Source organism: Pectinophora gossypiella, unplaced genomic scaffold, assembly GCF_024362695.1.
Source record: "Pectinophora gossypiella unplaced genomic scaffold, ilPecGoss1.1 Pgos_55, whole genome shotgun sequence".
Lineage (NCBI taxonomy): Eukaryota > Metazoa > Arthropoda > Insecta > Lepidoptera > Gelechiidae > Pectinophora > Pectinophora gossypiella.
The window spans coordinates 336,858-400,675 of NW_026063265.1; the positions used below are offsets into that span (position 1 = coordinate 336,858).

Here is a 63,818-nt window from a genome sequence, read left to right on the forward strand (position 1 = left end):
TTTTAAATATACCTACTTACTCTCTTTTAATCACATGCTATACCGTTCCTTTTATATAATCCTTAATATTCAAATTAAAAGTACGCAGACGAAGTCGCGGGTACCAGCTAGTACACAATAACCCGCACTAGAAATTATATTTTTTTTACTACTCTTGTAACAATCTACACATTCAGTAAAAATTAGCTCAATAATATTGTTTGGTTTTTTGAGGACTTCCACCGCCACGGGTTGATCAGGCCCAGGGGGATTTCCGTTCTCAGGTATACCAGAAATATGTCCATCGAATTTCTTTTTCATTGACCGAGTTATAACAGATACTGTTTGTTCATACATCGACTTTAGGCTTTCACAAGTTAAGGGAATACGACTCAATGCGTCTGCAGCTGCATTGTTTCGACCCGCAACATGTTCAATTTCAAAATCGTACTCTTCGAGATAGAGTCTAAACTTAGTTAACCTACTGGATGGATCTGTCAAGCTAAATAAATAAATAAGTGGTTTATGGTCAGTAATAATTTTGAACTTTCTACCGTACAAGTAAGGTCTAAAATGTCGCACACTCCAAACAATGGCTAATAATTCTAAATCGATTATAGGATATCTAGTCTCTGCTGGCTTCAGATTACGACTCGCGTACGCTATTACACGACCGTTTTGATTTGATAAAACAGCACCTAAACCCTTTCTACTCGCATCTGTTTGTAAATGAAAAGTGTTGTCTTTTGAAAAATCTGGATACTGAAGAACAGGTGGCTTCATTAGTGTATTTCTTAATGATTCAAAAGCTAATTGACATTCTGAAGTCCAAACAAATTGTACAGCTTTTTTACATAATTTATGCAATGGAAATACTATTTTCGCAAAGTTAGGTACAAATCGTCTATAATAATTTGCAAACGCGACGAAACGTTTGACGTCATCACAATTTGTAGGTACCGGATATTGTTGCAACACCTTTATTTTGCCGTCATCCGGTAAAATGCCTTCCGAAGTAATTCTATGGCCTAAATAAACAATTTCTTTACGTAAAAAATCACATTTTAGTGGATTCAATTTTAAATTAACTTTTCGGAATCGTTCCAGAATAGTAATAAGATTTTTGTTATGATCTGTTATGTTCCTTCCTATTACTACACAATCATCCATACTAATATTATAAATGCGAAAGTAACTCTGTCTGTCTGTCTGTCTGTCTGTTACTCTTTCACGCCTAAACGGCTCAACGGATTTTGATGAAATTTGGTATGGTGATAGATGATAACCTAGAAATGGTCATAGGCTATAAATAATCACGCCATCGTTCTTAGGGGGTAGGCAGTTGGCAGATAACTAAATTGATTTAGTGATTTGTAGTCGTTTTTGTTGGGACTTTTGCTCTTTCACGTCTAAACGGCTGAACGGATTTTAATGAAATTTAGTAAGGTAATAGTTGGTTATCTAAAAACGGTTGTACGATCAAATTGATCACGTCATCGTACTTAGGGGGTAGGAAGTAGGCAGAAAACTGAATTGAGTTAGTGATTTTTTTATGGTTTTTGCTGGGAGTTTTGTCTATCATGCCTAAACGGCTCAACGGATTTTGATGAAATTTAGTTAGCTGATAGATAGTAATCTAGAAAAGGATATGGCCTATTAATATTTATGCTATCGTACTTAAGGCGTAGGCAGTAGACAGAAAACTAGGTTAGTGATTTTTAATTGTTTGTTTTAAAAGTTTGCCTCATTGACGCCTTAACGTCTGAACGGAATTTTATAAGACTTGGTTAATTTAAAGATAGGATCTTAGGCACGGACACAGGCTACTTTTTATGGCGGGAAAATACCTCATTCCCGCGGAAATCTAGATTTCGTGATCGTGTCAAGAAGCGCATGACGCCATAGCTACTGGAATGATTTCGATGTTTTTTTTTTAAACTGAGTGACCTCAAGTTAGTATTTGATCACTTTTCTAACTTAGAGGGTAGGTAGGCGCCATAATTTAGGGAATTTATGATAAAATTTTGATGCAACTGTCTTTATTAAACAGTTATATCTCATTCCTACAGGAACCTACACATAGCTATAGCTAGCTATCTATTAACATTAAAACTCTTTCTAGAATCACATTACGCCAATTAATTGATCTGATTTGTATAAGTTTTTTTATTCAACTGACTGTTACATTACATACAGATAAAATCTAATTACTTACACCACATCTATCTATACTTATAATAAATCTGTAGAGAGGTCAATTCTGTACATTAAATATTTTTTCAAAATAACTATCAGGGGGTGATAAGTGGTCGATACTGATGCCAAAAATGCAATCAGTAAAATTTTTGTCTGTCTGTCTGTCTGTCTGTCTGTCTGTCTGTCTGTCTGTCTGTATGTTCCTTATAGAAACAAAAACTACTAGACGGATTTTAATGAAACTTGGTACAATTATTCTTCACACTCCTGGACAGGTTATAGTATACCTTTCATCACGCTACAATCAATAGGAGCAGAGTAGTGAAGGGAAATTCTTTTGTATGAAAAATCTAAACCACTCAAGTTAGACGTTTGAAATTTGGCACGCAGGTACCTTAGATACCGTAGAGGTACACTAAGAAAGGAATTCCCGAAATTCTCACGGGAACGGGAATGCGGGAAAATCCTTTTGTATGAAAAATCTAAACCACTCAAGTTAGACGTTTGAAATTTGGCATGCAGATACCTTAGGTACCGTAGAGGTGCACTAAGAAAGGAATTCCCGAAATTCCCACGAGAACGGGAATTAGCGGGAAAATCCTTTTGTATGAAAAATCTAAACCACTCAAGTTAGACGTTTGAAATTTGGCATGCAGATACCTTAGGTACCGTAGAGGTGCACTAAGAAAGGAATTCCCGAAATTCTCACGGGAACGGGAATTAGCGGGAAAATCCTTTTGTATGAAAAATCTAAACCACTCAAGCTAGACGTTTGAAATTTGGCATGCAGGTACCATAGGTACCGTAGAGGTGCACTAAGAAAGGAATTCCCAAATTTCTCACGGGAACGGGAATTAGCGGGAAAATCCTTTTGTATGAAAAATCTAAACCACTCAAGTTAGACGTTTGAAATTTGGCATGCAGGTACTTTAGTAAACTTAAAGCTTAGTTGCAACAGGATATTACAAAATTCCCACGGGAACGGTAGTTAGCGGGAAAAAACATTTGTATGAAAAAATCGAAACCGCGTAAGATAGATGTTTTCAATTCAATTCAATTAAATTATTTATTGCATTCCATGTAGTACAATGGGGTGTTACATAGGCATAGGAACTAAAACATGGACCCTGTAGGGCACAGCAACGTTGAAGGGAAGAGAGGAAGTGTGTATTAAAATGAAAACTCAATGAACAATCAATTAAAAAAAATCAATTCAATCAATTGATTCAATCTAGCATGCATGCATACCTTAGTAAATATAAAGTTTATTTTTGGCTGTATTTTGAAAAATGGGAGTTATTGGGAAAAAAATTGTACTTATGAAAAAATCTAAACTGCATAAGTATGCACTCCCACACACACAAAGATCTCTCTCTTATATAACACGCCACGCGGACGAAGTCGCGGGCAAAAGCTAGTTATAACTAAAAACATAATTCTCAATGGGAACGAAAAAACTCATTTAAGTTTGTAGTGTCTTCACCCGATTGCAACTCTTGTGTTTCAATATTTTGACCTTGGGTCTCATCATAATCAGTGTAATTAATACGTCCAAAAGAACCTCTACCCCGTGTGCTTGACTGCCGGGCACGGTAAACTGACCCGCGAGCGCGCGTGCCGCGCTGGCCATATGATGCGCCGCCGCCGCCACGATAGTATGTCGGTGTCGAGTTACTATTCGTATTGTACCTATTTTTCTGGTTATTGAATTGACGATTAAAATTATAATTATTACTGCTTCTACGAAAATTTCTACCTCTGCCTCTCTGAGTGTTAAAGTGAGACACTCTCATGACCTGCTCGCTGTGCGGCGTAAGAGTCTGCTCGTCTACGGCAGATCTGATAGCTTCAGGCAGCGAGTTGAACTGTCGGGAAGCGATAATTGTACTAAGACGAGTGTTGGTTAACCCATCAGCAAAGCGCTTAATTGCTACTTTTTCATTAATTGGGCGCAATATTTCGAATTTTGTATTATCGCCATCGGCTTGGGCTAGTGTCAGATTGACGAACAGTTCCTCTAACTCTGACCCAAACGATTCTACAGATCGATGGCCTTGCTTTGTATTTTGCATTTTGGTTTGAATAGAAACAGCTGACTTTTTTTGAACAAGTAATTGGTTCATGTCAGTTAATAATAAAGTAACACTTGAATAAGTTGATTTCAATCGCATCTTTGCGCTAGGTGATAATCTAGTCTTAAGGACAAATTCAATTAATTGTTTTTAGGACTCATTATCTATCATCCATACTAATATTATAAATGCGAAAGTAACTCTGTCTGTCTGTCTGTCTGTCTGTTACTCTTTCACGCCTAAACGGCTCAACGGATTTTGATGAAATTTGGTATGGTGATAGATGATAACCTAGAAATGGTCATAGGCTATAAATAATCACGCCATCGTTCTTAGGGGGTAGGCAGTTGGCAGATAACTAAATTGATTTAGTGATTTGTAGTCGTTTTTGTTGGGACTTTTGCTCTTTCACGTCTAAACGGCTGAACGGATTTTAATGAAATTTAGTAAGGTAATAGTTGGTTATCTAAAAACGGTTGTACGATCAAATTGATCACGTGATCGTACTTAGGGGGTAGGAAGTAGGCAGAAAACTGAATTGAGTTAGTGATTTTTTTATGGTTTTTGCTGGGAGTTTTGTCTATCATGCCTAAACGGCTCAACGGATTTTGATGAAATTTAGTTAGCTGATAGATAGTAATCTAGAAAAGGATATGGCCTATTAATATTTATGCTATCGTACTTAAGGCGTAGGCAGTAGACAGAAAACTAGGTTAGTGATTTTTACCCACGACGGAACGGAGCAGGTATATGCGTTTAGGGTGAGAGATGTTTGTGTGTGCGTTTGTGCAAAGAAATGTTATTAATTATCTTCTAATTAATTGTTTGTTTTAAAAGTTTGCCTCATTCACGCCTTAACGTCTGAACGGAATTTTATAAGACTTGGTTAATTTAAAGATAGGATCTTAGGCACGGACACAGGCTACTTTTTATGGCGGGAAAATACCTCATTCCCGCGGAAATCTAGATTTCGTGATCGTGTCAAGAAGCGCATGACGCCATAGCTACTGAAATGATTTCGATGTTTTTTTTTAAACTGAGTGACCTCAAGTTAGTATTTGATCACTTTTCTAACTTAGAGGGTAGGTAGGCGCCATAATTTAGGGAATTTATGATAAAATTTTGATGCAACTGTCTTTATTAAACAGTTATATCTCATTCCTACAGGAACCTACACATAGCTATAGCTAGCTATCTATTAACATTAAAACTCTTTCTAGAATCACATTACGCCAATTAATTGATCTGATTTGTATAAGTTTTTTTATTCAACTGACTGTTACATTACATACAGATAAAATCTAATTACTTACACCACATAATTAATATAGTACTACATGACTAGCTACGCTTTAAACTTGAGGAGGTAATTCGATAGACATTTATACGAACTTTAAGCCCAGTAATCAATCATAGTAATAAGGTAATACTCATTTTAGACAAAGAAACGGATAGGTAATCAGTTCGTCAACGAAATTATAACACCTACACTTAGTTTGTTTACTATTTAACGAGGGAAAATAATCCTTATCCATACTAATATTATAAATGCGAAAGTAACTCTGTCTGTCTGTCTGTCTGTCTGTCTGTCTGTCTGTCTGTCTGTCTGTCTGTCTGTTACTCTTTCACGCCTAAACGGCTCAACGGATTTTGATGAAATTTGGTATGGTGATAGATGATAACCTAGAAATGGTCATAGGCTATAAATAATCACGCCATCGTTCTTAGGGGGTAGGCAGTTGGCAGATAACTAAATTAATTTAGTGATTTGTAGTCGTTTTTGTTGGGACTTTTGCTCTTTCACGTCTAAACGGCTGAACGGATTTTAATGAAATTTAGTAAGGTAATAGTTGGTTATCTAAAAACGGTTGTACGAGCAAATTGATCACGTCATCGTACTTAGGGGGTAGGAAGTAGGCAGAAAACTGAATTGAGTTAGTGATTTTTTTATAGTTTTTGCTGGGAGTTTTGTCTATCATGCCTAAACGGCTCAACGGATTTTGATGAAATTTAGTTAGCTGATAGATAGTAATCTAGAAAAGGATATGGCCTATTAATATTTATGCTATCGTACTTAAGGCGTAGGCAGTAGACAGAAAACTAGGTTAGTGATTTTTAATTGTTTGTTTTAAAAGTTTGCCTCATTCACGCCTTAACGTCTGAACGGAATTTTATAAGACTTGGTTAATTTAAAGATAGGATCTTAGGCACGGACACAGGCTACTTTTTATGGCGGGAAAATACCTCATTCCCGCGGAAATCTAGATTTCGTGATCGTGTCAAGAAGCGCATGACGCCATAGCTACTGGAATGATTTCGATGTTTTTTTTTTAAACTGAGTGACCTCAAGTTAGTATTTGATCACTTTTCTAACTTAGAGGGTAGGTAGGCGCCATAATTTAGGGAATTTATGATAAAATTTTGATGCAACTGTCTTTATTAAACAGTTATATCTCATTCCTACAGGAACCTACACATAGCTATAGCTAGCTATCTATTAACATTAAAACTCTTTCTAGAATCACATTACGCCAATTAATTGATCTGATTTGTATAAGTTTTTTTATTCAACTGACTGTTACATTACATACAGATAAAATCTAATTACTTACACCACATAATTAATATAGTACTACATGACTAGCTACGCTTTAAACTTGAGGAGGTAATTCGATAGACATTTATACGAACTTTAAGCCCAATCAATCAATCAATCAATCATAGTAATAAGGTAATACTCATTTTAGACAAAGAAACGGATAGGTAATCAGTTCGTCAACGAAATTATAACACCTACACTTAGTTTGTTTACTATTTAACGAGGGAAAATAATCCTTACTAATATTATAAATGCGAAAGTAACTCTGTCTGTCTGTCTGTCTGTTACGCTTTCCCGCTTAAACCTCTCAACCGATTTTGATTAAATTTGGCACAGACAATCTTTAGACCCTGAGAAAGGACATAGGATACCTTTTATTGCGAAAAGAAGGGACGAAGAGATTGAAATAGGGGTTGAAAGTTTGTATGGGATATTTTAATTTTAAAATATAAATCCATGAAACTTTATATTTAAGCACTTGATAAAAAATAATTAAACATTTGTTCTAGCGTTGCTGAAATTTCGACCAGTGAGGGGGTGAAATGAGGGTTGAAAGTTTGTATGGGAGTTCGTCATTTTTGGGGATAAAACCACGAAACTTTATATTTAGGTACTTGATAAGAAATAAAAAAACAATTTGTTAAAGCGTTTTTGAAAATTCGATCTTTGAGGGGATGAAATAGGTGTTGAAATTTTTTATGAGGTTCGTCATTTTTCAAGATAAAAATATTAAATTTTGTGTTTAGGCACTAAATAACAAACAAAAAATCGTTTGTTCAAGCATTTTGAAATTTTTACCAGTATGGGGGTGAAATACGGGTTGAATGTTTGTATGGGTATTCGTCATTTTTGAAGATAAAACCATGAAACTTGGTACGTAGGTCTCTTAGGATGTGCAGAGTTTTTCCGGATACAAACGGATTTTCCGAAATTCGAACGGAACGGAACGGATTCGGAACGGGAACTACGAAGCCAAACTTTTTGTATACAAAATATTAACCACTGAACCTAGGAACATGATATTTAGTAGTTTTGGGTGTATCAAGTTAAAAAAAATTGGCTTTTGTAGATAAAGTTCCTTTTAACGAATACTCTGCATCGCCGCCACTGCCGTCGGTCGTCGTTCGTCGTCGCGCACATTCGCCGAAGTGTGGCGGCAGTCAACGGCGCTGTCTTGTGGTGGGGGAGCGCACGTGGTGTATACGTGGCCTGCTCGCGAGTGTCGAGTCCAAACAATTTCTACATTTTAACAAATAATAACAAAATAGCAAACGTTGTGTACAAAAAAGTTTTAAATTAGGTCATTTTAAAATATTTTTGTACACAACGTGACGCTGACCCCTGTAAGTGTCTTGGACATAAGGGACCGATAAATATTCTTAGGTAATTTCTGCCACTCAATGGAATACATAGGTACTTTATAACTACTGTAAACAGATATTTTTTATTTTTTTTAAATATATCTACTTACTCTCTTTTAATCACATGCTATACCGTTCCTTTTATATAATCCTTAATATTCAAATTAAAAGTACGCAGACGAAGTCGCGGGTACCAGCTAGTTATTAAATAATTTAAATAGGTCCTGCTCAAATACGCTTGTTGCTTTTTTGCGTAACTCGGTATTTAAATACGGTATTTGAGAGGAAGGGGAAGACCAAGAAGAGCTTACATGGAACAGATTAAAGAAAAGGTTAACGTCGTGTCTTATAGGGAAGTCAAGGAATTGGCCTTTGATAGACTGGAATGGAAAATGCTACACCGACAAGAGCGTGGCTCTTAAATTGATGATGATGATGGTATTTAAATCAATATATTGTTTTAAGTATGCGCTCTGCCTAAAGGTAATAACTCGATGGATTTTACGTAATATTAAACCATGCTCTATACACTTTTTTAGGTGTACGTAATGAATCACATATTTGTATTTATTATATAAGTTTGGAACGAGTTTTTTAGTTTTACCACCAGGAGGAATGCACTTTTCTGCACAAAATGGAAGATCGTTGTGGTATTGATGTAAATGGTCAGGATATAACAGATCTACTTCAAGTATGTAACCCCAGGCATTGTTGTCGGGTATACTTGAAACGTTAAAATCATTTAATTAGCTTTCAAGCAAAAACCTGAAATTCGCGTATGGTAAATATTGACACATACTGAAACCATAAAGATTATTACAATCCACATAAACGATATAAGACTCGGGTTGTGATTCATCGTATTCATTAATATATTTATTGTTAGCTTTAGCATAGCGATGCGAACACATACATAATCCACCTCGAATTCCGTCTTGAATCATTCGGGTAATTTCTATGTCAGATATAAGTTCAAGTTTAATTCCTGTTATTAATAACATAGCATCAAACGATAGGCTTGGCGCTGAGATGTAAAAGGCAGGGTCGAGAGTGTAATGTCGCTTGCTTACAGGTCTTACGGAAATTCTGAAATATATCAGTTAACAGAAGAACATCCGATTTGAGATACAAGTCAGTATACTCTCCTAAACTAGTCAAACTAAATCGCGACCATACAGACATCGCGTGATTGTAATCATCATCGGAAATTGGATCATTATTTAATGAATTAAAAAAACAAGACTTCGATGGCAGTGCGGTTTAGTAGGTAGTTATTGGGCATTCTAAATCATCTTTTTTTCTCAATTTCACTCACAGCTCGCTCGCCCGACGAGCGAGCTGTTTCGCTTCATTTCGAAAAAAGATGATTTAGAATGCCCAATAACTGATTCGAAATTGTGGAGACCGATTGCAATTGAAAATCAACTAACCTGGTTCCAAGCTACTTTGACACTAATCTCACTATTGTATTTGAAACATAATTTTTATAACATCCAAATCACATGCTTTTGTCTAGGCCGGAGGCTCGTACCTTCCAGATTCAGATCTACTAAGCTTTGACATTATCTAGGCCGATTGCTCATGCTTGCTACAGCATCCAGATATGTCGTGGCTGTTCTGTTCTGTCTCTGTACTTGGTATCTAGACAAATTGTCCTTAGGTTTAACCTACTAAACAAATTTTCTGTATCTAGGCCGGTTGCTCGTACTTTTCCAGGTTTACAAAGCTTTGATGTGTACTGTGCTGGTTGCTCATGCCTGTAAGAATGCTATGTAGGCATACAGATACATCGAGGCTATCCCTGTACTTAGTACCTAGTCACAGATTTTCTGCCTAGACCGGTAAGTAACCTTCCAGCAGGTACTGTTCCACATCGTGTACTTAAGTACCGCAACGGACAACAAGGATATATCTAAAACTCTTGTGCACTGTTTCAACACTATGAACCAAATGATCGCAAATTGCTATCTGAACTTATGAACCTGGTAGATCAAAAAGTCTTATTCTGAACAGGAATCACGAACTAAAACATTGTCATACGATTTGATTGAACGGTATCGTTTTTATGTCGCATTGTCATCTGTAGTCCTTACCGAAACAAAACGACATCATAAACTTGTAGGTAAAGAATAGGTGTCCAAGTTTTTGCTTTAACTAACAAGCGCAACGTGTTTAGAAAGTGAAGGTTCTGAATATGAATAAAGTAAATTTTCAAAATAAGAAGTAAGTATATGGATTAGACATTTTTGTAAGATATGATTTTGATTATGATATTTCCTCCTTGTTCAGCGGAGAAATGAAGTAATGATACCGCCACAATTTGAATTATAATGTAGACAGTATTCTTAAATTATATTTATATTATACAGGGTGTTAGTGACATCGTAACGAAAAAAAAAATTGAACGCCTATTTTATTGTACTAAAAATGATGGTGGGTGTTTTTCTTGTCGCAAATGTTTAATTAAGATTTTCAATTTTTACTGTGCCGCAATGTAAGTCGAACAACGCGCCACACAGACGCTAAACTTACGCGCGGCTACGTTACGCGTGCGTGATACGATGTTGATATCTAGGTAGGAGTTTTCATTCTCTTGTATTTAGATGCTTAGTGGTTCAACGTTTAAAAATGTTGTTTGTTGAAGTAGAACACCTACTGCCACGATTTTTCACGCACGGTACCTACCTACCAGTTATTAAAACGTTCCTAACTTATTAACAATAAAAACCCTACTCTTGCCTTACCTTAATTGTTATTCCTTCGGATGAAGTACCTAGGTAGGTACCCTAGAACATGTCACGTCACGTAGGTATGCAACATCGCGTTTCCTCCGCGGTAGGTAGGTATCACACGCACTCACAAACACAACACCTTGCTCTTTAATAAACATCAACAATCTTCCATACTTTTGCGCAGTAAATGGTCTATGATCTATCATCATAGTCGACACTACTCATTTACAGAATGAAACAAACACTCACAAACACGAAAAAAATATCCTCGAAAAACATCACGCGATTCGGGTCAAGCTTAGTATTCGACTGAGCGGAACTAGCGGAAGCGCGCGGCGGCGTTAGCGCAAAGCATCAAAGGCGCCGACTAAGGGCGCCGACGACGCACCGGCCGCGGCTGAGTCGAGCCGACGACTAGAGAGAGAGAGAGAAGTATGTTTATGGTGCAAGTGACAGAGAAAGAAATAGTATCTGTTCGTATGCCTACTTTATTGGCGAGCGTTGCCCTTGACCCGTGCGCCGGCTATTCACCTGCGCATAGCTGAAGTTGTAGATACGTTATTATTATTATTGATGACATTGATAAAATTTAATAATTAGTAATTTTTATTTGTTTATTTTAAATGTGCGTTCTATGCAGCTTAAAACACAATATGGGACTGAAAAAAAACTAATTTTTTTATGAATTTGGCGACAGGAAACTTCACTTGATACCTATCAACTCAAAGAAATACCTAGTATCTGTTCGTAATGCCTACTTTATTGGCGCGCGTTGCCCTTGATCCGTGAGGCTATTCACGTCCGAGTATCCATCAAGACAGATCAAACAAGCCCTAACTCGGAGGTCTTGCGTCCCAGGATCCTTTAATTATGTCTTAGAACCTTCTTGGCCTATGTGGTCCAGTGGTTGAGCGATGGGATGCGGAGGGTCCGGGTTCGTATTCCGGTGGGGACATATCACAAAAATCTGTTTATAAGGCCTTTGGTTGGGACGTTACAGGCTGATCACCTGATTGTCCGAAAGTAAAATGATCCGTGCTTCGGAAGGTACGTTAAGTCGTTGCTCCCGTCTACTAGGTACTTATGTAAGCACGTAGCCGTTACATGAATATTGTACACAGAACAGGATAGGTTTAATTAGTTCTTTACTGATGATTTAACAATGAGATTTAAAACCACGAATAACTTAGTACTTAGTACCTCGGTACCAACATGTAACAAGAAAAATAAGATCACTCCTCTCGGACAAGTTTTTTCTTTGAACATGCCGACATTGCCTACGCGGCGGAGTTGCCGAACTATCGATAGGTAGATTATCAATTGTTGAACTTGAAAATTGTCTAAACTATCGAAAGTAGTGATAGTACATTTAGATCGATACTAGCGATAGTACCGATAGGTCTTGCTTTGTAATAATAATGGGTATTGATCTAAAAGATCTATCGATAGGTACCTACTATTGGTTTTTTTTTAACTAGGTATCGATAGAATATCGATAGGCAACACTCTGGCGGAGTGTCCGCCCAATTCTAGACGCGATCTCGCTCGATTTTTGTGTAGCGAGGTTTTGCGTAGGTACTTACATACTAAGTAGGTGGATGGTTGACATAGTAGGTAACTAATTACCTAATCTGTGGTGGTTGTGTTAGTTGGTTGTTAGTTATTCTAATGACAACAAAGAATACAATTATTTACTGTTTCAACTGTTTTAGGTAGATAATGGCCCCGATTCCTATGAGTAAATGAATGAATAACCCAGTCGAATCAAAAAGGTATCTCGCTGGTATGCAAACCGTTTGACGTGTGCTGTCAACTTAATTCTGTCGGTTGTTTTAGATTTCTGCTTAAAATTGACGTGTATTCCATAAATTTTATGCCTGTTGATTATCCGTCCATTTAAGAATAAGAATAAAATAAATTTATAAATTTACGATAGACAGAGAAAGAAATAGGATCGGTTCGTAGTGCCTACTTTGTAGGCCGCGCCGCCGCCGCGCCGCCGCCGGCGTGCGGCGCGGGGCGCGCGGAGCGGGGCGTGCGGAGCGGGGCGCGCGGCTCGGTGCGTGTGGCCGTTGACCCGTTCGAACAGCTGTTGTCTCCATTACATCGAAAATTTTCGATAATTTGTCATTATTGTTTTTTTTATTGAAATTTGGGTTCTATGCAGCTAAAAACACAATATGGAATTGAAAATAATTAAAAACAAAACTCAAAATTTCATGAATTTTGCGACGGAAAATTCCACTAGATATTAACTCAGAATCATGGTCTGAATCATCCCTCTCAGTATTCGTTACGATGTCACTAACACCCGGTATATTACTATATTTAATTATTAGTATTTTAATTTTTTTGCGGGTAGGCGTTTAAAAATACAGTCGCGTTTTTTATAACGGAAATTTTAATTTTGGAATAATAATTCAATAACATATTATAATACTAGCTTTTGCCCGCGACTTCGTCCGCGTGGCGTGTTATATAAGAGAGAGATCTTTGTGTGTGTGGGAGTGCATATCAAATTTCAAGCATCTAACTTATGCAGTTTAGATTTTTTTCATAATTTTTTTTTCCCAATAACTCCCATTTTTCAAAATACAGTCAAAAATAAACTTTATATTTACTAAGGTATGCATGCATGCTAGATTGAATCAATTGATTGAATTGATTTTTTTTTAATTGATTGTTCATTGAGTTTTAATTTTAATACACACTTCCTCTCTTCCCTTCAACGTTGCTGTGCCCTACAGGGTCCATGTTTTAGTTCCTATGCCTATGTAACACCCCATTGTACTACATGGAATGCAATAAATAATTTAATTGAATTGAATTGAAAACATCTATCAAATGTTTTTTTCCCGCTAACTCCCGTTTCCGTGGGAATTTTGCAATATCCTGTTGCAACTAAGCTTTAAGTTAACTAAGGTACCTGCATGCCAAATTTCAAGCGTCTAACTTAAGCGGTTTAGATTTTTCATACAAAAGGATTTTCCCGCTAATTTCCGTTCCCGTGGGAATTCCGGGAATTCCTTTCTTAGTGCACCTCTACGGTACCTATGGTACCTGCATGCCAAATTTCAAACGTCTAACTTGAGTGGTTTAGATTTTTCATACATAAGGATTTTCCCGCTAATTCCCGTTCTCGTGGGAATTTCGGGAATTCCTTTCTTAGTGCACCTCTACGGTACCTATGGTACATGCATGCCAAATTTCAAACGTCTAACTTGAGTGGTTTAGATTTTTCATACAAAAGGATTTTCCCGCTAATTCCCGTTCCCGTGAGAATTTTGGGAATTCCTTTCTTAGTGCACCTCTACGGTACCTATGGTACCTGCATGCCAAATTTCAAACATCTAACTTGAATGGTTTAGATTTTTCATACAAAAGGATTTTCCCGTTAATTCCCGTTCCCGTGGGAATTTCGGGAATTCCTTTCTTAATGCACCTCCACGGTACCTAAGGTACCTAAGGTTCAAACGTCTAACTTGAGTGGTTTAGATTTTTCATACAAAAGGATTTTCCCGCTAATTCCCGTTCTCGTGAGAATTTCGGGAATTCCTTTCTTAGTGCACCTCTACGGTACCTATGGTACATGCATGCCAAATTTCAAACGTCTAACTTGAGTGGTTTAGATTTTTCATACATAAGGATTTTCCCGCTAATTCCCGTTCTCGTGGGAATTTCGGGAATTCCTTTCTTAGTGCACCTCTACGGTACCTATGGTACATGCATGCCAAATTTCAAACGTCTAACTTGAGTGGTTTAGATTTTTCATACATAAGGATTTTCCCGCTAATTCCCGTTCTCGTGGGAATTTCGGGAATTCCTTTCTTAGTGCACCTCTACGGTACCTATGGTACCTGCATGCCAAATTTCAAACGTCTAACTTGACTGGTTTAGATTTTTCATACAAAAGGATTTCCCTTCACTACTCTGCTCCTATTGATTGTAGCGTGATGAAAAGTATACTATAACCTATCCAGGAGTGTGAAGAATAATTGTACCAAGTTTCATTAAAATCCGTCCAGTAGTTTTTGTTTCTATAAGGAACATACAGACAGACAGACAGACAGACAGACAGACAGACAGACAAAAATTTTACTGATTGCATTTTTGGCATCAGTATCGATCACTTATCACCCCCTGATAGTTATTTTGAAAAAATATTTAATGTACAGAATTGACCTCTCTACAGATTTATTATAAGTATAGATTTATAAATTTATTCAAAAATATGAAAGATTAGTCTATAAATACCTGCGGCAGTTGTTATCTCCTGGATCAAAACAGTGTACACATCACAATATTTAATGGTAACTGAGTTATACAATTTAAGTCAGATTCAACAACTCACTGCACAATGGAAGATATCAGGGGATCAGTGGAGGTGCTGGCTACATCTTTCCAATCAAGGATGGCAGCTTTTGAGGAGCAACTAAAGAAGGTTCTGGCTTCTCAAGCTGATACGTTCAAAAGAAATTTGTGAGAAAGATAGCAATGATTTAACAGTAGAATCAATTGATACATTAAAGGAGCTGAAACAGAAACTAAATATTACAAATGAAGTTTTGGAAAAGTGCCTAAGAGAAAATGAGTTACTAAAGAAGGAAATAAATAAAAAAAATAAAGAGATTGAAGACTTAAAACAAATTCCGAAACTTTCAGAAAAGAAAAAGAAAGACAACATAAAGGGTAGAGAACTTAGTATGAATGTGACGAATAGACACAAGAAGTTTTTAAATAAACAGGACATACAGCAAATTGAAGATATACCTAATACAGAAGATGAAATATATCAGGAAATAGATAAGGAAGTAATAAATAATGGAGAAGTTAAACTTAATACAGAAGATGAAAGACATAAGGAAATAGAAAAGGAATTTACACCGTCTTCTTCAGTGAGACAGTTATATGACAGACGATCAACTAAAAATAGAGTTCTTATTCTTGCGGATGAAACAGGTCGTGATTTACGTAACACTTTGGAGAAGAAATTGGGAGAAGAATATACAGTTACAGCAGTTATAAAACCGATGGCTTCATTTAAGAATGTACTGTCTGGTTATATCTCAGAATGCAAGAAAATGACAAAAAATGATTATATAATTATTTTGGCTGGCTCTCATGACTCTAATTTAATTAAATTCCAATCTGAGTTATATTACTTTCTAAATCTAGCTACTAATACTAATGTAATATTTGGTAAGATTCAGCATTGTAAGCATCTTAATACTTATAAATTCAATCAAATGCTACGCATAATTTGTAATAACTTCGACCACATTAATTTTTCACAAACTATTTATTCGGGCTATATTGGTTTACATAAAGAAAATACATGTAGAGCTTTGATAATGGATATGATAATGATAAATTGTAAAAATATAGCATTAGTAAATTCTAAAACTAAGATTCTCAATGACCAATGTACTCAAACTAACCCAGAGTTTTTCAACTTCAGATGACTTCAGACTGTTCCATCAAAATATAGCAGGCCCTTGTAATAAACAAGACTTGATTGAATTATCTTTGGATGTGTTTATTCATAACTAGCTTTTGCCCGCGACTTCGTCCGCGTGGCGTGTTATATAAGAGAGAGATCTTTGTGTGTGTGGGAGTGCATACTTATGCAGTTTAGATTTTTTCATACAATTTTTTTCCTAATAACTCCCATTTTTCAAAATATTACAGCCAAAAATAAACTTTATACTGGGTGTTAGTGACATCGTAACGAATACTGAGAGGGATGATTCAGACCATGATTCTGAGTTAATATCTAGTGGAATTTTCCGTCGCAAAATTCATCAAATTTTGAGTTTTGTTTTTAATTATTTTCAATTCCATATTGTGCTTTTAGCTGCATAGAACCCAAATTTCAATAAAAAAAACAATAATGACAAATTATCGAAAATTTTAGATGTAATGGAGACAACAGCTGCTCGAACGGGTCAACGGCCACTCCGCATCCCATCGCTCAACCACTGGACCACATAGGCCAAGAAGGTTCTAAGACATAATTAAAGGATCCTGGGACGCAAGACCTCCGAGTTAGGGCTTGTTTGATCTGTCTTGCAGGATACTCGGACGTGAATAGCCTCACGGATCAAGGGCAACGCGCGCCAATAAAGTAGGCATTACGAACAGATACTAGGTATTTCTTTGAGTTGATAGGTATCAAGTGAAGTTTCCTGTCGCAAAATTCATAAAAAAATTAGATTTTTTTCAGTCCCATATTGTGTTTTAAGCTGCATAGAACGCACATTTAAAATAAACAAATAAAAATTACTAATTATTAAATTTTATCAATGTCATCAATAATAATAATAACGTATCTACAACTTCAGCTATGCGCAGGTGAATAGCCGGCGCACGGGTCAAGGGCAACGCTCGCCAATAAAGTAGGCATACGAACAGATACTATTTCTTTCTCTGTCACTTGCACCATAAACATACTTCTCTCTCTCTGTCTAGTCGTCGGCTCGACTCGGCCGCGGCCGGTGCGTCGTCGGCGCCCTTAGTCGGCGCCTTTGATGCTTTGCGCTAACGCCGCCGCGCGCTTCCGCTCAGTCGAATACTAAGCTTGACCCGAATCGCGTGATGTTTTTCGAGGATATTTTTTTTCGTGTTTGTGAGTGTTTGTTTCATTCTGTAAATGAGTAGTGTCGACTATGATGATAGATCATAGACCATTTACTGCGCAAAAGTATGGAAGATTGTTGATGTTTATTAAAGAGCAAGGTGTTGTGTTTGTGAGTGCGTGTGATACCTACCTACCGCGGAGGAAACGCGATGTTGCATACCTACGTGACGTGACATGTTCTAGGGTACCTACCTAGGTACTTCATCCGAAGGAATAACAATTAAGGTAAGGCAAGAGTAGGGTTTTTATTGTTAATAAGTTAGGAACGTTTTAATAACTGGTAGGTAGGTACCGTGCGTGAAAAATCGTGGCAGTAGGTGTTCTACTTCAACAAACTCAACATTTTTAAACGTTGCACCACTAAGCATCTAAATACAAGAGAATGAAAACTCCTACCTAGATACAACATCGTATCACGCACGCACGCGTAACGTAGCCGTGCGTAGGTTTAACGTCTGTGTGCCGCGTTGTTCGACTTACATTGCGGCACAGTAAAAATTGAAAATCTTAATTAAACATTTGCGACAAGAAAAACACCCACCATCGTTTTTAGTACAATCAAATAGGCGTTCCATTTTTTTTTTCGTTACGATGTCCCTAACACCCTGTATTTACTAAGGTATGCATGCATGCTAGATTGAATTAATTGATTGAATTGATTTTTTTTTTAATTGATTGTTCATTGAGTTTTAATTTTAATACACACTTCCTCTCTTGCCTTCAACTATTCTGTGCCCTACAGGGTCCATGTTTTAGTTCCTATGCCTATGTAACACCCCATTGTACTACATGGAATGCAATAAATAATTTAATTGAATTGAAAACATCTATCTTACGCGGTTTCGATTTTTTCATACAAATGTTTTTTTCCCGCTAACTCCCGTTTCCGTGGGAATTTTGCAATAACCTGTTGCAACTAAGCTTTAAGTTAACTAAGGTACCTGCATGCCAAATTTCAAGCGTCTAACTTAAGCGGTTTAGATTTTTCATACAAAAGGATTTTCCCGCTTATTTCCGTTCCCGTGGGAATTCCGGGAATTCCTTTCTTAGTGTACCTCTACGGTACCTAAGCTATGTCCCTTCCAAATTTCAAATGCCTACGTTTAGCCGTTCAGGCTATGCGTTGATATGTCAGTCACTGAGTCAGTCAGTTTCTCCTTTTATTTAGATTTGATTTTTTTCATACAAATGTTTTTTCCCGCTAACTACCGTTCCCGTGGGAATTTTGTAATATCCTGTTGCAACTAAGCTTTAAGTTTACTAAAGTACCTGCATGCCAAATTTCAAACGTCTAACTTGAGTGGTTTAGATTTTTCATACAAAAGGATTTTCCCGCTTATTCCCGTTCCCATGAGAATTTCGGGAATTCCTTTCTTGGTGCACCTCTACGGTATCTAAGGTACCTGCGAGCCAAATTTCAAACATCTAACTTGAATGGTTTAGATTTTTCATACAAAAGGATTTTCCCGTTAATTCCCGTTCCCGTGGGAATTTCGGGAATGCCTTTCTTAGTGCACCTCCACGGTACCTAAGGTACCTGCATGACAAATTTCAAACGTCTAACTTGAGTGGCTTAGATTTTTCATACAAAAGGATTTTCCCGCTAATTCCCGTTCTCGTGGGAATTTCGGGAATTCCTGTCTTAATGCACCTCCTCGGTACCTAAGGTACCTGCATGACAAATTTCAAACGTCTAACTTGAGTGGTTTACATTTTTCATACAAAAGTATTTTCCCGCTAATTCCCGTTCCCGTGGGAATTTCGGGAATTCCTTTCTTAGTGTACCTCTACGGTATCTAAGGTACCTGCATGCCAAATTTCAAACGTCTAACTTGAGTGGTTTAGATTTTTCATACAAAAGGATTTCCCTTCACTACTCTGCTCCTATTGATTGTAGCGTGATGAAAAGTATACTATAACCTGTCCAAGAGTGTGAAGAATAATTGTACCAAGTTTCATTAAAATCCGTCCAGTAGTTTTTGTTTCTATAAGGAACATACAGACAGACAGACAGACAGACAGACAGACAGACAGACAAAAATTTTACTGATTGCATTTTTGGCATCAGTATCGACCACTTATCATCCCCTGATAGTTATTTTGAAAAAATATTTAATGTACAGAATTGACCTCTCTACAGATTTATTATAAGTATAGATAAGGAGGCATTTGATGTACTATGTTTCAGTGAATCATTTGTAAAGGATGGATCACAAAATAATATTAAAATAAATAACTACAAACTAGTCGCATCATATTGTCGATCGAATAGAGCCAGAGGTGGCACTTGCATATTAGTCAAGAAAGAATATGATGCACGGTGTTTAGAATATTGTAGAGAATTGTCGATCGTTAGTTATTTTGAATGCTGTGGAGCTATTTTGGTAGAGTTAAATGTAATAGTAGTAGCTGTTTACAGAATACCCGTTGAGACTAAATCACACATTAATATTTTTCTACATCAACTTGACAAACTCTTATTTTATTTATGTGATAAATTTAAAAAGAAACAAATTATTATTTGCGGAGACTGGAACATTGACATGATAAAAGACAGTTCACATAAGAGAGATTTAGTTGCTACATTACAAAATTACAACCTAGATCCGCATATACTTGTACCAACCAGAGAAAAGTCTTCTATAGATCAAATTGCAAGTAATATCAAATCAGTTAAATCACAGATCCATTATTTAAACCTTTCAGATCATGAAACCGCTCAAAGTATTAGTTTTCAACTACCTAAACAAAAAACAAAACAAACATCATGGTTTGAATATAGAAGGGATTATAAACTAGACAATATTAGAAAATTTTATGAAAGTTTAGCATCCTTATCATTTTCAAATGTTTTTAACAGCAAGACATTAAATGAAGCTTTTGATGAATTTAGTGATACTGTATCATTGTTTTACGATTTATGTTTTCCAATAATAAAAATTAACAATAGCCCTACAAAACTGAAATGGATAACTAAAGGCTTGCGTAAATCTATAAAAACAAAAAGAAGTCTTTTCATTAACTATAAACAACATTCAAAAAATAAAATATTAAATAAAACTCAATTTAATAACTATAAAATTATCTTAAAAAAATGTATACGGACAGCCCAAAGAAATGATAATGTAAAGTTCATTAAAAATAGTAAAAATAAATGTATAGCGACCTGGAGAACAATATCATCGACTTTATCTAATCCAAATATTAATAATGGGATTAGTAAATTAAATTTTAATAATTTGACATTTACTAATTCACTTGACATTTGCAATTCTCTGAATTCCTATTTTATTAATTTAACATGCACTAATAAAACGTATAATGCTCAAAGTTCTATAGCTACATCCATAAATCCCCATACGATATATCTAATACCTGCTGATGAGAAAGAGACTTTTAATATAATAATGAGTTTAAGAAATAGCAAAGTTAGCGGTTATGATGGGATAATTACCAAAATAATAAAATCGTGTGCTGATTGTATATGTCGACCATTGTCATACATTATTAACCTGTCTTTTATTCAAGGTTCATTTCCTGATAGGCTAAAAATAGCGGTAGTTAAGCCATTGTACAAAAAAGGGGATAGGACAGATCAAAACAATTACAGGCCAGTGTCGATACTATCAGTATTTTCTAAAATATTTGAAAAAGCAATGTTGTCCAGACTAAATAGTTTCTTAGTTAAACACAATATTTTACATTCAAATCAATTTGGTTTTCGCAAAAAATCCTCGACCACCCTTGCTTGCTTTAATCTTATCAAATATATAACTGAAAGTCTTAATGAAAAGACTCCTATCGTCTCTATATTTTTAGACATGAGCAAAGCATTTGATTTTGTTAACCATGATCGATTGTTGGCTAAATTGGAAAGATATGGTATTAGAGGTCAGGCATTTTTATGGATTCAGAGTTATCTCAAAAATAGAAGTCAATGTGTAGAAATATCAAGATTAACGAATCAATCGAAGCCTGGATCGCGAGCACCATTTACTAAAATGTGTTATAGGTCACAGTTACTTCACAATGGATCTGGAGTTCCTCAGGGTAGTGTTCTTGGCCCATTGTTGTTTTTAATATATATCAATGACTTGCCAGATGAGACGACACATAAATGCTTTCTTTTTGCTGACGACACAACTCTACTTGTAAAATCGCATAGTAAGGACTTATTTCAGGATGATATTAACATTGCAATAGAAAATGTAATTAATTGGCTCAAGTTAAATAATCTTAAAGTTAATATTGATAAGACTAATATAATGCAATTTTTATCCTACAGAACATCACCTCTCTCTTTACATATAAGTTACAATAATAACCGCTTAAGTGAAGTTAACAATATTAAATTTTTGGGATTAAATTTGGATAAGCATCTTAATTGGAAAACCCATGTTGATTCTGTTTGCAAAAGGTTGAACCGTTTCGTTTTTGCTCTGCGCAAATTGAAACAGACAGTGTCATGCGAGGCGGCACTAACTGCCTACTATGGCTATGTTTCGTCCATACTAAGTTATGGGTTAATTCTTTGGGGCAATTCTGTAGAGGTTAATAGAGTGTTCTTGCTACAGAAAAAATGTGTGCGTGCTTTGGCAAATGCTCGATTTATGGACAGTTGCAGGCCTCTTTTCAAAAAGTTTAGGATCTTGCCCTTGTCATGCATGTACATTAAGGATATATGCTTATTTGTTAAATGTAATCAACATATATTCCAACTCCGTAGAGAACGTTCAAACAGACATGTTAGAGCACAGTATAAAGACATGCTATATCAGCCCCCTTCCAGGTGTTTTATTTATGAAAAAAATGTTTTTAACTTATGTATTTTAATATATAATAAACTACCGGATTGTCTGAAGTCATTGGAAGGAAGCTGTTTTAAGAAAACATTGACAAATTGGTTGTTGGAGAATTGTTTTTATAATTTAAACGATTATTTGTCTTTTAAAACGTAAAATTTTTAATTTATTATGATTGGAAGTTTTGTTTTCAAATTGTTAAAATATTTGCATGCCTAGTTAAGGTTGAATACTATGACCTACTGTAATACTATACTTACCATCTTTTGTAAATTGTATTCTGGCAAATAAATGATTGATTGATTGATTGATACGGTGGACACAATTTCAGCGGACTTCAGGCAGTTCCGGTCCTTTGTTGTGGCTGCTCTTACAGCCATTCAGAAACAGTTGGAGCTCCTGACGGTTGAGTGTGATGGGCTGGAGATGCGGAGCAGGCGTAATATGTTGCTGATCCACGGGGTCCCTGAAGAGCAAGATGAGGACTCCATCGCTGCGGTGATTGGGATGGCTCGCCGGCATTTATCGCTCCCAGACATGAAGCCAGGTGACATTGACCGAGCCCACCGTATGGGTCACACCATTAAGGATAAGCCACGACCAATCCTAGTAAAATTCACCAATTGCAGTAAAATTCACCAATTGAGTCCGTGATGAAGCTTGGATGCATAAGGTGGGCTTGAAGAACACTGGTGTGACCCTCTCCGAATTCTTGACTAAAAGGCGTCACAAGTTGTTTACAGCGGCTCGCCAGAAACTCGGAGTTAGGAGGTGCTGGACTCGGGAGGGCCGTATCTATGCGCAGGCGAACGATGGCAGTAGACGTAGGATATCGTCGTTTGAAGACCTGGATAAGTTGGACGGCGGTCAGTCTTCGGTTTCTGTATCTGGCGGTGGCGTCGAGTTTGCAGCTGGCCAGCCTGCTGCGAGGACCTCCCCACTAGTGTCCACTAGGGCCACCAATGCCTCCGCGAAGCTGCCGTACACCAAGCGCACGAGGGCTGCTTCTGCTGCTGCAAAAAAGTAATTTTTATTTTATATTTTTAATATAATGTATTTACCAAACATGCAACCACAACAACACATTACTTTTTTATTTCTATTTTTGTGTAATAATCTTTGTGGGCTGTTTCTTATTCTTACCTTATTGTATCTTGTGTTGCGTAGCTTGTTTACTTTCCTTTTGTTTTTGGCATTCATTTTCGCAAACAATCCTCACTTATTAAGTAGGTAGATAACTCCATTTCATAAATTATTAACATTGGTGATGAATAGCATGTTAGGTTATAATAATTATTGTGTGTCACCTGTAGCTGTTGTTCTCGTTTTTTTTTGTGTGCTTCCCGTTGTCAGTGGGGCGCTTTTTGTAACGCGCTTGCGCTTATTATTGTGTAACGGTTTTTTAAGTTTTTTTTTTATAATTTTAATTTTTTCATTTTTATTAGTTGTGATTGATTTTATGTACTCTATTTTTATGTCTACTTTTTATTTTATTTTTTCGTGTAAACGTTCCGTTGTGCGCTGTCTTCTTCTGTACGCTGTAATTTCTGTTTTTATTCACCTTTCAGGCTGCTAGCGGGTATTTAGATTATTTGTTAAATTATAATTATTTATATAGGTTTTAATATTATTGTATTTTTTTTTAACTATATTTATACATATATTATATAATTTATATTATTATTTTTATTTGATAATAAGTATGTACTATGGATTTATCATTAAATAACCAAACATTATCATATATATCTTGTTCTTCTGACTCTAATGATGACAGTTTTCACAGCTCGTCTCCTCCTCTCCACGACTTGTTGCAAACCACCTTTGTCGATGTGCCTAAAAATTTTAATGTCGTGCACATTAACGCGCAGAGTATTCCAGCTCATTATCCGGATATGCTTGCATCGTTCAACGATATAAATATCCACGCCATCCTGGTCTCCGAGACCTGGCTGCACCCTTCACTCCCCTCCACCTCATACTCACTTCCCGGCTTCCAGCTCATCCGTAATGACCGTGTTAGCTCCGCACACGGCGGGGTGGCCATTTATCTTCGTTCCCACATTTCTTTCACAATCGTTAGTAGATCGCCTCAACCACCGCCTCCCAACACAGTTGAACATTTATTTTTAGAATTATCTCTTTCCCATTGTAAAGTCCTTCTAGGCGTTTTTTATAGCCCTTCCCTTACCATTGATTATTTTAATTCATTTGAGTTGCTTCTCGAGGACCTGTCGCCTGCCTACAGTCATTCTATTGTTTTAGGAGATTTTAATACCTGTCTTGTAAAGACAGATATGCAGTCTAAGTCTCGCTCCAATAAACTCACATCGTTAGTGAAGTCCTGTGGCATGCACATTCTTCCTCTTGCGGCAACTCATCATTTTCCAAATTGCGTCCCCTCCCTTCTGGATCTCATAATGGTCTCCTCCCGAGATTATGTGGTCAAGCATGGTCAGATCTCCGCTGACGCCTTTTCTTACCACGACCTTATATACCTGTCATACAGGATCCGCACTCCGAAAGTTAAGGCTAGGACACTTTTGTTACGCAACTTTGCTGGGATGAATGTTAATCGGCTGAGTGAGGATGCTAGTAAGGTAGATTGGTCGGCAATAGATAGACTTGACAGTGTTGATGATCAGGTTGAGCTTTTCAATGCCAAATTGACGAAATTGTATGATACTCACGCGCCTATCCGACTTGTTCGTGTCAAGCACCTCCCTGCTCCTTGGCTTACCGACGATATGCGTAAGTATATGGACAGGAAGACTCGAGCTAAAGCTAAATTCAGAAATAATGCTTCAGAAAAGAACCGTGAGGCATACCGAGAGGTAAGAAATCGCTGCAATACAAAGATACGGGACATACAACGACGCCATATTCACAAATCAGTTGAGAACGGAGAACCAGCTAAAGTCTGGTCGTTTCTTAAGAAACTGGGGGTTGGCAAGTCACGCAATAACTCACCTCCCACCAATATTGACATTAATTCCCTAAATGCACACTTCTCATCTTCTTCCTTCATTGACAGTGGCACAAAGACTTGTACCCTTAATCACCTTTCGTCACTGCCAACTCCCAATTTTCCACCTTTTTTCATTACTCAATTTGCTGCTAGTGATGTTAAGAGGAATATACTCGCCATTAGCTCGAATGCGACAGGAAGTGACTGCATTGGTCGTAATATGATCGTTCCCCTCATTGACATCCTCTCTCCGGTTATATCCAAAATCCTAAATAAGTCCATCTCCTCGGGTGTGTTTCCAACTGCATGGAAGGAAGCACAGATTATCCCGCTCCCTAAAAAAAATAATCCTAATTCCTTCTCCGACTATCGCCCAATATCCATCCTACCATTCCTCTCCAAGGTCCTTGAAAGGCTGGTTCATAATCAACTTACTCGTTTCCTTACCTTGAACAACCTTTTAAACCCACTCCAATCTGGTTTCCGCCCCGGTCATAGCACGACTACTGCACTGGTTAAGATTTCCGATGATATTCGGCTAGGAATGGAGAATCAGCAGCTGACTGTGTTGACGCTGCTGGATTTCAGCAACGCGTTTAATACGGTTGACCATGATATCCTACTGGCGATGCTGTATTCTCTTAACATATCTCCGGCAGTTGTTGATTGGCTTCGTAGTTACCTGTGTGGGCGCCGGCAGCGCATACGTGTTGAAGAAACCTTCTCTACGTGGTGCGACACTTCTGCTGGTGTTCCGCAGGGTGGCGTGTTGTCTCCACTCCTATTTTCTATTTTCATTAACTCTATCACTCTTCCACTCTCTTCTTCCTATCATTTGTATGCAGACGATTTACAAATATACACACAGTCTCCTATAAATAATCTCCCGGATGCAATTGAGAGAACCAACAGGGACCTCAAGTGCATTTCTGAATGGAGTCGCTGTCATGGGCTAAAAGTCAATCCAACTAAGACCCAGACAATAATCGTCGGTAGCCACTGGTATATATCGCGAATTGACTTTGCTACACTTCCTCCTATACTCTTCGACGGGATCCATGTTCCCTACAGTGACACAGTGAAGAATCTGGGGGTTGTGTTTGACGGGTGCTTGTCGTGGAAACCACAGGTGGCCGAGGTCAGTAGGAGGGTGTTTGCTGCGTACAGTTCACTGAAACGGCTAAAAAACTTTTTGCCTACCAGAACCAAAATCAGTTTGGCACAGACTCTGTTACTACCTATACTGGATTATGCAGACGTCTCTTATCCCGATTTGTCAGTGGAACTTTTGAACAAGCTTGAGCGACTGCAGAATCTTTGCATTAGATTTATTTTCGGCCTGCGTAAGTTTGACCATGTTTCTGACTACCGCTCTCAACTTAAATGGCTGCCTATACACCGTCGGCGAGACTGTCACATCCTCTCCCTTTTGTACTCAGTCCTCTCTCTTCCCAATACTCCTTCCTACCCTAAGGACCGATTCGTTCTTCACTCCTCAACACTCGACCGCAACCTTCGGTCCTCTAACAACCTTTCCCTTCAAGTCCCGTCCCACTCCTCTAATTTCAATGATAAATCGTTTACGGTGCGAGCTATCCGGCTATGGAATCTGCTACCTGAGTGTATCAGGCGGGCACCATCGCTGGAGTCCTTTAAAGGACAAGTAAAGGCGCACTTTGTGAACTCTGGCTCCTCTTCTTCTATGTAAACCATCTTTCCTTTTTCCATAGTGTTATTATATGTATGTATAATTGTTTAGTTGTGTATAATAGTCATATATGTCGGCGTTAGTTATGAATTAAGAAGAGAAATTGATCAAATCGGAAAATAAAATGAAGTTACATCACTTCCGTTATGAAGTTGCAACGCTCCGACGAAAGGTGGCGTACGGCCAGAGCTGAGTGAAGTCGACAGAGTCACTACAGAGTCGTCGTGTCGAGCGGACGTGCACTGCCGTTCTAGTCGGGCAGTCTACCGCGAACCATCGTCATGAGCGGACGTGTCGAATAATTACGAGGAGTGCTATAGTCGCTCACCTATAACTTGTAGGGACGTCAAGAAAGTGTGATCGGAAAAGAGTACCTAGCAAGTACGTTCACATGTCCCGATGATTCGGTCCGAATATAGGAACCATGGGTGGTGGAGGGCAAGTAGAGGGCGAGTAGCCCCTTCGCGCTAACGTCCTTATGCGCGCTAGATAACGAGAGACTGTGTAACCGTTACAAATACCGTGACGTTGCCGTGAGTGTGTACCTTATGCTGTGACTTTATTTAATCGTGATACAAAAACTATGTGGAAGTAAATAAAATGATTGTGATACTGATGACGGCCATTATTGTCTTCTAACGCCCACCCTCCATTCTGATGATGATGTTACGACCGACCACCCCACTGTTACGACATCAGAAGCGGGATTAGTGGACTTGGATGAAGACAACGTGATGCGACGTTCACAACAAGACAATGCAAGTTTCGATTATCACTATCAGAAGAAGATTATGATGATTATCACATTCGTGTGACCACGTGATGAAGATGTAGTGTCCATTGAAGATGGACCTGAATTTGAAGTGACCTGGACCTTGTTAATGATCGGCATCACTACATGCCGTAAGATATGATGGCGCGAACATCACAATATTTCCATACTGTGTGCAGTCGTGTTTGGAAATTATGGTACCTCAACTTGGAAACTGTTATTACGGTGAGTCGTTTTCATACTGGAACCTTATTGTTATTGACTTCATTGCTGGGTGAATTTCCGTTTCTAATAATGAGGAAATTGATTTTTTAAAAACAAAATTGACGAGACATATTGTGTCAATCCGTGTCAATAATACCGCGTTTTCCAATCTGTTTTCATCAACGTCAAATCTTTGTATTTTGGTCTAAAAATATTTCGAATTGGTGTAGATACGCTTAACCTGCGTGATTAAAGTTGTATTTTCTCACTCCAAGCAAAAAGAAATTAATCATGACATGATAATTGAGTCTCGTTAAATAACGTGTTTTGTAATCTACCGTCATTCATCAAATCTTTCAATATTCAACATTCTTTATTGTAATCTTTTTAAACCGAAAGAAAGTCTTGTGAATACGATAATACAGTGAATTCTTTTGTTTCATGTTATAACGTGGTTCGGCAACTGGTGGATTGCTAGCGGCGATGTAAGTGGTGCGGCCTGAGCTGTAGCCGTGTAAAGTGACGACATCATGGCAGCGCGTTGTATACCAGCCGGACTTGCTGCGCTGGTGCTGTTGAAGACCTAAACCATGTCACAAGACCAGTGGTTGATCTTTTATTGGAAATTCTTATAAGTCCTGGTGAGTCGTATCTGTTTTACCTGATTTGAAAGATGGGAAGTTTTAATAGGATTCAAATGAATATAGTGCAAAAAGTTATCTTTTGTTAACTTTAGTTAAATCAGAAATCGTAATGAAGTGAAGTAAACATTGCGAAGTAAAATGATTTGGATTATGATTAAGTGAAATAGACTTGGAAAAAATGCCTCGAAGCGAATTGCCTTCTGAGTTAAATGTTACTGATTTAGAGAGTGAATAAGATGTTACACGGCACACATACTTTGGTATTGTTATTTTCTCTTTTGTTGTTGTGCTGCATTTCCAGCGTAGTCGTAACTGCAGTCCCGTTAGAGGCTGTTCAGGGCGCGGTGTGCGACTGGAGGTGTGGTGATTGTTTAGGTCCATGGGGACCTGGTTTTAGTGGTATATGATTACCTTGTTGAGTTGACCAATGATGGTCTGTTATGAAAGTGGCAAATGGTTGCCAATGTTGACTTATAACCGAGTATTTATGTGCCCGTGTATGTGTGTGTATAATGAACAGTCTAAGATACTTTTTGTTTTTTTTTTTTATCATTAGTTGTTGATTGAGGCATTCTTTCAAATTGTTTACTCTGTGTGGTGATGCACTCTGGAAATCCACTTGATGGATATGCGTACTGAAGTCTTATGTAGAGTCACAAGTAGAGCTCATGTAGAGTCAAAAGTAGATCTCATGTAGAGTCACAAGTAGAGCTCATGCAGAGTCACAAGTAGAGCTCATGTAGAGTCACAAGTAGAGCTCATGTAGAGTCACAAGTAGAGCTCATGTAGAGTCACAAATAGAGCTTATGTAGAGTCACAAATAGAGCTCGGACGAGTCCTTTATAGAGTCTCATGTCAGGTCAGGAATGACCGAGCGAACTTGGATACTGTGCTGTGGTATATTGTTTCAGATTAACACACGAGGACGTGTGTCACGCAGGATGGCCGTGTCGGCGTTAGTTATGAATTAAGAAGAGAAATTGATCAAATCGGAAAATAAAATGAAGTTACATCACTTCCGTTATGAAGTTGCAACGCTCCGACGAAAGGTGGCGTACGGCCAGAGCTGAGTGAAGTCGACAGAGTCACTACAGAGTCGTCGTGTCGAGCGGACGTGCACTGCCGTTCTAGTCGGGCAGTCTACCGCGAACCATCGTCATGAGCGGACGTGTCGAATAATTACGAGGAGTGCTATAGTCGCTCACCTATAACTTGTAGGGACGTCAAGAAAGTGTGATCGGAAAAGAGTACCTAGCAAGTACGTTCACATGTCCCGATGATTCGGTCCGAATATAGGAACCATGGGTGGTGGAGGGCAAGTAGAGGGCGAGTAGCCCCTTCGCGCTAACGTCCTTATGCGCGCTAGATAACGAGAGACTGTGTAACCGTTACAAATACCGTGACGTTGCCGTGAGTGTGTACCTTATGCTGTGACTTTATTTAATCGTGATACAAAAACTATGTGGAAGTAAATAAAATGATTGTGATACTGATGACGGCCATTATTGTCTTCTAACGCCCACCCTCCATTCTGATGATGATGTTACGACCGACCTCACTTTTACGACATATATATATATACAGGGTGTTAGTAACATCGTAACGAAAACTTTGAGGGATGATTGAGACCATTATTCTGAGATGATATCAAGTGGAATTTTCGTAACGAATACTGAGGGGGATGATTCAGCTGATTATTCTGAGTTAATATCAAGTAGAATTTTCCTTCGCAAAAGTATAGAATTGAAAATAATTTAAAAAAAAATAAAAAAAAAACATGAATTTTGCGACGAAAAATTCCACTTGATATTAACTCAGAATCATGGTCTGAATCATCCCCCTGAGTATTCGTTACGATGTTACTAACACCCTCTATATATATAACTAGCTGGTACCCGCGACTTCGTCTGCGTACTTTTAATTTGAATATTAAGGATTATATAAAAGGAACGGTATAGCATGTGATTAAAAGAGAGTAAGTAGGTATATTTAAAAAAAAAATAAAAAATATCTGTTTACAGTCGTTATAAAGTACCTATGTATTCCATTGAGTGGCAGAAATTACCTAGGAATATTTATCGGTCCCTTATGTCCAAGACACTTACAGGGGTCAGCGTCACGTTGTGTACAAAAATATTTTAAAATGACCTAATTTAAAACTTTTTTGTACACAACGTTTGCTATTTTGTTATTATTTGTTAAAATGTAGAAATTGTTTGGACTCGACACTCGCGAGCAGGCCACGTATACACCACGTGCGCTCCCCCACCACAAGACAGCGCCGTTGACTGCCGCCACACTTCGGCGAATGTGCGCGACGACGAACGACGACCGACGGCAGTGGCGGCGATGCAGAGTATTCGTTAAAAGGAACTTTATCTACAAAAGCCAAATTTTTTTAACTTGATACACCCAAAACTACTAAATATCATGTTCCTAGGTTCAGTGGTTAATATTTTGTATACAAAAAGTTTGGCTTCGTAGTTCCCGTTCCGAATCCGTTCCGTTCCGTTCGAATTTCGGAAAATCCGTTTGTTGAAAAACTCTGCACATCCTAAGAGACCTACGTACCAAGTTTCATGGTTTTATCTTCAAAAATGACGAATACCCATACAAACATTCAACCCGTATTTCACCCCCATACTGGTAAAAATTTCAAAATGCTTGAACAAACGATTTTTTGTTTGTTATTTAGTGCCTAAACACAAAATTTAATATTTTTATCTTGAAAAATGACGAACCTCATAAAAAATTTCAACACCTATTTCATCCCCTCAAAGATCGAATTTTCAAAAACGCTTTAACAAATTGTTTTTTTATTTCTTATCAAGTTCCTAAATATAAAGTTTCGTGGTTTTATCCCCAAAAATGACGAACTCCCATACAAACTTTCAACCCTCATTTCACCCCCTCACTGGTCGAAATTTCAGCAACGCTAGAACAAATGTTTAATTATTTTTTATCAAGTGCTTAAATATAAAGTTTCATGGATTTATATTTTAAAATTAAAATATCCCATACAAACTTTCAACCCCTATTTCAATCTCTTCGTCCCTTCTTTTCGCAATAAAAGGTATCCTATTTTCTTTCTCAGGGTCTAAAGATTGTCTGTGCCAAATTTAATCAAAATCGGTTAGTAGGTAGTTATTGGGCATTCTAAATCATCTTTTTTTCTCAATTTCACTCACAGCTCGCTCGCCCGACGAGCGAGCTGTTTCGCTTCATTTCGAAAAAAGATGATTTAGAATGCCCAATAACTGATTCGAAATTGTGGAGACCGATTGCAATTGAAAATCAACTAACCTGGTTCCAAGCTACTTTGACACTAATCTTACTATTGTATTTGAAACATAATTTTTATAACATCCAAATCACATGCTTTTGTCTAGGCCGGAGGCTCGTACCTTCCAGATTCAGATCTACTAAGCTTTGACATTATCTAGGCCGATTGCTCATGCTTGCTACAGCATCCAGATATGTCGTGGCTGTTCTGTTCTGTCTCTGTACTTGGTATCTAGACAAATTGTCCTTAGGTTTAACCTACTAAACAAATTTTCTGTATCTAGGCCGGTTGCTCGTACTTTTCCAGGTTTACAAAGCTTTGATGTGTACTGTGCTGGTTGCTCATGCCTGTAAGAATGCTATGTAGGCATACAGATACATCGAGGCTATCCCTGTACTTAGTACCTAGACACAGATTTTCTGCCTAGACCGGTAAGTAACCTTCCAGCAGGTACTGTTCCACATCGTGTACTTAAGTACCGCAACGGACAACAAGGATATATCTAAAACTCTTGTGCACTGTTTGAACACTATGAACCAAATGATCGCAAATTGCTATCTGAACTTATGAACCTGGTAGATCAAAAAGTCTTATTCTGAACAGGAATCACGAACTAAAACATTGTCATATGATTTGATTGAACGGTATCGTTTTTATGTCGCATTGTCATCTGTAGTCCTTACCGAAACAAAACGACATCATAAACTTGTAGGTAAAGAATAGGTGTCCAAGTTTTTGCTTTAACTAACAAGCGCAACGTGTTTAGAAAGTGAAGGTTCTGAATACGAATAAAGTAAATTTTCAAAATAAGAAGTAAGTATATGGATTAGACATTTTTGTAAGATATGATTTTGATTATGATATTTCCTCCTTGTTCAGCGGAGAAATGAAGTAATGATACCGCCACAATTTGAATTATAATGTAGACAGTATTCTTAAATTATATATTATTTATATTATATATTACTATATTTAATTATTAGTATTTTAAATTTATAAGGAAACTAGCTGGTACCCGCGACTTCGTCTGCGTACTTTTAATTTGAATATTAAGGATTATATAAAAGGAACGGTATAGCATGTGATTAAAAGAGAGTAAGTAGGTATATTTAAAAAAAAATAAAAAATATCTGTTTACAGTCGTTATAAAGTACCTATGTATTCCATTGAGTGGCAGAAATTACCTAGGAATATTTATCGGTCCCTTATGTCCAAGACACTTACAGGGGTCAGCGTCACGTTGTGTACAAAAATATTTTAAAATGACCTAATTTAAAACTTTTTTGTACACAACGTTTGCTATTTTGTTATTATTTGTTAAAATGTAGAAATTGTTTGGACTCGACACTCGCGAGCAGGCCACGTATACACCACGTGCGCTCCCCCACCACAAGACAGCGCCGTTGACTGCCGCCACACTTCGGCGAATGTGCGCGACGACGAACGACGACCGACGGCAGTGGCGGCGATGCAGAGTATTCGTTAAAAGGAACTTTATCTACAAAAGCCAATTTTTTTTAACTTGATACACCCAAAACTACTAAATATCATGTTCCTAAGTTCAGTGGTTAATATTTTGTATACAAAAAGTTTGGCTTCGTAGTTCCCGTTCCGAATCCGTTCCGTTCCGTTCGAATTTCGGAAAATCCGTTTGTTGAAAAACTCTGCACATCCTAAGAGACCTACGTACCAAGTTTCATGGTTTTATCTTCAAAAATGACGAATACCCATACAAACATTCAACCCGTATTTCACCCCCATACTGGTAAAAATTTCAAAATGCTTGAACAAACGATTTTTTGTTTGTTATTTAGTGCCTAAACACAAAATTTAATATTTTTATCTTGAAAAATGACGAACCTCATAAAAAATTTCAACACCTATTTCATCCCCTCAAAGATCGAATTTTCAAAAACGCTTTAACAAATTGTTTTTTTATTTCTTATCAAGTTCCTAAATATAAAGTTTCGTGGTTTTATCCCCAAAAATGACGAACTCCCATACAAACTTTCAACCCTCATTTCACCCCCTCACTGGTCGAAATTTCAGCAACGCTAGAACAAATGTTTAATTATTTTTTATCAAGTGCTTAAATATAAAGTTTCATGGATTTATATTTTAAAATTAAAATATCCCATACAAACTTTCAACCCCTATTTCAATCTCTTCGTCCCTTCTTTTCGCAATAAAAGGTATCCTATTTTCTTTCTCAGGGTCTAAAGATTGTCTGTGCCAAATTTAATCAAAATCGGTTGAGTGGTTTAAGCGGGAAAGCGTAACAGACAGACAGAGTTACTTTCGCATTTATAATATTAGTAAGGATTATTTTCCCTCGTTAAATAGTAAACAAACTAAGTGTAGGTGTTATAATTTCGTTGACGAACTGATTACCTATCCGTTTCTTTGTCTAAAATGAGTATTACCTTATTACTATGATTGATTACTGGGCTTAAAGTTCGTATAAATGTCTATCGAATTACCTCCTCAAGTTTAAAGCGTAGCTAGTCATGTAGTACTATATTAATTATGTGGTGTAAGTAATTAGATTTTATCTGTATGTAATGTAACAGTCAGTTGAATAAAAAAACTTATACAAATCAGATCAATTAATTGGCGTAATGTGATTCTAGAAAGAGTTTTAATGTTAATAGATAGCTAGCTATAGCTATGTGTAGGTTCCTGTAGGAATGAGATATAACTGTTTAATAAAGACAGTTGCATCAAAATTTTATCATAAATTCCCTAAATTATGGCGCCTACCTACCCTCTAAGTTAGAAAAGTGATCAAGTACTAACTTGAGGTCACTCAGTTTAAAAAAAAACATCGAAATCATTCCAGTAGCTATGGCGTCATGCGCTTCTTGACACGATCACGAAATCTAGATTTCCGCGGGAATGAGGTATTTTCCCGCCATAAAAAGTAGCCTGTGTCCGTGCCTAAGATCCTATCTTTAAATTAACCAAGTCTTATAAAATTCCGTTCAGACGTTAAGGCGTGAATGAGGCAAACTTTTAAAACAAACAATTAAAAATCACTAACCTAGTTTTCTGTCTACTGCCTACGCCTTAAGTACGATAGCATAAATATTAATAGGCCATATCCTTTTCTAGATTACTATCTATCAGCTAACTAAATTTCATCAAAATCCGTTGAGCCGTTTAGGCATGATAGACAAAACTCCCAGCAAAAACCATAAAAAAATCACTAACTCAATTCAGTTTTCTGCCTACTTCCTACCCCCTAAGTACGATGACGTGATCAATTTGATCGTACAACCGTTTTTAGATAACCAACTATTACCTTACTAAATTTCATTAAAATCCGTTCAGCCGTTTAGACGTGAAAGAGCAAAAGTCCCAACAAAAACGACTACAAATCACTAAATCAATTTAGTTATCTGCCAACTGCCTACCCCCTAAGAACGATGGCGTGATTATTTATAGCCTATGACCATTTCTAGGTTATCATCTATCACCATACCAAATTTCATCAAAATCCGTTGAGCCGTTTAGGCGTGAAAGAGTAACAGACAGACAGACAGACAGACAGACAGACAGAGTTACTTTCGCATTTATAATATTAGTATGGACTATTATAAAAGGTGGGTTCAGATTATTATGAACATTTGTTTGGAAACAAGGTTATAACAATGCAGCAGACTCTCGAAATTGGTAGTGTGTTGGAAGTGAGAATTATCGCCCGTGGATGGATTTTGTGCGAGTTTTATGATGTTAAAATAATTGGATATGAGGAATACACTTCTATATTCCTCCCTGCTTGGCCTTTAAGGAGAAAGTTGCGTCATCTCGGTCAAATAATAAAGGCAACCGTGCTCAGAATTGACACTGACAAAAAATATGTTGACATGGTTGATAACTGCGATCGATAAGAAAGGCTATTATGATTCTTTTTATATGGTAAAAGAAAATATATGGTACTTCATGGCTTCGAAAGGTACGTTATTCATCGACGATTCATAAATAACTTTTGACTTGCAGATCCCTAATAATTATTCTCATGCAGCGACCGTTCATTTTTGCTGACAAGTTAAATGTGCTTTGTTTGTGTGTATACGTATTATCTATCTGTTTTGCTGATTGTGTTAGATGTTTGTTATGTGTGTATGTGTACAGTTGACAAAATATTTCGAAGCAGTTTACGTAACTACTTACAAAAGTCGCAAATGATAATGACTTAAATGAAGTACATGTCGTAAAATCCGACATAGGGATTGTGTCCTTTCTAACATGATGAATAATTGTTATGGGCTACATGCTGATCCCCTGTCACTGTAAGGTTCACCATATCCATCTTAGGACTTCGTATCAACAGTAGCTGCAAGTTGTCTTTGATTACTTGTGGCTCTGCCCATTCCATTAGGGATTATGGGCGTGAGTATATGTATGTATGTAGTTATACGTATAATTGGTATAAAATATTATATTCAATATAGTTAGTTAGGTACATACACGACGTTGCTCACCTCACTATAATCTTTTGTTAAGTCCAAAAATAATCTTTAAAAATATTAGAGTAAAAAATCTGCTGTTGTTTGATTTGAAAAATACAAATGAACTATTCTGTGAACTGTACTCGGTTCCCATCAGCGGCGGTTTTATTGAATTAATGCGGTCCTATTGAAGTGTATCGTTTCAAATTACTTAGCAATAATAATTATCAAATGAAAAATGATATTTTTGTTTTCCACACTTTGCAAATTTTGCTGTGTAAGAATCAGAAATAACAAACATTTTAAATAAGTATAAAATTGTCATCACGTATGTATCCCGAAGGGGTATGCAGAGGTGGTTATAGATACCCACTTCTCGCTAGATATGTTTAATTATTGGTTACAAATAAAAAATAAATTATATCCTAAACAACAAACATATTATTATCTCTAGACACACTAAACTTTTAAAAGGATTAAATACAACGTACATACCTGACGAGAATAAAAAATACTAGGCATTTTGTCTGATGTTAAATCTTACTATTCTGCCCTAAGTTATAACCCGAAGGGTAGGTTAATGTAATAGGACGAACCTATTACCATTAACCGGGCACAAATCCTAGAAACCACGCTATATCGACTATTAATGATTAAGTCAAATCAAAATCAACATTAATGCAAACACATAAATTCTAATTTAGTGTTTTTTCTCTTATCTAGAGGTAAGTAATTAAGGTTAGAAAAATGTTGTCAACTCCTGGTGGCTGTTGTGCAACTTGCATCATTAAAAACCCTGAACTTACTCAGACCACAATATTTTTTTGACGTGATTGAATCGCTCGCGAGTGCTAAGTACTTATCTGCGTGCTCATCTACGCTCGACATCCTCAAAGTTCAGCCCTTTGCAACTCGTTGCCTACATAGCTGCAAAGACTTCACACACGCTTCACAACGAGGATTCACTGCGTTGAAATAATGTTCGTAAGTTTTACTTTCTTCCTTATTTTAAGTTTATTTTTACTTTAACTTAGACCTAATGAAAATTCAAATTTCAATTGCAGTTTTTCTTTAGTGTTCCAGTGCATTTTTAGTGTTTAAAAAAATATGATATTGAAATTAAAACTAGTTTGTTCTCTTGATAGGTCGGACTCTGAGTATGAGAAGCGGGCTAGAAGGAGCAACCCGGACATCAAACATCTGGATTCGGACGACGACACAACTGCTTCAGTGAGGTGAATATTTTATCTTAGTAATTTCAATATGAGTTAGAGAGTTCTGGGCTATTGCTATAGGAATTATAATTTTGTTAAGGTGGATCATTTTCTATACCAAACTTACACGTATAGGTTTGCACAATTCACGTTTTGTTGATTATTTCAAAAGTACTTAGAAATATATTTTTTTTCTCATTTTGCGAAAGCTGCAAATTTAATTTTTATCTGCTTTTAAGTAAGAAACAAAACATTTTGTAGTTTGAGATAAGCATTTAAACCTTTCTTTTATTTCTTTAGTTCCAAGAAGAAAAAGCAGCCGAAATCAACGGCATCAAAGCGCAAGCCTTCGAGCAGCAGAGCTGCTTCGCCACCAAAAAAAGCCTTAAAGAAGACTTCTGGCTGGTGCTTGGAAAGCGACAGCGACGAGGACGTGGCTCGCTACAAGAACGCTACCGAGCAGATCAAGTCGGCCTTCACCAAGCGAGTAGCCGACGGAGTTGTGCGCCGTACAGCCGATCTCACCGGCGACTTATTTGTAGAGCTAAGGCTCTACAATATCAAAGACATACGTAAGGTACAGCCGAAGGACTGGTGGGAGAAAGCGACTTTAAGCTTAAAGTATCAAGCAGATAACGACGCGCCGGAGCTGGTGCCGTTACGAGAATTTGTCCGATGCTGTAAGAAGCAATTTACAGAAGAAGGTGTTTTTTTCGCAGATAAGAAATGAAATTCGCTTTCTCACGGTTATTCACGTACCCGTACATTTAAATGCCATCTTACTTACTACTTTAATTTTAAACTTTCATGTTTTATTTTTCTAAAATTGTCTTAATTTGCTTTAGTGACTTAATGCTAGATATGTGTTTTAGGGTTCTATGAAATATAATATAAATAGTTTTGAATTCTATTAGCGCATTATAATTTACTTAATAAAAGTTAGATATCCCACGACGGAAAATATATCAATACACACACACTTCTTCTAATATATTTACATAACTATCTAACAAACTAACTGAGCTGCGACTCTGCCGTTCGAATGTTCGACAAGCAAATATCTTGAACTTTAAAGGAGAAACATCTCTTTAGTTACATCTCTTTGGTTTAGTTTTAACTTTTAAATTATATTGTAATAGCTCCTTATTGTCCTCAAGATGTCTAAAGTTACCAGGTCCGTTTATTGTTCAGTTTGCGATTTATCTATAAAAAGTAAAGCTTTTTCCGCTCATTTGCGAAGTATTTTGCATAAAAATAACAGCTCTATTATAGAATGTGAAGGTATAGAAAAGATAGCCAGCGCATTTCGCAGTCGTATCGCGTCATACCGGGTTCATTGCGAGAATGAAGAAAAGTTTAGAGCCAGGCCACCGATTGCGTATCTGCGCGCACTGCGCCGACGCCTGCGCGCCCTGTTAGATGCGCGTCGCGAAGCCTTTGATACTATCAAAACTAACTTTGACTTTTTTGCAGAATTCTCTTTGCCTAAAGATAATACAACCGAAACAAAGTCTTTCGCTACAGAAAACATAGTTTTGCATAAAAACTATGATTTCGATGAATTGTTTTCTAGAATTAGTCATATAATTTCTACAAAAATTGATGAATTTCAAGAGCGTGACAGCGGGTGGTCTTTCGTAGGGAATTTATATTTGGAAGTTAACATCAACAAATATAATCCATTAAGAGGTTCTGCATTTATTGATTTACCTAAAAGCATTAAATTTAGACGCGCTTGCCTTAACATACAAAATCGAGATAGCTTTTGTTTCTTGTGGTGCATTATGGCAGCGCTATTTCCTGTTAAAAATAATGCAAACAGAACATCATCTTATCCTCACTTTGATACTGTGCTTAACACCAGCAATATGTCTTTCCCGGTCGGTTTAAACGACATAAAAATATTTCAAAAGAATAATCCAAAGATCAGTGTCAATATTTACGGTCTCCAAACTACTCTAAAAAACAAAACCGAAGTAGTTGGTCCGCTCTACAAGACTGAACGAAAAAGAAAATATCATGTTAATCTTCTATTACTAGAAAACGGAACTCAGTCCCACTATTGTTTGATAAGACATTTAAGTCGATTGCTCAGAACGCAGATAACAAAACATCACGGTAAAATATTTTTTTGTGATGAGTGTATGATCTTCTTTAGCAACCAAGATAAACTTGACAAACACGTATGTAGTGGGGTCAAAACCATTTTACCAGACCAAGGCTCTATCATACAGTTCAAACATTTTGAAAGAATGCAGGATATGCCATTTGTCATTTACGCAGATTTCCAGTCTTTATTACAGCCAAATAATAATATAGAGCAGGACAAGTGCACACGAAATCTACAAAAGCATGTGCCTTCCGCATTTGGTTACTATGTTGTTTGCTCTTACGATAACTCTTTAAATCGGTATGTATCCTATCGCGGTAAGGATTGCGTCGACAAATTTCTCGAATACCTTAGAAGAGATGTATTAAAAATTTATGATATTCTTAACAATCCTGTTAAAATGCTGCCCTTGACCGATGAAGAAAAGCAAAGTTTTTCTAAGTCCCATTATTGCTACTTGTGTAACAAACTGTTATTTGAAGACAAAGTTAGGGACCACTGTCATTTAACAGGTCGCTATCGCGGTGCTGCACATTCTTACTGTAATATTCGTTTTCGTTTGCCGAAATTCATCCCCATTTTTTTTCATAATTTATCAGGCTATGACAGTCATCTGTTTATACGTGAATTAGCAGACATTGCTGGTGACATTAAAGTGATAGCCAAAACCAAAGAGAATTATATTTCTTTTACTAAATTCTTTACAATAAATCACCAAGGTCAGCAAGAGTACGTACCTGTCCGTTTTGTGGATTCTTTCAAATTTTTGGGCACCAGTTTAGAGAAATTAGCAGAAAATATAAATAAAGACGGTTTTACACACTTGGCACACTTTTATCCTGAAAATCGACAATTTAATTTATTAAGACGTAAAGGTGTTTATCCTTATGAATACATGACTAACTGGGAATCTTACGCGGAAGATAAGTTACCACCGAGAGAGTGCTTCTATAGCAGTATAAGCGATGAAGTCGTTTCTAAATCTGATTATAATCACGCATTAGGTTATGGGATTAGTGTTGTTAACTTTCACTATATTAAATATTTCTGTAGACCAGTTCGGTGTGTACCCTTTATAAAAGTCACTTTTGTGCTTGCTAATGCGTACTTGGTCACCAATTTGGTATTTTGCTTTTGTTTTTTTTCTTTTAACTTGTGAACTGAGGATGTTTTCTTTTATAATGTGTTCATTTTCCTTATTTACATCTATCGGTTTAAATTTAGTAGTACGATGCACACTATTGTTATACGATGTAACAGCTAAATCTAAAATTTTCGGCACCCATTTATATTTGCCTTCTAAGCTAAAATATTTATACAGTTTACTTTTTAACGTTCTGATCAATCGCTCCACTATTGAGGCCTTTTTTGTAGAAAATGTTGAATAATGTTTAATACCATACTGCTTCATCAAATTTTGGAAAGAAGCGTTAAAAAACTCCTTTCCTTGATCTGTTTGTAAAAAAGAAGGAGTGCGTGCAGAACTATCTAAAATATTTAGCATAGCTTGCACAATCATATTTTTTGCTTTTGATTTTAATGGTATAGCCCAAGAAAACTTAGAAAAAGTATCAATTACAACCAGTATGTACTTAAAACCACTATTATAATGAGAAAATTTTTGCATGTCAATAAGGTCTGCTTGCCATAAATCATCGATTCCTTTAATAACTGTTGGTCGACGAGGAAAATTCCGTCTCGCAGGTTTATGTAGTTCTTCCACGATACTCTGTTTACTCATGCTGCTTTTTTAGAGGTATTTTTGTTTGATATAGTTGCAATTATTTTATCGATTTCAGGCTTATTATAATAGCTAGCTGACAAAGCTACATATAATTGTTCTTTAAACTGTTTTAAATAAGAGTCTATTTCACTTTTAACTTTCTGTTCAAATTCTTTGGTAGAATATATTTGTTTCAGTTTCGTTTCAATGTATTGTTTATTAACTGCTTCATCATTAAATGACGGAGAAGGTAGTCCTCGTAAGCGTGTGAGCTTTAAATCAAAGTCTCCTGTATCTGATTTCACTAAAGTATCATTTAATGCTTCGAAATAATCTGATAGACGTAAACGTTTATGTACGTGATGACCAAATTTATCTATGTTCATTTTTGTGTTAACAAATGCACAAATAGAAGTCAACTGTACAAATTTTGTCATTATATCTTATTTTATTTAATAATATTAGCTTCACGCAATTCTTCTATAATTGAAATAATTTCATTATCCAACCCAGTGTTGCCAGCGTCACGGGATGCAACAAGCAATTTTAACCTTTCTACCAATTCGTTAGGATCATCCCAATAAACGAAATCTGTATTTTGATTTACTTTCTTTAACAGGGGAAGACCTCTTCCTTGTGTAAGATTTTCGGTACTTGAAAAATCTCTTTCTTTTGAATGTCTGAACAGCGGTTTTATAATACGTAAATACTTTAAACCCTTATTGCTCTTTATTGGTTTCTTTTGATCATAGTCTCTACGATGCGCGTTGGTTTCAAGCAACGCAACCTTATACGCTTGTTTATCCTGTTCTGTAACTAATGACAGATTAGGTGTCTTTTTTGTTAATAATTCCATAAAACCTGGAGTTTTTTCGAAATTAAGATTACCAATATGTAGACCATCTTCTTCATCTGACACTCGTGTAATACCCATCATAAGCTTTCCACGATCATATCTTAATCCAAAAGGAACATCTCGTATAACATCAGATGATAAAGACCACGATGATACATTTTTAAGTGGACTTGAATCCGACTCCAATGTTTTGAATGATTCATTACTAAAATTATTATTGCCGTATGAGTCGTTGACTGGAGTACTTAGGAGTGGGGGCTTAGGAGTAGCTTCATTTAAATCATCTTCGCTCGAACAATCGTAACTACTATCGCTTTCGACTGATTCTTCTTTTTCAGTTTTAAAACTATTTTCAAAATCGTTTATATGGTCTTTCGCAGGCTTGGCTGCGATTTCCTTCAATGGTTTGGATATTGGTTCGAAAATAGTTTCTAAAATTTGTTCATTATTATTTTTAATATTCCTCATCATCTTCACTTTTTTCTTCACTGCAGATGCAGATTTTATGATTCGTTGTTTAAGGTCTTTTTCCATTTGGGATTGACTTCGGTGCTGTTCAGTTTACAAATGAAAGCTAAGATCCAATGATGTATTTAATATACCAGTTCAATCGAGAACAATAAATGTATCAAATTTCATCCTATAACACCCATTATTTTTTTCACAATCTTTATTAATCACAACATAACTGTATTGTTTTTTCCATACTTTAGAACACATTTTACGAAATTGTATCCAGGACATATCAGACCCAACATGTTCGTCATATATGTGTCTTAAATTTATATCATCTTGTTTAAATAGCACAATCAGATTTGCATTGTCTCTAATAAGTTGCTTTGGGACTTTGGTATATGTTTGATTTAAGTAAAAGCAATCAATATTTTTGTGTCTTCCCATAGAAAAGTAATCTCGAATATTGTTTTGATTTTCACAGGCTACGTCGTCAAAAATTATTATGGAATTAGGCTTGGCGTGATGAGGACTCAAAATTTCTTCACTTTCAGTATAGTTTTCAAATGTTACGTTTGGTACCAATTTTAATACCTTTTCTAAGAAGATATATTTTGGTTGGTAAAGAGATTTTGAATAAATATATAAGTTATCAAAACGTAAACCGTCTTCATGTAATAAAAGTCCTATTACTAAATTTGTCTTTCCACAGTTTGACGGACCACAAACTATGCATCGAATTGAATTTGGTAATAGTTTACCGTGACGGTGTACTTTAGAACCATTCGTAACAGGACAAACGTTATTTAGGTTCAAGGATTGTTTTTGTTTCATAAATTTCATCACTCGTGTGTATCTCCGGAGCCGTCTGTCATGTACTAAAATCTTAAGTTGTTGACCTAAGTATATATGTTAAAATGATTCACAGTACGAAACAACACAATAAGCAAAGGTTAGTTGATTTTCAATTGCAATCGGTCTCCACAATTTCGAATCAGTTATTGGGCATTCTAAATCATCTTTTTTCGAAATGAAGCGAAAAAGCTCGCTCGTCGGGCGAGCGAGCTGTGAGTGAAATTGAGAAAAAAAGATGATTTAGAATGCCCAATAACTACCTACTTCGGTTGAGAGGTTTAAGCGGGAAAGCGTAACAGACAGACAGACAGACAGACAGAGTTACTTTCGCATTTATAATATTAGTAAGGATTATTTTCCCTCGTTAAATAGTAAACAAACTAAGTGTAGGTGTTATAATTTCGTTGACGAACTGATTACCTATCCGTTTCTTTGTCTAAAATGAGTATTACCTTATTACTATGATTGATTACTGGGCTTAAAGTTCGTATAAATGTCTATCGAATTACCTCCTCAAGTTTAAAGCGTAGCTAGTCATGTAGTACTATATTAATTATGTGGTGTAAGTAATTAGATTTTATCTGTATGTAATGTAACAGTCAGTTGAATAAAAAAACTTATACAAATCAGATCAATTAATTGGCGTAATGTGATTCTAGAAAGAGTTTTAATGTTAATAGATAGCTAGCTATAGCTATGTGTAGGTTCCTGTAGGAATGAGATATAACTGTTTAATAAAGACAGTTGCATCAAAATTTTATCATAAATTCCCTAAATTATGGCGCCTACCTACCCTCTAAGTTAGAAAAGTGATCAAGTACTAACTTGAGGTCACTCAGTTTAAAAAAAAACATCGAAATCATTCCAGTAGCTATGGCGTCATGCGCTTCTTGACACGATCACGAAATCTAGATTTCCGCGGGAATGAGGTATTTTCCCGCCATAAAAAGTAGCCTGTGTCCGTGCCTAAGATCCTATCTTTAAATTAACCAAGTCTTATAAAATTCCGTTCAGACGTTAAGGCGTGAATGAGGCAAACTTTTAAAACAAACAATTAAAAATCACTAACCTAGTTTTCTGTCTACTGCCTACGCCTTAAGTACGATAGCATAAATATTAATAGGCCATATCCTTTTCTAGATTACTATCTATCAGCTAACTAAATTTCATCAAAATCCGTTGAGCCGTTTAGGCATGATAGACAAAACTCCCAGCAAAAACCATAAAAAAATCACTAACTCAATTCAGTTTTCTGCCTACTTCCTACCCCCTAAGTACGATGACGTGATCAATTTGATCGTACAACCGTTTTTAGATAACCAACTATTACCTTACTAAATTTCATTAAAATCCGTTCAGCCGTTTAGACGTGAAAGAGCAAAAGTCCCAACAAAAACGACTACAAATCACTAAATCAATTTAGTTATCTGCCAACTGCCTACCCCCTAAGAACGATGGCGTGATTATTTATAGCCTATGACCATTTCTAGGTTATCATCTATCACCATACCAAATTTCATCAAAATCCGTTGAGCCGTTTAGGCGTGAAAGAGTAACAGACAGACAGACAGACAGACAGACAGAGTTACTTTCGCATTTATAATATTAGTATGGATAATTAAAATATCCCATACAAACTTTCAACCCCTATTTCAATCTCTTCGTCCCTTCTTTTCGCAATAAAAGGTATCCTATTTTCTTTCTCAGGGTCTAAAGATTGTCTGTGCCAAATTTAATCAAAATCGGTTGAGAGGTTTAAGCGGGAAAGCGTAACAGACAGACAGAGTTACTTTCGCATTTATAATATTAGTAAGGATTATTTTCCCTCGTTAAATAGTAAACAAACTAAGTGTAGGTGTTATAATTTCGTTGACGAACTGATTACCTATCCGTTTCTTTGTCTAAAATGAGTATTACCTTATTACTATGATTGATTACTGGGCTTAAAGTTCGTATAAATGTCTATCGAATTACCTCCTCAAGTTTAAAGCGTAGCTAGTCATGTAGTACTATATTAATTATGTGGTGTAAGTAATTAGATTTTATCTGTATGTAATGTAACAGTCAGTTGAATAAAAAAACTTATACAAATCAGATCAATTAATTGGCGTAATGTGATTCTAGAAAGAGTTTTAATGTTAATAGATAGCTAGCTATAGCTATGTGTAGGTTCCTGTAGGAATGAGATATAACTGTTTAATAAAGACAGTTGCATCAAAATTTTATCATAAATTCCCTAAATTATGGCGCCTACCTACCCTCTAAGTTAGAAAAGTGATCAAATAGTAACTTGAAGTCTTAGTAACACTCAGTTTAAAAAAAAACATCAAAATGATTTCAGTTGCTATGGCGTCATGCGCTTCTTGACACGATCACGCTAGATTTCCGCGGGAAAGAGGCATTTTCCCGCCGTAAAAAGTAGCCTGTGTCCGTGCCTAAGATCCTATCTTTAAATTAACCAAGTCTTATAAAATTCCGTTCTTTTTACGAGTTTATAAGGACTCACGCAGTAATCAACAAATGTCATCATTCGTACTCATGGAAACCGACAAATGGGAAGCTCATTCTATATTAATGAGTCTAAGATCAAACAGCGCCGCAGGATGGGATAACATAACACCAAGTTTTCTTAAAGCAGCACACACAGACATAGTTCCTATAATAGTTCACCTTGCAAATCTGTGTTTTCAACAGGGTATTTTCCCCGATGCATTAAAAAAGGCAATTATTACGCCTGTGTATAAAAACGGAGACAGAGCCGATCCTACAAATTATAGGCCAATATCAGTTTTACCTGCCATATCCAAAATCTTAGAAAAACTAATAAACAGCCGAGTTTTGAAATATTTATCTAAATTTAATGTTCTAGCTACATCACAATATGGCTTTCAAAAAGGGATCTCAACTGAAGATGCTATACTGGACCTCACCTCCACTGTTATTAATATTGTAGACAGTGGAGATAAGTGTCTGGCGGTCTTCCTGGACCTAAAGAAAGCATTTGATACGGTATCTGTCTCCATTCTTCTACAGGGTCTAGAACATATAGGTATAAGAGGCGTCCCTCTCTCGCTACTAAAGGACTACCTATCAGAGCGTAAACAAACTGTAAAAATAGATGAACACGTCAGTATGGAAACGACAGTCACCTACGGAGTACCGCAAGGAAGCGTTTTGGGGCCGACATTGTTTCTCACCTATATAAATAGCCTATGTAGCATGGATATCGAGAAGGGAAAAATTTTTTCTTATGCTGATGACACCGCTATTGTCTTTCACGGTAAAACTTGGGAAGAGGTTCGATCTGCGACTGAATCTGGATTAATTAAAGTAGCGGAATGGTTAGATGGACACTTACTAACTTTAAACGAACAAAAAACAAATTACATTTGCTTCACCATCTACAACAGAACACAACCAAACGATGACTTTAAAATAAAAATACACAGATGTTCAAATCCATCAACAGTAAACTGTAACTGTACAGTTTTAAATAAAGTACAATCCATAAAATATCTGGGTATAATGGTTGACCAAAAGCTCACTTGGCACGAACATACAGAACTAATCATGAAGAGAGTTCGCAAATTTATTTGGTTATTTAAAACACTAAGACATGTAGCGACAAAAAAACTGTTACGACAAATTTACATCTCATTAGCCCAGTCAATTATAAGTTACTGCTTGCCAATATGGGGTGGCGCAACGAAAACCAAATTCCTCGAATTAGAAAGGGCACAGAGATCGCTTTTAAAGGTAATGCTCTTTAAGCCCTTTAGATATGACACCGAATCTCTTTATTTACAATCTGATATACTAACGGTCAGAAAGCTTTATATTCTTCAATTAGCGCAAAAGAAACATAAATCTCTTCCTTACGACAAAAACTTACTCAAAAATAAAAGGCGGAATTTTGATGTCGCTCATAAAACACAAACTAAAACCACCTATGCTATGAGCCAATATAAAAGACAATCATCACACATCTACAATTTATTAAACAAACAACTAAATATATATCACCTAACATTTTTCAATTGCAAAAAAATCCTTGTTGCCTGGCTAAAAACCAAAACATATCAAGAAATCGAAAATATAATTCAAACCAGAAAATAAACTAAACTGCTACTTAAAACCACTTCCAAATAGTTAAATCTACTTAGATCCATACACTCTCTCTCCATTTCTCTCACACCCAACCGCATACCCACATAAAAACACACACACTCTCTCTCTCTCTCTCTCTCACACACACACACACACACACACACACACACACACACACACACACACACACACACACACACACACACACACGTACGCACACTGCAAACTGTAGGTATAAATAAAATTCGCTTAGTACCTTAGCGTTATTACGGCCTCTATGTGAAACTTTGTACCCCTTAAATTAAAACTAGTACTTACACTTATGATACCTCTTGATTTGTAAAGACGATGTACTTAGTTTTACTTAATTACTGTAGCCTAGTTAAATAATAATGTAAATCTAGTTAGAGAAGAGCGGAGTTTCCTATCACAAGCAAATCGTTGCTTAAATGGAGCCTCCGTGCACCTGATAATGTAAAATAACCAAGATAAAGAAATAAACATTTTTATTTTTATTTTATTTGAAAGTTTGTATGGGAGTTCGTCATTTTTGGGGATAAAACCACGAAACTTTATATTTAGGAACTTGATAAGAAATAAAAAAACAATTTGTTAAAGCGTTTTTGAAAATTCGATCTTTGAGGGGATGAAATAGGTGTTGAAATTTTTTATGAGGTTCGTCATTTTTCAAGATAAAAATATTAAATTTTGTGTTTAGGCACTAAATAACAAACAAAAAATCGTTTGTTCAAGCATTTTGAAATTTTTACCAGTATGGGGGTGAAATACGGGTTGAATGTTTGTATGGGTATTCGTCATTTTTGAAGATAAAACCATGAAACTTGGTACGTAGGTCTCTTAGGATGTGCAGAGTTTTTCAACAAACGGATTTTCCGAAATTCGAACGGAACGGAACGGATTCGGAACGGGAACTACGAAGCCAAACTTTTTGTATACAAAATATTAACCACTGAACTTAGGAACATGATATTTAGTAGTTTTGGGTGTATCAAGTTAAAAAAAATTGGCTTTTGTAGATAAAGTTCCTTTTAACGAATTCTCTGCATCGCCGCCACTGCCGTCGGTCGTCGTTCGTCGTCGCGCACATTCGCCGAAGTGTGGCGGCAGTCAACGGCGCTGTCTTGTGGTGGGGGAGCGCACGTGGTGTATACGTGGCCTGCTCGCGAGTGTCGAGTCCAAACAATTTCTACATTTTAACAAATAATAACAAAATAGCAAACGTTGTGTACAAAAAAGTTTTAAATTAGGTCATTTTAAAATATTTTTGTACACAACGTGACGCTGACCCCTGTAAGTGTCTTGGACATAAGGGACCGATAAATATTCCTAGGTAATTTCTGCCACTCAATGGAATACATAGGTACTTTATAACGACTGTAAACAGATATTTTTTATTTTTTTTTAAATATACCTACTTACTCTCTTTTAATCACATGCTATACCGTTCCTTTTATATAATCCTTAATATTCAAATTAAAAGTACGCAGACGAAGTCGCGGGTACCAGCTAGTAAAATATAAATCCATGAAACTTTATATTTAAGCACTTGATAAAAAATAATTAAACATTTGTTCTAGCGTTGCTGAAATTTCGACCAGTGAGGGGGTGAAATGAGGGTTGAAAGTTTGTATGGGAGTTCGTCATTTTTGGGGATAAAACCACGAAACTTTATATTTAGGAACTTGATAAGAAATAAAAAAACAATTTGTTAAAGCGTTTTTGAAAATTCGATCTTTGAGGGGATGAAATAGGTGTTGAAATTTTTTATGAGGTTCGTCATTTTTCAAGATAAAAATATTAAATTTTGTGTTTAGGCACTAAATAACAAACAAAAAATCGTTTGTTCAAGCATTTTGAAATTTTTACCAGTATGGGGGGTGAAATACGGGTTGAATGTTTGTATGGGTATTCGTCATTTTTGAAGATAAAACCATGAAACTTGGTACGTAGGTCTCTTAGGATGTGCAGAGTTTTTCAACAAACGGATTTTCCGAAATTCGAACGGAACGGAACGGATTCGGAACGGGAACTACGAAGCCAAACTTTTTGTATACAAAATATTAACCACTGAACCTAGGAACATGATATTTAGTAGTTTTGGGTGTATCAAGTTAAAAAAATTTGGCTTTTGTAGATAAAGTTCCTTTTAACGAATACTCTGCATCGCCGCCACTGCCGTCGGTCGTCGTTCGTCGTCGCGCACATTCGCCGAAGTGTGGCGGCAGTCAACGGCGCTGTCTTGTGGTGGGGGAGCGCACGTGGTGTATACGTGGCCTGCTCGCGAGTGTCGAGTCCAAACAATTTCTACATTTTAACAAATAATAACAAAATAGCAAACGTTGTGTACAAAAAAGTTTTAAATTAGGTCATTTTAAAATATTTTTGTACACAACGTGACGCTGACCCCTGTAAGTGTCTTGGACATAAGGGACCGATAAATATTCCTAGGTAATTTCTGCCACTCAATGGAATACATAGATACTTTATAACGACTGTAAACAGATATTTTTTATTTTTTTTAAATATACCTACTTACTCTCTTTTAATCACATGCTATACCGTTCCTTTTATATAATCCTTAATATTCAAATTAAAAGTACGCAGACGACGTCGCGGGTACCAGCTAGTTTAATTCATAAACTTGAACCCATCACTCAATAATCAGGTAGTATTAAGTAAACAGCCTCCGTGGTCTAGTGGTTATTTATTTATTTATTTATTTCAAATCGGGAAACAAACAGCTTAAATAACAATTTAAAAATGCAAATAGTTTGTACATTAGCCAATGAAGTCTCCACTTATAACTAATACATGCATCACTGAGAAGTAGACAGAAGCAATAAATAAATTAAGTAAGCAAGCAATACAAAAATAGAAAGAAAAGTTGATGCTACATTTGTTCCAACGTTTTGAGGGCAGATACAAATTGATTGTGCTTAAGATGAAATATGTCAATGCTATTGTATTTATCATTATATTTGCTACAAGTTCTAACTATAAAACGGTGCTTTAGGTAATTCGTTCGTGGTTAGAGAGGTGGTTAGAGCGTTAGGCTCACGATCTTGTGGTCCGGGTTCGATTCCCGATGGGGACATTGTCGAAATCACTTTGTGAGACTATCCTTTGTTTGGTAAGGACTTTTCAGGCTTGAATCACCTGATTGTCCGAAAAAGTAAGATGATTCCGTGCTTCGGAGGGCACGTTAAGCCGTTGGTCCCGGCTATTAGCCGTAAAAATACCTCCACCAACCCGCAGTGGAGCAGCGTGGTGGAGTATGCTCCATACCCCCTCCGGTTGATTGAGGGGAGGCCTGTGCCCAGCAGTGGGACGTATATAGGCAGTTTATGTATGTTATGTATTAAGTAAAGCAAAGTGTTGTTAATTACGGTTAGTATAATTTTAATTACATTTATTACCCACGACGGAACGGAGCAGGTATATGCGTTTTAGGGTGAGAGATGTTTGTGTGTGCGTTTGTGCAAAGTAATGTTACCACCTATCTTTTAAACTAATGATCCGATTTTGAGGCGGTTTTCAATAACGGGATTGTGTTTGATGAGTTCATGTTCTTAGACAGGTGTCATGGCTGTAACTCACTAGGGGGTGCCACAATATTAGTGCAAAACAATGTTGCAATATAATCAAAACGAAATGTCCGATTACAATAAATTCTGTTTTCGGCAATGTGTACGTGGTAGCTTAGTGCATGTTCCCAACTAATATAAAAATTACGTCTTTCTAGAGGGTGCTACAATATTAGTGAAAAATAGTATTGCAATAATATTAAAACGAATTGTCCAATTTCAATGCGGTTTTCAGCAATGGGTTCGTAGTTGAATGGTGCATGGTCTAAGATAAGTCTTATGATATTAACTCACTAGGAGGCGCTGCTATATTAGTGTGAAACGTTTATATTGCAATATTATTAAAATTAAAACGTATTGTCTGATTTCAATGCGGATTTCAGGAATGAGTTCGTGGGTGATTGGTGCTTGTTCTCAGATGAGTGTTATAGAGGGACTTAATATTATGTGGTAGGATGAATCACACTTATTGTTTTGCGAGATCTTACCTACACATTATATAGATTATAATTCGTATATGCTCTCTAAAAAGTCTGAAATAAAATTAAGCAAAATTAAAAATTTTGGAAAAAACCCACGACGGTAAAAATATCATCGAAAAAGAATAAAATAATTCAAAACCCCCGACTTAACCCAATTATTATGTAACGTAATATTATATTAGACTTAAAAATACTTCTTAAAAAAGAGTTGATATCTCGAGACATCGGTAATAGATATACTTAAGTAACTAAACAATGAATATGGATGTTTACAGTTTTTTCCTAACGTGTCTGTTTCTCGAAGATATCCTTAAATGTAGCGATAATAATTTTACCATAATACATAACGAGGAATATCGTCGGGGGCTGCCATTAACCCAGCTAAAGTTTTTCTAGTGACGTTAATACAATTATTGAAGAATTGTAGATGTTTAAACGACGATTTAAAATACACTTATGAGTATGATTAAATTTTTGTTGAAATTTTATATAGAAAAGGCAGCCACCGACGGATATTCATCGGTTATGTATTTTGGTAAAATTATTATCGCTACATTTAAGGATATCTTCGAGAAACAGACACGTTAGGAAAAACTGTAAACATCCATATACATTGTTTAGGTACTTAAGTATATCTATTACCGATGTCTCGAGATATCAACTCTTTTTTAGAAAGTATTTTTAAGTCTAATATAATATTTCGTTACATTATAATTGGGTTATGTCGGGGGTTTTGAATTATTTTATTCTTTTTCGATGATATTTTTACCGTCGTGGGTTTTTCCAAAATTTTTAATTTTGCTTATTGTAAAACGTATACATAACCCCCAAAAAAGATGAATTTAATTTACTTAATCTAGAATTTTGAATAGCAATTTTATGTTTATTTCTTGTATTGTAAGTATGCCTTTCACAGTTTCTCGGAAGGAGAGATAAGTTTTTACGTACATACATAATGTTATCATATATATATTGACTTGCGACAGTCAGTATACAGGGTGTTAGTGGCATCGGTAACGAAAACTTTGAGGGATGATTGAGGCCATGATTCTGAGTTGATATCAAGTGGCTTTTTCCGTCGCAAAAGTATGGAACGGAAAATAATTTAAAAAACATTAAAAAAAATTCATAAATTTTCCGACAGGAAATTCCACTTATTATCAACTCAGAATCATGGTCTGAATCATCCCCCTCAGTATTCGTTACGGTGTCACTAACACCCATACCTACTTGTATGGCTACCTGTAGTACTGGTAAGGGGTGTAAGTGACATCGTAACGAATACTGAGGGGGCTGATTTAGCTCAGTATTCTGAGTTAATATCAAGTGGAATTTTCGATCGCAAAAGTATAGAATTAAAAAATAATTAAAAAACAACTAAAAAAAACATGAATTTTGCGACGGAAAATCCACTTGATATTTAACTCAGAATCTTGATCTGAATCATCCCCCTCAGTATTCGTTACGATGTCACTAACACCCCTGTATTTATTTCTTTAAACAGCTCCCTCAAAGAGTCCCGACAACGCAGCTTATAAATAGCGCGAACTGCTCTTTTTTGAATGTTGAAAATAGTTTCTACATCAGCGGCTCGACCCCACAGCAAAATACCGTAAGACATTATGCTGTGGAAGTAGCTGAAGTAGACAAGTCTAGCAGTGGGTACATCTGTGAGTTGTCGGATCCTTCTGACGGCATATGCTGCTGAACTTAGCTTGCCCGCTAGTGATCAATATGTGGGCCCCATTGAAGTTTTGAATCTACAGTAATTCCTAAGAAAACTGTGTGTTCAACAAAATCTAGTTTCTCATCGTTAATTTTAATGTTATTATTTACTTTCTTTACGTTTGGTAGAAACAAATTTAATACACTTCGTTTTCTTAGCATTTAGAACTAGGTTATTTACTGTAAACCAACTTAGAACCTGCGACACAGCGCTGTTTGCTTCGTCAAATTCCTCTAACTTTCTGTCGATTTTAAATATAAGAGAAGTGTCATCCGCGAACAGCACAATGTCAGCTTGGTTCTGTACTACATAAGGTAAAACATTTATGTACACTAAAAAAGAAACGGACCCAAAAAGGATCCTTGAGGAACTCCCATTTGAACATGAGAGCCCGAAGAAGTTGTACTATTGATTTGTACCCTTTTGTATCCTACCACCTAGATATGAATTTAACAAACTGAGAGCTCCATTATTTAGTCCATAGTGCCTCAATTTCAAAAGCAAGGTCTCGTGATCCACGCAGTCGAACGCCTTAGACAAGTCACAGAATACTCCTACGGCATTCTGCGACTTCTCCCAAGCATCGAAAATGTGTCGAACAAATGTCACACTCGCGTCTGTTGTAGACCGACCCTTAGTAAAACCAAACTGCTGGCTGTGGAGTAAGTTATTTAAATTAAAATGACATAGAAGTTGGTCGAGAATAATTTTATCGAAAATTTTACTAAGTACTGGTAGAATAGAAACCGGTCTATAATTCGTGGGGTCTGATTTAGTGCCCGATTTAAAAAGAGGTATAACTTTACTGATTTTCATTAAATTTGGAAAAGTGCCATTTTCAACACTCATATTAAAAATGTAAGCTAGATATGGTGCTAAGATATCAATAACAGAGCTCATCAATTTGACAGACAATCCCCATAAATCTTTCGAGGTTTTAAGTTTCAGCTGTTTGAATACTTTAACAATACTACTCGGATCAACGCGTTTAAAATCAAATAATTCAGTGCAAGCAGTAACATTACTTTTTAATAATATATCAGCTTGAACAGGAGAGGACCTGAGAGATTCTGTAGTTTTTACAGGGATGTTCGTGAAGAATTTATCAAAAACTTCAGCTACATCTTTATCTTGTTTTACTAACCCAGTGCCCGATTCTATATTGTATTCTATTCACGCGGTTTAGAAGCCTTTGTTTCACTATTATTACTTGCCAAACTGCCTTTATTTATTATCCGCGGTCTTTATTTTACTACTAATATGCATCTGTTTGGCCTGTAACACACTCTTCGAACTATTTTAGGAATAATTTTTGACGTAGCTTTTGAAACTATCAGCGTGTGTATACGTTTTTTCCTCATATAAAGAATAAAGAGTATTTCTACTTTTGCGAATGCCTACGGTAGCCCAGTCCTGAACTTGAATGATTTGACTGTTGGTAACTACCTTTTGATGGAAAATTATTTTCAAATTCTTTATGGATAATAGTGAAGAAATCCCTGTAAAAATCGTCAGGATTGTCTGTATCAAAGTTTGGACAAGGTAAGTTACTAATAAGACTATTTCGATATTCTCTATCCGACTTATCAGTGATGGGTCGAGTACTAATTTAATTTTTGCACATTTTTAAGTACTGGAAAACTAACCAACTGCCACTGTGATCAGACTTAAAACAGTTAAGGATACTGTTATCTTGGAAATCACAATTGCAAAAAATGTTATCTAAACATGAGGCAGTTGTTTCTGTAATTCTAGTTGGCTCCATAAATATATTAACAAGGTTAAATGATGTAAACAAACTTAGAAATCTAGTTGTAATTGAATCTACTTCATATAAATCAACGTTAAAATCTCCACACACTATAATGGATTTATTACTTTTGGATATGACCTTCAGTACATTTTCCATCACTGATTCAAAAACTGTGAAGTTAGCACTGTATGGGGGTCTGTATACGGCCACAACAATATGTTTCTCTGTTTCTATACATGAAATCTCCATAGTGCCCTCTATCGAAAGTCCAGTAATATCTTTGCGTTCTTTATATTTTAAACTATTTCTGATAAAAATAAGGGAGCCACCACGTATTTTGATCTTTCGACAGAAAGCGCTAGCCAAATGATAATTTTCAAAACCGAATAACAATTCATAATCCTTAAACCAATGCTCAGTAATACATAAAATGTCAATAAAAAATGTCTCTAAAAATAATTCTATGTCCAATTCTTTGCCAGAGAAGCCTTGAATATTTTGGTGAACTAGTTTTAATATTCCAAGCTTCTCTTTTGTCTTATTGTCTAGTTTAAAGATGAAGTACCATTCGTGGTACATGGCTGACTACCGTCAATAAAAGGTTTTGTACTGTAGAAGACAGTACAGTCAATAAGTTTACTGCCTGGTCTGGCAGAAATGTCTGTAATATAAAAAACTAGTACTGAACATATAATTTTTTTAAAGTACTTAGATAGATATATTCTATCTGTCGTTATTAAACAATTTTGAATAAACTTATTCAAATCTAAATAAATAATATTACTGTGATGACAGGTTCTGTTGTAAAGGTGTTGGTTGAGAGAAAATATATAATTATTTTCCTCACTAGCTAATGAATTTGAGTATGGAAACGAACAAATAATTAAGTTTCCACACTCAACAGTCATTAGCGACCTATGATACTTAGTTAACTGCTGTTTTGTGAGCCCTGTACTATTGCCTACTAAAAGAATAACGGTAGTGTTCGCATCATATTTACACTGGAATAGTTTTGTGATGATTTGTGAATATGACGCGCCAGGCATGCACACATTAATAATGTCATGATCAAAAGAGTTTTTTAAAAGTGGTCCTAAACCTATGCCTATATCGTCCGAGAACACAACAGTCTTTTTCGTTAGACGCGGGACAAAGTCTTTCTGGGGCGCGACGTTGTCCGGCAATGCGGTCGCGACCTTTCCGGGCCCTCGCAGCGCCCCACCTGGCGGCGCAGCGGGCGGGGGCGCCGCAGGCGCTTGCGCCGCGGAAGGCGGCACTGCCGCTGACGCCCCGCGCCTCGAGGCTCCGCGGACTCTGACCCTCCGCGGCTCGGCTCCCGGCGGCACATCACCGGCCGGCGCGACACTCGGCAGCGCGGCACACGGCGGCTCGTTGTTGGGCGGTGCGGTGTCGCACATCACTGCGGACAGCGGCGCACCGTCGGGGAGCACGCACCGCGTTTCGCAGCTCTTCGCGGTGTGGCCCTTGCCGGCGCAGCACTAGGCAACGCGGCAATAGGCGGCGCGGCTCTGCGTGTCGCAACCCTACGCGATGTGGCCCTTGCCGGCGCAGCACTAGGCGACGCGGCACTGGGCGGCGCGGCTCTGCGTGTCGCAGCCCTACGCGATGCAGTCCTGGCCGGCGCAGCAATAGGCGACGCGGCGATGGGCGGTGCGGCTCTGCGTGTCGCAGCCCTACGCGATGCAGCCCTGGCCGGCGCAGCAATAGGCGACGCAGCACTGGGCGGCGCGGCTCTGCGTCTCGCAGCCCTACGGGGCGCGGTACCTCGCGGAGCGGTCTCGCGCAGCGTGGTACATGCGGCGCTAGTGGACGGTGAGGCTCCAGAAATTACGACCAACCCCCCGCGCTGCAAATCCTCGCTAGACTCGCTGCTTGTTTTGGCGCGGAGTGTTTCCAGCTCCAGGTTTCGGTCGTGCACCAGAGACTCAAGCCGTTCCGTATTAATAACCAGGGACTCTGTTGCCTTGATGTGTTCAGTGATTTCCTTCTGTGCATTCCCATATAATTGCTGTAAACGTGCTAATTGGCGTTGGAGCTCACAATTTTCTTGTCTCAATTTATGTGTTTCTTCACAACCTTCATCATCATCACTATATTTATCACTCATTGAGGTGAGATCTATGGTCATGGACTCATTATTTTGGCAATTTTCTCCACGGACTAACTCATTGTATAACGCCATAGTTTGTTGTGACTCGTTGATGGAATGTTCGTCCTCATGAGCTTTTATTGTATTGTAGGCTATAGCAACCTGTTGCTCTAGTTCTCTGATACGATTTAGAGCAGCCTCATGGTTGTTTCGACATTCATCCTGTGAGTTGATCACGGATTGTAAGTAGTCCCGTTGGTGTTGCAAGTCCTTATACCGACCATCTAACTCGGTGAGCTCGTTCTTTAAAGACAGTATTCTATTATTTACATTAATTACTTCTGCCTCACTCTCTTCATGTTCTTCTAGAAGCTTCTTGCATTCTTCTTGAGACGCCTGTAGTTCAAGAAGGGCTTGCTTCAGTTTTTGTTCTAAGTCCTTTTTGCTGCAGGGAGCCATACTAGACAGAATCTGAAATAATAAAGGAAAGGCAGCAGTAACTATTCCAAGAAAAATAGAAAATACCTATAATATTGTTAATAATATTTTACTTAGCAATCTGCAATAAGTACCTACATAACAAAATGCTTTGTGTACGTTATTTACGGTTTAAGAAATTTATTTCTCCAAAAGAATACAATTAAATTAACTAGAGAAATACAATATACCTTAAATTAAAATTATGTTAGTGTACGTTATTTATGTCTAATTTGTGGAGTAAAAAGTTATGTTTTACACTGCAACAATATACAATATAATGCCAACAATATAATGTTATTGTAAGTGTGTAAATAAATAGAAAAACATTGTGTGTTTCCGTTTTTTTGTCGTCAACTATGTTTCTACTTAACGTCAAAACAAAGCGAGACTACAACGGCGCCGGGTGTGAGGTTGGACTTTAATCTCTGGTGTGATCTGTGTACTGTTATGTTATAGCAATAATATTTATCGCTAGCTAATGTAATAATATGGAACAAAGCAATACTCCCCAGGTTTTAGTCCGTATTTTCGAATTTGTAACGTCGGTGTCCGTTGGTCTCCGTACGACAATCAGCTGATTTGAATTTACACCAATATTTCCACTTCAAATACACAAATTTCTATTTTACACACTTTATATACTAAAATTAACACAAATACAAGTAAATTAGTCGACTAAAAACTATGATTATAATAAAAATACGAAATTAAAACTAAGATACGCGTCTTGACATTTACGCGTCAGTGTTTTTCTTTATCTACAAAAGCCAATTTTTTTTAACTTGATACACCCAAAACTACTAAATATCATGTTCCTAGGTTCAGTGGTTATTATACTCGCTCCTTGTTCGAGAGGTTTTTAACAGTGTAGTCTACGTCTTATGCTCCAGCATCGTCACAATTTTCAAAGCTCATATCCAAAGCTAAAAAAAAAGTTAGTTTCCCGCTTCCTGAACGCAGCTGTCAACTAATGTCATTACGGTTTTTGTGCACCGGCGCGTCACTTCGCCTCCGTAAATAAACTAATTGAAAACCAATATTTAATACAAAAACATGATTGATATAGTGCGAAAAATCTGTTACTTACATAATCAAGTGCTTTTTTCTCTAAAAAAGCTAGAAACAGTACCAAAGAAAAAATGTGGATGACGACGAGCGTAAGTTCTTTTTGATAAAACAAAATGTGGATTAAACTGGTAAGTCTTAACATTATCCATCTACTAAAACAAGAGAAGATATAATTATGATCAATTCAATTTAATTCCTTTTATTGTCGAAAACAAATTACTTTTTTTGAGGTTATAATTTTATAATCCTAACATTCGAAGAAGTAACTTAAGTTGGTACTTGTTACTAATAAAAGTAACTAGTTTTATTAACATAAATAATAATATTAAAATTGTATCGTGTTCGTGTTATAACAGTAATTTAAAAGTTATACTTTCCGATGTTGATGTTGTTTAAATTCGCCTTATATAAGGCAGGCAAAGATCTGAGGACTATACAGTCTTGACTTTAGTAATTTAATATTCGAAAATCACGATCAAAATAGGCCTAAGCCTTGTCTTCAGTCCCTGATTGCCGCGTTTTTATTTTCATCTGTCAAAAAAAAAAATTTTTTTGTTTCTTTTTGTAATTCGTGTTCTTGGCTTATGTTGCGGTTGATAACTTACTATCAGCCAATGAAATGAGCAGTTTTATTATAAAACAAAGAGAACCAGTGAAATATAACCGCAGAATGGCATAGAAAAGTAAATAATTAACTCGGAAATAATTTGACAAGTTCAGATAATTAGATGACAGAAGCACTTCATGTTTACCCTGTTCATCAAGAAGTACCCATGACACAGTAGTACTCGATATCACAGAGGTCATCTACACCATTGGTAGACAAGATACATAACTTATTCAAGATAACACTTAAAACATTTAGAGATTTATAATTGGTTTACTACAGGATAACCATACTTAAAAATGATATTATATATATTATAACAGTACATAATCCCTTCTCACAGTCTCTGTTAAGTGGTGTTAATAATGTTATCTTCTCCGAATGATACTTACAATATAAGATGATGATAATATACCCTAACAATAAAAACAGAAAGAGTGTTAAGAGGGTACAGGCAAAAGATAGCCTTATTATAGTAAGCAATTTCTTCCAAATTACTCTAATCTTATTATAATTCAAGCTTCCAACGTATGGGTGATGATTATTGGTACCAACCTAACCAACAAGAGAACACCACTTGGAGAGTCACCTAGTTAAGCACTAGTAGTGAACTGTCTGACTAGAGAATAGACAGACTATTTGTTTCCTTTTAGAGCTATCACAATAGAGGATAGACAATGGACTTGATGTATCAACCCTATTAACATAAAAATCAACCACTAAGACTGTTGCAAAGCGCAAATATACCTATGCCTTATTTTAATACCTAGAGCTATCATTTAGCGGATGGACAGTGGACTTGATGGTACCAACTTAATGTACATAAGAGCTATCACTAGGAAGTTTGCCATTGCTAAGCGCTAATATACCTATTTTACATTTCCATACCTAGAGCTATCACTTAGAGGATAGACAATGGACTTAAAGGCACAATGCACATAAGAGCTACCATTAGAAAGGTCGCCATTGATAAGCGCTAATATACCTATTTGTCATTTCCATACCTAGAGCTATCACTTAGAGGATAGACAATATACTTGAAGGTATCAATCTAATGAACATAAGAGCTACCACTAGGAAGGTCGCCACTGACAAGCGCTAACATACCTATTTCTCATTTCCATACTTAGAGCTATCACTTAGAGGATAGACAATGGACTTGATGGTATGAACCTAATTAACAAAAGATCTACCACCAGGAAGGTCGCCATTGCCAAGCGCTAATATACCTATTTATCATTTCCATGCCTAGAGCTATCACTTAGAGGATAGACAATGGACTTGAAGGTATCAACACAATGAATGTAAGAGCTACCACTAAGAAAGTCGCCATTGACAAGCGCTAACATACCTATTTCTCATTTCCATACTTAGAGCTATCACTTAGAGGATAGACAATGGACTTGAGGGTATGAACCCTATTAAATAAGAGCTACCACGATTATGGTCGGCATTGGCAAGCGCTATATACCTATTTCTCATTTCCATACTTAGAGCTATCACTTAGAGGATAGACAATGGACTTTATGGTATGAACCCTATTAATATAAGAGCTACCACGATTATGGTCGGCATTAGCAAGCGCTATATACCTATTTCTCATTTCCATACCTAGAGCTATCACTTAGAGGATAGACAATGGACTTGATGGTATCAACTCAAATAACATAAAGCTACCACTACAAGTATCGCCTTTTGCTAAACGCTAGTAGATAGCTAGAACATAGACCAACTATTTTTTATACTTTTATTTCCATGTTAGGTTTGTCACTTGAGGAATCGAAGATAAACCATTGAACTGTCGGGGCTTACCTACCCATGTTGAAACTCAAGATTAGACTAATGCTGAGAAACAATAGACTATTATGTCAAATTGATTATTATAAAATAATGAGAGTACAAATTCTGAATAAATAACGGACAATTCAAAACCTAAAAGCCTCTGTTCTATTAATCAACCTCATCATCACAGGCCTTTACATCTTTATCAGATGATTCAACTGTGCTAGAAATCAAAGTATTAATAGTATGTAATGTCAGAGATTACTTTCAAAAGAGATAACTGTACACAAGACATGGTTAGAGAATACTGCTATTAAATTCTTTCTACCACATCATAAAATTCAAATAGCACATAAATAATAATGAATAACATTGCCCGAAGAGTGAGTAAACGAGATAGCAACAGGATCTGTGGAACAGAGACAACAGTATCAGCAGGCAGCCCCACAGCCAACAGCATGAACAGAAAGCCCACAAGGAACTGTGATGCTCAGAAGGGATTTTGAACACAAAACAATGATAATTCGAAAACACTTGATTTTATTGCGTATCTCACACAAACGTTCGCACTCCGACCGTTGACCAAAATCGAATGCCCGACCAACTGACAGCTCCGGTTTTCACAAATCGAATTGACGATAGTTGTTTGACGTCTCGATTGAACATTGACGGGATTGTCAATGTATCGATTAAAATAAAATAAAGATTAATGTAACCACTGGGTTGAGTGTTCGTTACAGTCGGCCATCCGTCACACAAACGAGTCCCTTCGTTTAGTTAATTACAAATTTTTTTGTCACATTGAACTCTTAACTATGACAAAGGTAACATTAACATTGTGATTAATTACAATATGTATGTACAAATAACAAAAAGTAAGCAACCAAAATTAATCCTTATCTATAGCTAGACACTGAGAGGTTACTTCCTTCACCGTAACAGTGTCATAAGCTGCGTGTTACGCAACATTCATGGGCGGCTATCATTGCCTCTCCTGCCCTGTTACGTAGACACCCTCACTTCATTAATATGGAGATCATTGTCATCCCATCACTAAGTATTTTCATTTCTACTAAAAACAAATATCAGTACTCCAATAGAACAACGAACAGAACATTTTCCAGTTAGTAATCTTTCTTATTTCTATAGCCAGGTACTGAGAGGTTACTTCCTTCACCATAACAGACCTTAGCTGCGTGTAACATAATATTCATGGGCGGCTATCATTGCCACTCCTGCCCTGTTATGTATACACCCTCACTTCAATTTGCAATTATATCCATGTACATAAATTGTCACTATCATTATCTGTATAACAAAATCTATAATATCAGTATTATCGTCATTATAACCAATAATCATCATTATTATTTATTATCGTCTTCTCCACGGAATTATTGCATTAACTTAATGTTAAACATTCTACTAAACTCACTACACATAACCGGTAAAGTATAATTTTAACCTTCTAGTTTATAAGTACTTCATATCGCTAATGTTTATAAAGTTATATCGATCACAAGAGATTAAATAAATGACTTTCGCGTAAGAATCTTTTAATGAGTAGTAAACACGTATTGATAAGAATAAGTAAATACATTATGGATTGCTACCCTATGAATGTAATCAAATCAATCACTCTATTACCGTTTCACCCGAATTTGAGTCATCCTTTTCGCTTTCATCGCTTGATGAGCAAGTAGGGGCATCAAAACTCATCCAAGGAAATATTTTATCAATAGAGACTACATTCTCATATACCTTCCCCTTTCGAGTAAGAGGTGTGTCCACGACGAGGAATCGGTCATGAGGCAGGACCTTTTTAATTCTGTAAGGACCTTGACATCTGGATTCAAGTTTTTTTGATTTTCCCGAACCTCCTACTACCGCTCTAATAATCCGAACTAGATCCCCTTCCTTATAATTTGTAGCTGTTTTTCGGTGCTTATCGAATCTTTGTTTATTTTTCTCTTGATTTTTACATATTAACTCCCTAGCTTCCGATCTAATTTCATTGATATTTTCACCGGCCTCATCATTGCCAATTTCATCAATAATGTCATTTAACACTCCTTGTGATGGATTCCCTACCTTTCGTCCGAACAATAGTTCTATAGGCGTCCTTTTTGTAACATCATGAACCGCGGTATTAATACCTAATTGTACACTGGGTAGATGTAAATCCCAAGTGTCGTCGTTATTACCGTGTGTCATGGCGCCAATGAAGCCAGGATCGTTCGGTTATACCGCTCAACCTGGCCATTGGCGCGCGGCGTAGCGACAGAGTTTAAAATGTGCTTGACCCCTACGGACTGAACAAATGCCTTAAATCGCTTGCTGGTGAAGCTGGTGCCTCTATCGGTAATTAGTCGTGACGGGGTGCCAAAGAGGCTAAAGAAAGTCCTGAAAACCTTGATGCTGGCCTTAGATTTTGTACTACGAACTGGAGATAAATTTACGTATTTCGTAAAGGAATCTA

General features: G+C 36.7%; 1 protein-coding gene across 1 annotated transcript; it reads right to left on the reverse strand.

Moving 5' to 3' along the window:
- Window positions 1-40,547: 40,547 nt before the first annotated feature.
- LOC126381457 (programmed cell death 6-interacting protein-like) lies at window positions 40,548-57,861 on the reverse strand. The gene is made up of 3 exons (XM_050030931.1): window positions 57,078-57,861; window positions 56,489-56,712; window positions 40,548-40,571 (listed from the first exon to the last, which is right to left on the reverse strand). Exons 1-3 carry the CDS (start codon window positions 57,859-57,861, stop codon window positions 40,548-40,550), a joined length of 1,032 nt encoding a protein of 343 aa, XP_049886888.1.
- Between the last annotated feature and the right edge of the window lie 5,957 nt (window positions 57,862-63,818).

Excerpts from the sequence above, each read along its gene's own strand:
- LOC126381457 (XM_050030931.1), bottom strand. The coding sequence starts at position 57,861 with ATGGCTCCCTGCAGCAAAAAGGACTTAGAACAAAAACTGAAGCAAGCC. Across the intron at positions 56,713-57,077 it reads GCGCGAGACCGCTCCGCGAG|TGATGTGCGACACCGCACCG; the intron begins GTACCGCGCCCC and ends CGCTGTCCGCAG. Across the intron at positions 40,572-56,488 it reads CGCTGCGAGGGCCCGGAAAG|GATAAAAGTGTGCCAAGTGT; the intron begins GTCGCGACCGCA and ends GTCGATTTTCAG.